At 44.6% G+C, this 69,267-nt stretch overlaps 3 protein-coding genes across 3 annotated transcripts; 2 read left to right on the forward strand and 1 right to left on the reverse strand.

Moving 5' to 3' along the window:
- The first annotated feature begins 209 nt into the window (after nt 1-209).
- Nucleotides 210-12,334, forward strand: rab3b (RAB3B, member RAS oncogene family). Its single transcript, NM_001173892.1, is given in 5 exon segments — nt 210-279; nt 1,018-1,242; nt 9,582-9,700; nt 9,886-10,010; nt 10,687-12,334. Coding segments are annotated over 4 exon segments (660 nt in total). The 5' UTR covers nt 210-279; the 3' UTR covers nt 10,878-12,334.
- Nucleotides 12,335-13,897: 1,563 nt separating this feature from the next.
- On the forward strand, nt 13,898-38,378 carry LOC106613566 (nardilysin). Its single transcript, XM_082956741.1, has 29 exons — nt 13,898-14,045; nt 14,888-15,106; nt 15,342-15,603; nt 15,838-15,919; nt 16,140-16,293; nt 16,565-16,638; nt 16,904-16,999; nt 17,373-17,495; nt 17,698-17,755; nt 17,835-17,908; nt 18,013-18,082; nt 18,214-18,412; nt 18,581-18,694; nt 18,825-18,929; nt 19,150-19,273; nt 20,778-20,864; nt 21,076-21,195; nt 21,418-21,469; nt 21,593-21,743; nt 31,367-31,494; nt 31,786-31,948; nt 32,253-32,284; nt 32,762-32,900; nt 33,081-33,128; nt 34,638-34,690; nt 34,833-34,916; nt 35,361-35,568; nt 37,031-37,120; nt 37,321-38,378. Exons 2-29 carry the CDS (start codon nt 14,913-14,915, stop codon nt 37,555-37,557), a joined length of 3,321 nt encoding a protein of 1,106 aa, XP_082812867.1. The 5' UTR covers nt 13,898-14,045; nt 14,888-14,912; the 3' UTR covers nt 37,558-38,378.
- A 9,244-nt stretch (nt 38,379-47,622) lies between these two features.
- On the reverse strand, nt 47,623-51,511 carry nphs2 (NPHS2 stomatin family member, podocin). The gene is made up of 8 exons (XM_014215965.3): nt 51,068-51,511; nt 50,751-50,854; nt 50,114-50,186; nt 49,903-49,985; nt 49,494-49,697; nt 49,056-49,111; nt 48,801-48,879; nt 47,623-48,530 (listed from the first exon to the last, which is right to left on the reverse strand). The coding sequence occupies exons 1-8, from the start codon at nt 51,426-51,428 to the stop codon at nt 48,240-48,242; spliced, it is 1,251 nt and encodes a 416-aa protein (XP_014071440.1). The 5' UTR covers nt 51,429-51,511; the 3' UTR covers nt 47,623-48,239.
- Nucleotides 51,512-69,267: the final 17,756 nt, after the last annotated feature.

Consider the following 69,267-nt stretch of genomic DNA (forward strand, 5'->3'; position numbering starts at 1 on the left):
TTTATTTGCCCCCACCCCCCAAGTTTGAGGGAGAAAAAAAAAAATGTTGAATTTTCATTGTTGGACATAAGTGTAAATACACCAGGAATAAGCTCCAAGTGATTCGACCCCCATCACACGATTGGATAAACTACAGATTAAGACAGAAGCCGATTCATATACATAATCAAGAAGTATTTTGCCAACGAGTTGACTTGTCAGGTGCATACAGCGCAGTTCAGTCGCGGAGCCAACGAAAGGAGAACGGCGAGGAAACAACCACCCAGAGAAGATTTAGAGGTAAGAAACATTTAATGTCTTGGTATTTTACCGGTTATCCGTATACTTTTAGAATTACAGCAATAACTATGGGTCGTAGTCTGCCAGCAGTACCATATGACCAAAGACAAATGTCGAATTAGCCTATGTATTTGCACCTGTGCCTTAATAATCATAACGATGGCAGCAGTTGGATGATGGTTTCACAAGCCTACTGTGTACAGACATTGGATGTCTATGGTTTCTCTGAATGAAGATGCCATCTCATAAATGTTGCACTTAGTTATAGCTTTAGTCGTACATTTTGAATAGCCTGTGTGTGTTTTGAATAACGGGCCACACCTGCGGTTTAAACCGGCATTTGCACTGACCAACCGTTTAGCCTACATACAAAGTCGACTAACACACATCTAGACGTCACTGTCTGATACATTCAACTAATATATTCAGTTAACAGTATTGCATATTAAAACCACTTTTTATTCATTATATAATATATAGGCTATTATAATAAAAGCTACAATGCAACATTCATTTTTCCCTCATGTCATGACATTTCTGAGAAATCTGTTCGAGAAGATGCCCCAACAGATAATCAAGATGGTAGAAATGTGGAGATTATAGCCCGGCTATAATAGTCCTGAAACCATGGTTTCCTCTGCAAAGGCATTCATTCTTGAGTGAACACTTCTCTCCAACCCCTTTTGACTCATCCACCCATCTGTCTGCACACATGATCAATGCTCCAATGCTCCACAGATGGCGAAGGCAGACCAGCGCTTTGGGCAGAGAGATGGCTCCGACCAGAACTTTGACTACATGTTCAAGCTCCTCATCATTGGCAACAGCAGCGTGGGCAAGACCAGCTTTCTGTTCCGATATGCCGACGACTCGTTCAGCAACTCTTTCGTCAGCACGGTGGGCATCGACTTCAAAGTCAAGACCGTCTACAGGAACGAAAAGAGGGTCAAGCTCCAGATATGGGTGAGTAGTGGCAGTTGCTTGTGTGCCATTCAACCCAATCTATTCTCTAGCCTGGCTACCATTGCTGTTTGTGCCATCATGCCTCTCCTTCTCATGCCAAACATAACAATGAGTGACAAGGAGTTGCCATCACAGCGCAAACAGATCACGCTATATATTCTCCCCGTATGGAATTTGAACATTTACATTTAAGTAATTTAGCAGACGCTCTTATCCAGAGCGACTTACAAATTGAAGATATTCTATTACTATTCCATTCTATATCTATGCCCCTATGAATGTGCCATGTGGTGACACAGGTGTCGTTCAAGCTGTCGTTTGTTTGTCACCTGTTTGCAGACCGTCAGTGGGCTTGATAAGACCGCACAGGAGGTAATGACCCTGTTCCGTTCAACCCAGGTCTACTGTATATTGTCAGTCTACATAAACTGTAGTTACATGCTGAAAGTCCACTGCTCAAGATACAGTGCTTGAGTGTACTCTGCATAAGGACTATATTCATTATGCGCCAATACATACAGGATACGTAATCGCGTTATTATGTGCATAATGATTACATGTTGTCCTTTCCGGGTACGCTTTGTTGATCCACTTAGCTTGTTTCTTTGGCTCGAGCCCCACGTTCACAGTCGCACCCAGTCCTCGTGACTGTCTACAGCCATGACGATGTCATTACTGTACTATAGATCAATTAAATAAGCAGACAGTCATCCGCAACGCACACAGACACACCTGTGAATCAATCAAACACACATCCTTCCTGTCTGTTGGACGTCTCAAGGGTAACGCTTCAGACTCTAATAATCTTTCTCCTGCAGGCCTAGGGAGGAAAAAAAGAGGCAACAGAAGCTTCTGGTGAGCTTGCATCATCAGGCGATGATGGTTGTCATGGCAGCAGCTCTTCACACTACTCCCCAACAACGAGATCCTGCAGGCAATTATAGTGGCCCCTTAGGGTGAGCGGGTAGAACCCACGGAGGGTACAGAAGTGGGGGTCTAGGCAGACAACACTGCCAGAGTAAATTACAGTTTGTGATAAGCAGAGAGTGGTAATCAGCGCAGATTGATCCCGTCTTTAAATGCTTGGCTGGAGGTGTAAAAATAGAAGGCAGTGCACTCACACTGTGCACTCAAAACAGCTGCTGCGCTATTGATGTTTGCAGCAGCAACAACAATCTAGCAAAAAGCTACAGTAATAGCACTTGCTTTGTGATAGCAGATAGCAAGCTTCACTAAAGATGGTTTAATGAACCAATAGAATTGTCCAAAACTGCAAGCCCGGCCCATCTGGCACAGGCAGGCTAGAGCAAACGGTCAAAGTATTTGAAAGATTTCAAATGGTATTTGAACCCAGGTCTGGTGGAAGGTGGCCACACATCCGGACAAATGTGTGACTTCGAAGTGGGATGCGGCCTGCTGCAAGTTGTTTTACTTTCTAAGGGGTAAATGTGTTGTTGTTAAGCTTACGGTATGCTCGCTTCCCTGTCAGTTCGCTCATATGTTGTGACGTTTTGGTTTTAGGCAGCGTTCTGCAGGTTTTTTTTCAGCTGTTCGAGCGCACACATTTTTTTCTTGAGGCTAATCGAAGTTCGGTAGCCCTTCGTCGGTGATTGGTCAACAGTAGGGATTCTTCAATTGAGAGTTAGTTGTAATTCAACTTTTTCCCACTTGGGAAATACTGCACCAAATATCTTAGTTCGATGTAAAATTTTACAACTAAGACCTGCTCTGCAAAAACGTCGAATTTTATTACAGATGTCTTTATTTATCTTAGATTAATTTAGAATACTTTGAGGAAGTGTATATTGACTATTTGTTGCTATGGCATCTCAAGAGGGACAAACTGTAATATTGCTGTTTTTTTCTCAGACGTTCGCTTCGCCTAGCCGAGTTCTGCTAGGAGTAAACCGAACCGAGTATGTGGACACCTTTTAGTGTGCAACCATTGTGATTGGTCACAGGCGGCAGCGGAGCCTATGTCTATGTACAGTGCCTTCGGAAAGGTGACTTGACTTTTATTTCCTTTTTTTTTTTACACACAATACCCCATAATGACAAAGCAAAAACAGGTTTTTAGAAATGTTTGCAAATGTATGAAACAACAACAATTGAAATATCACATTTACATAAGTATTCAGACTCTTTACTCAGTACTTTGTTGAAGCACCTTTGGCAGCAATTACAGTCTTCTTGGGTATGACGCTACAAGCTTGGCACACCATTATTTGGGGAGTTTCTCCCATTTTTCTCTGCAGATCCTCTCAAGCTTTGTCAGGTTGGATGGGGAGCGTTGCTGCACAGCTATTTTCAGGTCTCTCCAGAGATGTTCGATCAGGTTCAAGTCCGGGCTCTGGCTGGGCCACTCAAGGACATTCAGAGACGTGTCCCGAAGCCACTCCTGCATTGTCTTGGCTGTGTGCTTAGGGTCGTTGTCCTGTTGGAAGTTGAACGTTTGCCCCCAGTCTGTGATCCTGAGCGCTCTGGAGCAGGTTTTCATTAAGGATAACTCTGTACTTTGCTCCATTAATCTTTGCCACAATCCTGAATAGTCTCCCAGTCCCTGCAGCTGAAAAACACCCCCACAGCATGATGCTGCCACCACCATGCTTCACCGTAGGGATGGTGCCAGGTTTCCTCCAGATGTGATGCTTGGCATTCAGGCCAAAGAGTTCAATCATGCTTTCATCAGACCAGAGAATCTTGTTTATCATGGTTGGAGAGTCTTTAGGTACCTTTTGGCAAACTCCAAGCTGGCTGTCATGTGCCTTTTACTGAGGAGTGGCATACGTCTGGCCATTTTACCATAAAGGCCTGATTGGTGGAGTGCTGCAGAGATGTTTGGCCTTTTGGAAGTTTCTCCCATCTCCACAGAGGAACTCTACAGCTTTTTCAGAGTGACCATCGGGTTCTTGGTCACCTCCCTGACCAAGGCCATCCTCGCCCGATTGCTCAGTTTGGCCGTGCAGTCAGCTCTAGGAAGAGTCTTGGTGGTTCCAAACTTCTTCCATTTAAGAATGATGGAGGCCACTGTGTTCTTGGGGACCTTCAATGCTGCAGAAATGTTTTGGTACCCTTCCCCAGAAGCCTCTGAGCTCTATGGACAATTCCTTCAACCTCATGGCTTGGTTTTTGCGCTGACATGCACATTCAACTGGGACCTTATATAGACAGGTGACTGCTTTTCCAAATCATGTCCAATCAATAGAATTTACTACAGGTGGACTCCAATCTAGTTGTAGAAACAATGGAAACATGATGCACCTAAGCTCAATTTAGTCTCATAGCAAAGGGTCTGAATACCCATGTCAATAAGGTTTTAATATATATATTTTTTTTTATATACATTTGTAAAAAATTCTCAATCTGTTTTCGCTTTGTCATTATGGGGTATTGTGTGTAGATTGCTAAGGATTTTTATTTATTTCATACATTTTAGAATAAGGCCGTAACGTAGCAAAATGTGGAAAAAGTCAAGGGATCTGAATCCTTTCCGAAGGAACTGTATGTGAAATCCCCATTAATTACATGAGGACAAAGTGCTGGGCTGTTTCCTACATGTTTCTGCTTTTGTGCATTTGCCGCACGAATGAACAGAGAGGCAGTGAAATGGCAACAAATCAGCATCAGTGCAAAACAAGCTTTCCATATTTAGATGGGAAGAAACCCCACAGCCAATTCCATTCTGAAATAGTTACATTTGGAAAAATGGAAGCTCCCTTTGGGACGATAAGAAATTGACGCCTCTGAAAGTCACTTTAAGATTTAGATGAGGGGAGATCAGTGGACATGTCTTTGGGATCAACATATGGGTTAGATTGAGTCTTTGAGTGGCTTTATTATGATTAGGGAGATGTTTGTGTGGTAACCTGGTCCCAGGTCTGTATTTTGTTGTGTTGGTTGTATGACCATAGGTGTTGGCTATATATCACAAACAGATCTGGAAACAGCCTATTGGTAGATATCACCCACTTACACATTCAAACCTCTCCTTCCCTTACAGTTAAATAGCCAGGACACAGATGATGTCAATTGATCAGAAGCATCAGAGGCCATATGTTGGTCTTTCTATAAACTAGTGAGCATTTCCTAATCAGGACAGCTTGTTACAGATTTTGTTACAGAGTTCTCTCATCATGCCTATACACAAACATGCACTGTAGGTCCTACGACAAGCTGAAAACACACTCACACCAAAGATAGAGAGACACGACCCTCCAACACCATTCTGTTTCACAAGGCAACCAAAAAGAAGGAGCTGGCTGTCGTTGGCCACCCCTCCAACCCTCTACGCCCTCAGTTTGAGAGGCTTCCCTCTGGCCGGCGCTTCAGAATGCCCATGGCCAAGAAGAACGTGTTCAAACATTCATTCGTTCCTTGTGCTGTTGGACTACTAAATGCAAAGTCAATTGTATCGGTATATGTACTTATCTATCTAGTGCAGTTGGAACAGTGGTCGTTTGTGAGTGAATGTATTAATGTCCTCTATGTTGTTAGTGGATGCAACATGATGGACTGACTGGTTTAAATGTGTATGATGTGAGAATGTATGTGTGTGTGATTCTTTTAATGGAAGTTGATGCCAAAGAAAAATTGTCCATCCTGGATGGACAATAAAGTTTTATTCTATTATGTAAGTCTTTTTTTTTTTTTAAACCTGTTTAACCCTTTGTCATGGTTGGTGTCTTGACGGAGTTGACCAAAATCGTGTGACATAATACATTACTTTTCTTTCCTTGCATTTATGGCAGTGTAAGTTGTTGTACTATCATATATTAAGCATTAATCAGTTAAAGGCTTCGTGTCATGTTGAACGTTGTTCAGGACGTTGGCTCGACTTTCTCACAGCTTTTTGTTTTCTACACAAACATCTAGCTACCGTATGGCTCATTTGGCTCATTCATCCCCCTCCTCTCCCCTGTAACTATTAATCAGGTCTTTGCTATAAATGAGAATGTGTTCTCAGTCAACTTACCTGGTAAAATATATATACGGTACTGATACATTGAACTTGAACCCTTTAAGAATCCTGGATCTAGATCTCGGGAAATGCAGTGTAACTATGTAACATTTAGTGTCTTCTCATGTTAAGTGGGGAAACCAGTTTTCATGGGCACACAAATACAAAATAATACATGTGATTACAAAATCAAATGCTGACCTAAAGAGTCACCTTACCTTGATACTTAAAACCTAAATCGATACTGTCATTAACGTGGTTCTTCAATAATTATGCATGATACTTGTTGGATGAGCATATGGTATCCAGCGGATTAGTTACGCACTGATATCATCATCTGATCCAGGAAGGATTTTTCCGAATGACAGTCAAGTGACGAACAGCTGTTGTGATAGATAGCGCATGCCATGCAACAACAGGCCAAGTGCTGGAAAAAAAAGGTATTCATGAGGAATGTCCAGAATATTTTGGTGTCTCATGCGTTACGCCGGTGAAGACAGTTGTCTGGATCCACGTTGGATCTAATATCTTTAGCGAATTGATGTTGATCATCTGTTGTTGTCTGGTTGATTTACAGCAGGGTCTCATTAGATTTAACAGAGAAAGAGCATCAAGGTAATGTGTTCATGTCTTCATAGGTTTTTGTGCCTCGGTTTGGACACCGAGTCTACTGTGCGCAGTTATGTAGAAGAGACTATTGTGCAACACCCAGCGTTATTCATATGAATTATTCTGGATATAATGGCTAAAACTTACATAGCCTAGTGGGCTTATTCACAATTTGATCTGGTAATGAAATAAAATGACAAATACATTTTGTTTTCCATGTTACACCTGCAATTTTAAACAATACTTGGGCTTGAAGTAGCCTACTTGAATTTGGAGCGCAGAAATTAAAGTACTGGAATTGGCCTACCAAAAAATCTGACATTTTCTCAATTTGGTGCTTGAAAAAGTCCTAATAATTTTTGTAGCCAATTTCTCCGGATCAGTGATTTCCTTTTTGATCCGTTTATGTGAGAGATGTGGCCACTTTCGTATGTTTCCCGCCGCTTCAATTGAAGGGTGTTGCGCTACTCTTGTGGTAATTATGAGGACGACAACATCTGATGTTGGCTTCAATTTGGCTTTCCATGCACATTTTTCCATTAAAAAAAGAACCTGGTTTCTGGTTACTTTCTCATCATGAAAACAGCAATGGTGAGATTCAAATGGTGAGATTAATGCTACCGCTATTCATGGATTTATTGTGTGCTTGCATCGGCCACATAGGCTGCAGAAAAATCGGTATGCATCCAATCTATTTAGTCAGGCAATGTCCACATTTTTCTCACATATTTTAGAATGTAATAATAATTTGAAATATCAATGCATTGGCAAGGCCTAAAAAACGTATTATGCATAAATGGCCTACTTTATTTTTTCATTTTCTTTTTTCACTTTTTGCATGCTTTTTGGGGGGAGGTGGGGTTCTATATTAGGCCCTATATGTACAATTACATAAATTATACAATTGTATAACACAGAGGTTCTTGAAAATGACATTTACGTGCTTGAAAAAGTCCCTTAAAGTCCTTGAATTTGACTTGCCAATGCCTGTATGAACCCTGCTTAAAGGCTCTCGGACTATAAGTGGAGTTATGGGTGAATTTGCATATATTCACTTTTATTCCTCTACGTACACTTGTGGAACATCATGAGAATCATTTTTATTTTTGTTTCAAACCATTTTGAAATGTTCATCCCAATGTCACACATTGGCCCCATTTATTTATAGATTACATGGACAAGAGGGCGGATGATCCAAGAACAGCAATCCTACTCTGAGATGCTTGATTACCCCCCCCCCCCTCGTTAGCAGGCCAACCACATGTACTCTGATCTTTAATTAAATGATAAGTGGCAAGCTGAGAGTTCAAGCTTCTGTAGTAATTGTCAGTGTGAAATCGCAACTTCCACACATTTCACATGTGCCATTGGTTGCAGTGGAGGCTAGCGGGAGGAGCTATAGAATGATGGGCTCATTGTAATGGCTGGAATGGAATTCATGGTAGAGAGTCAAATGTGGTTTCCATATGTTTGTTGTGTTTAATACCGTTCCATTGTTTCCATTCCAGTCATTACAATGAGCCCATCCTCATATAGCTCCTCCCACCAGCCTCCACTGATTGGTCGAGGTGAGAAATGTTTGATCTGTAATTTTCAACATCCAAGTCGTTCTCCTGGTATTTCACAGATGTATTGTGTGTCATGTGATTGTCCCAGGCAACAGTTCCTCGCAGAGAGGTATACTGTAAGCCTAGATTTGGAAGATACGAGATAAGCATATTGCCGTCACTTTCCATCCAAGCCTCCCCTTTTCCTCAACTCCTGCTAAGACGTCTTAATCTCCCCTAACCACAATCAGTGTTTCTGTCAGAGATCTGTCTCCCGATGCTAATGCCAGTATCTGTGCCTTTCATATACACAGGAAATGTAAAGGTAACTGCCAAAATAATGGAAACACTTGAGTAAATGAGGGATACAAAGTATATTGAAAGCAGGCGCTTCCTAAGTTAATTCAGAAATTAACATTCCATCATGCTTAGGGTCATGTATAAAAATGCTGGGCACGAGTGGTCACCGAATGGTTTGATGAGCATGAAAACGATGTAAACCATACGCCACAGCCGTTTTAGTCACCAGATCTCAACCCAATTAAACACTTATGGGAGATTCTGGAGCGTTTTCCATTACCACCAACAAAACACCAAATTATGGAATTTCTTGTGGAAGAATGGTGTCGCCTTACTTCACTGGAGTTCCTGACTCTTGTAGATTGTATGCCAAGGTATTATTGAAGCTGCTCTGGCACATGCTGGCCCCACACTCTATTAAGACACTTTATGTCTGTAGAAGGCCATAATATGTTATGGAACTGGGCATTTGTGTTAGTGTAACCGATGTGAAATGGCTAGTTAGTTAGCGGTGGTGCGCGCTAATAGCGTTTCAATCAGTGACGTCACCCGCTCTGAGACTTGAAGTAGGGTTTCCCCTTGCGTTGCAAGGGCCGCGGCTTTTGTGGCGCGATGGGTAACGATGCTTCGTGGGGTGTTAGTTGTTGATGTGTGCAAGGGTCTCTGGTTCGAGCCCAGGTTGGGGCGAAGAGAGGGACGGAACCTACACTGTTACATTAGCAAATGGCTTATTTCTAACATGCAATTTTCTCTGGTAGACAGTGGTTCTTTAACCCAGCACAGGGTCCTATTCATTAGTGCACACCCTGTTTCAGCCTGTTTGCTTCCGTTTGGTTCCTAGTGAACACGACTCAGGTAAAACGTTCTTCTATCATATGATGATATATGAGCGGTAGTAATAATACATACGTATGCCTGTCCCCTAGGATACAGCAGGACAGGAGAGGTACAGGACTATCACCACCGCCTACTACCGTGGAGCCATGGGCTTCATCCTCATGTACGACATCTGCAACGAAGAGTCCTTCAATGCTGTTCAGGACTGGTGAGTGGTCAGAGACACCGGGGCTGCATCTCAATACTTGAAAATGGCTTCCTTTGCTGATCGCCTCCTTTCATTACTCACCACTAGTGAAAAGACACTGATTGGTGAAACCTGGTGTGTGTGTGTGTGTGTGCGACTGTGTGTGTGTGCGACTGTGTGTGTGTGCGACTGTGTGTGTGTTTCAGGGCTACCCAGATAAAAACCTACTCGTGGGATAACGCTCAGGTCATCATGGTGGGTAACAAGTGTGACATGGACGAGGAGAGGGTAGTGCCCGCAGAGAAGGGCAAGCACTTGGCTGACCAATTAGGTGAGTTAATTGGTGGTGTTAATTGCCTTAAATTGCACTCTGAACTACCATACTGTCATCCAGCTTCTGTAATTTCTGGCATGCCTGTGGGTGCGTTAGCCACATTTTCCTGTTTTGCATGAGATTTGAATTAAAACCCCACTGACGCATTGAGGTGGTGAACAAATGGCGTCTACTCTCGTCAAGTTGATAAAACCCTGTAAAGACTTATCCCCAGGGGCTGTATAAGCAAATCCACATAAGTTCTTCCTATAGATGTTATTAGCAGTGCTCTAGTCTTGTCAAGAGTTGGCTTGCAAACCAGTCTACACATTTAATGTCTATAATGTGTCATGTCTGTGCTTTGCACCCCATGTTGTGAAGGCAAGCTATTCCCTGCTAGCTGTTTCATTCAGTCATCTTCCTGAGACCTACTGTCACTCCTGGAGCACTATGCTAGCTTCTTGCTTTAAAAGTTTGTACAGTTGGCTAAAGTGTGACTACTGCGTACGAGTATCTTATTGAATCTTAAAGCGTGTTGGTACATGAAACACACAGCATGGTACACTTGTATAATATCCAGTGTGCTGTGTACTCATCTAGCTCTGGTCCAGGGCGTTAGTACTTCCTCTACTAACACCCTGTACCAGAGCTATGTACTCACCATGCTGTATGTACACGTCCTGCCTGTCTGCAGGGTTCGAGTACTACGAGGCCAGCGCCAAGGAGAACATTAATGTCCGGCAGGTGTTTGAGCGGCTGGTCGACATCATCTGCGTCAAGATGTCCGAACGAGTGGACGTGGAGCCGCCCATGGCCCCCAGCATCAAGACCACAAGGCTCACCGACAAGCCCCCCCAGCTACCTCAGAAGTGCACCTGTGCCTGACTCACACTTAGAGGGCCGAGTCAAGCCATGCCGAGCCGTGCTGGGCTGGCCTGGATACGCATCCACCGTAGTTGCTGGAACCGTGCTGCAAAGGACAATGTGAAAAGAAAATGTTCAGAACAGTGCGGTTCGAGCCGGCCCTATAGTGTGAAATAGCTAATACTGATTTGGTCACCCAGTTCTCCCCTAATACACTTGCCATTCCACTACTGGTCTTTTCCTATTCTCTGTTAAGCTATTACGAGTTCCACCAACCTCTTTCCAAAGGTAGCTCTCCATACAATATATTTCATGACTGCAAGCTCCCAATAACTACTACTACTACTACTACTTTTCTTTAGCATTACATATCTGTTTCACCCCTATAGCTTTGACCTCCAGCTGGTTCAGAGGTCAGAGAACCTTAAGCAGGGTTATACAGGTAAGCACAGCACTGCCTCTCTCCTCCTCCAAACAAAAGTGGCTTCACCACCGCACAAAGAAACACACACAGCTGTTCACGTTACGAGTTTACACGGGTGAGGAGATAAGCCTTGATAGCTGCAGAAGTTCCCGAGTCATTTTGTCTCGTGCTCTTGGCCATCCTACTAGCATTTCGCAAGCACTAAAGCTAAGACAAACGAACGTAATCTGCCCCGTTGATTTTTCATTCTCAACGATATGAAGGGAGTAATAACACTGATAAAACGACAAGATGGCCAATACGTCTTGCACCACCAACACTAAGCCAATGCCATGTTCAGGGTGTTCTGACATTCTGAGGGACTATAACGTTGTAGAATATAGATGTTCATTGAAGAGCACACCCTTTTCCCTCCTTACCCTTCAGCTAATATAATCTTGTAGCCGTCATGTAAGCCATGTTTACAATGTTTATTTCATGAACGTGTGCGTTTTAGAAAGCAAAGCATATACTGTATAATTAAGTGTTCAGTTGTAACGGTTTTATTAGTGTTTGATGTATCTTGGGCAGATGTGAAATCTTTAAATCATGTAATGTCAACTGAGACACATCGAAATACTTTGTGAAATGGGATAAAAACTGAAAATATTGAAAAAAATGGTTGAAAAAATGATGGATTACAACCAATGTGAAACATACTTTGCCAAATCTTTATGTATCGCATAGTAGCACGTTTTTATGTGTAACTTCCCACCATGTGTATTTTCAGTTTTTTATTGAATTGCTAGATTTGCAATAACGCTGACAATGTCTTAATATAATTATTTTCTAAGTAAATTAGTAAATTATAGAGTTAGAATCTATAATGGTGTTGCTGAATTTATTTTTATGCTGTATCATGGGAAAAAATATAGACCATTTATGTAAACGTGTTACAGTAAACTCCTTGAAAAAATGGGAGAAAAGCACAAAGTGATTGTACAAAATATTGTGAATGTTTGTATATTATAGGTAGATGCAATTTAGTATATTAAAGCACAAATCTTTACTTGAATTCCTTCATTTTATTTATGGGATATTGAAGTCTGTAATATTGGTTAAAAAAAATCTATAACTCTGATCTAATTAACAATAAGGCATGAGCGGGTGTGGTATATTGCCAATATACCACGGCTAAGGGCTGTTCTTAAGCACGACGCAATGCGGACTGCCTGGATACAGCCCTTAGCTGTGGTATATTGGCCATGTACCACAAACCCCCGAGGTGCCTTATTGCTATTATAAACTGGTTACCAACGTAATTAGAGCAGTAAAAATACATGTTTTGTCACACCCGTGGTATGCGGTCTGTTATAAACTGGGTGTTCGAACCCAGAATGCTGATTGGCTGACCGCTATGGTGTGGTATATGGCCAATAGTAGAAATACATGTTTTGTCATACCCGTGCTATGCGGTCTGATATACCACGGCTGTCAGCCAATCAGCATTCAGGGCTTGAACCACCCAGTTTATAATAGACCCTATACCACAGGTATGACAAAACTTTTATTTTTACTGCTCTAATTCAAATCAAATCAAATTTGATTGGTTACATACACATGATTAGCAGATGTTATTGCGAGTGTAGCGAAATTCTTGTGCTTCTAGTTCCGACAGTGCAGCAATATCTAACAAGTAATCTAACAATTCCACAAAAACGACCTAATACACACAAATCTAAGTAAAGGAATGTAATAAGAATATTTACATATAAATATATGGATGAGAAAAAAATGTTTTTGGGCTGTATGTAATAACACTTAAGATTTTCTGGGCTAACAATGTAAGAAATAATACATAAAAAAAACAAAATACTGAAATGTTTCCTAAGGACTAGAAGCGAGGTGGCCCTCTCTGTCTGCGCCACGTTGGTAACCAGTTTAAAATAGCAATAAGGCACCTCGGGGGTTTGTGGTATATGGCTGATATACCACGGCTAAGGTCTGTATCCAGGCAGTCCGCGTTACATCCTGCATAAGAACAGCCCTTTGTCGTGGTATATTGGCAATGTACCACACCTCCTTGGATCTTAAATATGCCACGGCTGTCAGCCAATCAGAATTCAGGGCTCGAACCACCCAGTTTATACATGTATTTATTCAATGACAGAATCATAGAATTAGAATGAATCATTCTAATTATATGGACAGAATCATCACAATAGAATTCTTATTCTTAGGACCGAATCATCACTGATATTTCAGATTGTTTTCTGATTGTCAGACAGACAAAGATCAATGTCAAGCGGGTGAAGTGACATTTTTCTTGTCTATTTCAATTCTCCCCGTCATATCACACCTGAAAAATAATCATGAATTGGTGGTGTTGCGGAAAATTGTGGTGAGTATGCTTCAGGGCATATCGCGGATCAATCATGCATGTGGATGAAATCCGTTCATGCAATTGCTGATAATCCCATCCAGAGTATGTGAAGATTTGTGAAACACACACGCACACACACACACACACACACACTTTACCTGCGCATAATCCTGCTCAGCCGTGTGTGTTTTTTTTCTTCGCTGAAATGTTTTGCACCGGTCTAACAAGCGACCATTACTGTGTGTCGTAAAATATATTTTCTGTTTGAAGCAATCAGATTTTCCGTTGTTGCTCTGTGCGTTGTTTCCAGCGAATCATATCGCGGCATGCACACGATTGGGTAGTGGGTTAGGTTGTCGAGACGAGTGCTAGATAACTTTCATTATTTAGAAGAAAAAAAAAGGTAAGTACATTTACAAATGCTGTGCATAATAGCCAATATTTGATGTTTTTATTAGCTAGTGGTATTGTGTTATACACGTTGATACAGAGCAGTTTTTGTATTCAAAATCCGACATTTCAATGGCGGTCTGGCTGCTATCGATAGCCGGATGGGATTACTGAAAGTCGTCATGCTAACTCTTAGCTAGCTAGCTAGCTAGCTCCCGCTGTCTGCAATTTAGTATTTTGTTTAATTTTTTTGGCAATTTTGGGTTTTGACTGATGACCTGCATTGACAGTGACGTAGCTAGCTAGAAAGTAACAGACCCTGGCTGTTGATACCCCTTTTTTGTGCATACGTGACACTGAACTAATGTGTCTTATCCGCTTCATCATGTCAGCGTGTGGTACTAACGTTTTACGTTAGCTAGCTATCTTCCGAATCTTCCACTACTCTTTGACGTTGCAAATAGTTAGTTAAGGTAGCTAGCTAGTCAGCCAGGGCATGATGTAGCCACAAACACTAGCCAGCGTAACGACATAATTGCTGATCTTGTTTAGCTACAATGCGATTAGTCTGGCCACCACATTTCAGCATCAGACCTGCTAACTAACTACTGTCACAGTTCCCTCCTGATTCCCAACTGCCCCTATCTATTAGATCTGAAGGGGTTGGAAAGGTGTAGGCAATGTGGCGAACCCCCCCTTAAAATCCTTTAAACAGGTCTGATCTTCTCAGATCTATAGGAATGAGTGGGTGGGGGCTAAGAGTTGATTTCGGCTGCGTGCTCAATTTCACACATTCTTAACTCTTTATGCTCAAATGCTGCACTATCTGAGGGTTTTCATGTTGTGCAATTGCAGTGAGAAACCTGCAGCTCCTGAGAGAATGCCTCAGACGAGTAAAGTGAATAATTCTGCAGCAGGCGGCCCTGGGCAGGTTTCTGCACCAGACCACGGTGAGCCGCCGCCACCCCAAGCCGAGCCCAGGGACCTGGCTTCTGGGGATGGAGGGGTAGGAGTTGATGAAGACCAGGGAGACCTCCAGATCAACAAGTCACCCAGCGATCCTAAGAAGTACAGGTAAGATCAACTTGAAATAAAGAACATTTCTAAATTCAGATATAGCCCGCGTATGGACCCAGAACTTAATTGAGCAGCTGACCAATTACGCAACACTAGTTCTGGGTTAACCGAGATTAATAGCTGCATCATCAGAGTGCGTGCGAATTTCTCTACCCGTCCCAGGTTGTGATGTTTTCAGTTTCACTGAAATAGAACTGGCTTATCATGTTAATTTATTTTACTCGCTCTGAAGGTATATCGAGCTGACCAATGGCCTGAGAGTTCTCCTCATCTCAGACTTTAGCGGGGCAGACGGCAAGGACGCCTGCAGAGAGGAGGAGGAGGAGGAAGAGGATGGCGCATCAGGAGGTGGAGAGGAAGCGGAAGAAGAGGGGGATTCAGGGGAGGGCACAGAAGAGGAGGACGAGGATGCGGAAGAAGAGCACGACAGTGACTTTGAGGAGCTAGATGAGGAGCAAGAAGGGAAACAGAAGAAGGGGAGTTCAGAGAAACAGGTTGGTTTCCCTATAGCACAATATTAGGCTAATGCTTTCAGATGACTGATCCAACAGCTCACAGAGGGAGCATAGCCACAAGGGTGCTATGCAGTCAGCTAGTTCACTCTAGGGATAGTGTGATAAAGTGTGGGGACTGATGGAATTTATGAACTGAAAAGGTGTGCATACTTGCATGTTCGTGCATGATGTGTGTTTTTTAATGTGTTTACTCATCCCTCCCGTGTCTCCCAGTCTGCAGCTGCTCTCTGTATCAGTGTGGGGAGCTTCAGTGACCCGGAGGACCTTCCAGGCCTGGCCCATTTCCTTGAGCACAGTGAGTGCTTTTAACAGGGGACCTTATGTATTGTAGTGCTATAGAAGATGATGCACATTCTCAATTGAACACTACATTGGAACACTACCTCTAAACAACACGTCTGTCTGTCTTTCTCTCTATTTCTTTACCTGGTCTTCCCTCTAATCTCTTGACTCTTTTTGCACTCTCTCTCTCTCTCGCTCCCTCACTCTTTTCCGCTCTTCCTCTCTTCTCTCAGTGGTGTTCATGGGCAGTGAGAAGTACCCCGCTGAGAACGGCTTCGATGCCTTCCTGAAGAAGCACGGCGGAAGCGACAATGCCTCCACCGACTGTGAGCGGACCATCTTTCAGTTTGACGTCCAGAGGAAGTACTTCCGTGAGGCTCTCGACAGGTGAGCCAAGCAGCCTTAAAGGAACAGTTCAGCCCCAAACCAACATTTTGTTAGCTGTTTTCATGCCTCAAAAGTGGTCCTAAATCTAACTTGTCCAGGGTCGTTTACAATAGTGCACACTGTTCAAAAAGTTTTGCAATGGAAAATTAAAATAAGTATTTATTATTGGACAAGTTTACTCTCTGTTTAAATAGGTGTCCTTCCGTTTCGTGCCTAATGAATACGACCCAGGTGTGCAGTTTGTCATTGGATGATCTCTCCCATTCCCCAGATGGGCCCAGTTCTTCATCTGCCCGCTGATGATCGAGGACGCCATCGACAGAGAGGTGGAAGCAGTGGACAGTGGTGAGTCGGGGAATAGTTAGAGGAAACCACGGCCGCGTCTCAATAGTCTAAAGAAGCCTCCTCCCCCTTTCTCCTTCATCTGCTCAGATTGGTTTCACACAGCTGGTCAGCATGAGTGAAGGACTCACGACGAAGGGAGACCAGTGTAGACAACTGAGACCCTTCCAATGTTGAATACCACAGGCTTTTTCCATGCCCCAGCCTCAGTCACAGTTCCCACTCTCTCCTCTAATGGATTGTCCATGCCTCTCCCTTTGATGTGCAGAGTACCAACTGGCTCGTCCATCAGACTCCCACCGCAAGGAGATGCTGTTCGGAAGCCTGGCCAGGCCCAAGCACCCCATGGGCAAGTTCTGCTGGGGTAAGGATACACGCATTGGCTGTCATTTCCCAATTATCTCTCCTCCATCGCAAATGCTACCCAGGTACCAAAGGCTTCCGTTGTTCGACAAACATTCTAATTGTACTTTATCCTGCTTGTAAAACAAATAGTTGGATGTATTTTCATTTGCACCTTCCTGCTTGTAAATGTCTCTGTGATCGTCAAGTGATGTCTGCCTTTTAAATATGTACACGGTGAGCTTTTATTACATGCTTTAGGATGGTAATGTCTATCTGCGCGGTTAATAATGCTGAATAACAGTGTAATAACTTGAATGACTGAAATAACTGTGTTTTAAAACGTTCATTGAAGGTGTAATAACGGATATGTCCCTGTCCTCGGTCTCCCCCAGGAAATGCTCAGACACTGAAGCACGAGCCCAGAGAGAAGCAGATCAACACCTCCCAGCGTCTCCGAGACTTCTGGAAGAGATACTACTCTGCTCACTACATGACCCTCACAGTGCAGTCCAAAGGTAGCTAGCCACCCGGCCAGACACAAAGGATCCCTACTCCACTGAAGTGAATGGGGATTGTAGTCAGTCTACTGAAGTGAATGGGGATTGTAGTCGGTCTACTGAAGTGAATGGGGATTGCGGTCCGTCTACTGAAATGAATGACGATTGTAGTCGATCTGTTGACGTAAACTTGACTCAACTGTCCTTGTTTGTCCATCAGAGACATTGAACACACTGGAGGAATGGGTTAGAGAGGTCTTCAGCAAGGTGCCCAACAAGTAAGTGCACACGGCCACATGCATGCTGTCAAACATACTCGCGCTCGCTCGCTCGCTCACTCCGTCACTTTTTTTGCAGCGCTCAACCGAGACCTGACTTCTCTGACCTCCAGGACCCGTTTGACACACCAACCTTCAACAAGCTCTACAGAAGTACACAGGCTATAAACTAACATTCATACATGTCATTTTATCAACCTGTGCTTACTTACTGACTATACCAATTCCTCAATTTCAATCGTGTGTGTGTGTGGCAGTTGTTCCTGTGAGGAAGGTGCATGCTCTCACAGTCACCTGGGCGTTACCTCCTCAGGGCAAGCAGTACAGGTAAGCCCCCCTCAACGATGGCACCCTCACTTGTTGAACCTTTTCAAAGATCAATTTAGCAAATATTTCCACCTCACAGTAATCCTGCGCTCCATACAAACTGCTTGGTTTGTCTTGGTGTCTCCATGTAGGGTGAAGCCCCTGCACTACATCTCCTGGTTGATTGGGCACGAAGGCGCCGGCAGCATCCTATCCTTGCTCCGGAAGAAGTGCTGGGCCCTGGCTCTGTTTGGAGGGAACAGTGAGACAGGCTTTGACCAGAACACCACCTACTCCATTTTCTCCATATCTATCACGCTCACTGATGAAGGATTCCAGAACTTTCATCAGGTCAACTGGCGCACACACACACACACCCACACACATGCAAAAACACATAAACACACACACGTGCCAATGTGTGATGACACACACACACACTGTGCAAAAACTCATACATGCCCATGTGTGATGACACACACAGTCTGGATGTAAAGTGCAGCCGTTTTCCCTGGACAGGTGGTTCATCTAGTGTTCCAGTATATGAAGATGCTGCAGACTCTGGGTCCACAGCAGAGGATCTATGAAGAAATCCAGAAGATCGAAGCCAATGAGTTCCACTACCAGGAGCAGGTACAGTCACACTTCCCGGTCTAACCCTCTGTCACGAAGCTGACTTTAAGCTGTCACTGCCATGACATAACGCGTCATAAGCATGTCATAAGTGAGTGAGGGCTCTGTACGAACTTCTGTCCCACCACAGACCGACCCCATAGAGTATGTGGAGAACATCTGTGAGAACATGCAGCTCTTCCCCAAAGAGGACTTCCTGACTGGAGACCAGCTCATGTTTGAGTACAACCCAGAGGTACTGTCTGTCTGTCTCACCAAGTAGACATTGGATCATTCCTAGTTAATCTGTAATGGCTAATTTCCGGACACTCTTTGTACTTTTGCAGGCCCTAAAAAGTTAGGTCACCCCACAGTATTGTCAGAACAATTGCCCATACCAAAGCCTGTACTGTAACTGGAATGCACGCAACTGTATTCTTCATTGAAGTGTGTGCATGTGTGTCTGTCCTCTACAGGTGATCTCCTTGGCCCTGGCCCTGCTTACCCCAGAGAGGGCCAACCTGCTACTGCTGTCCCCGGAGCACGAGGGCCACTGCGCCCACAAGGAGAAGTGGTTCGGCACCAACTACAGCATTGAGGGTAAGAGCAAGTGTCTCTGATTAGGAGTGCTGATCTAGGATCAGGTGCCGCTTTTCCATTCATTTTGATCTAAAAGGCAAATCTGATCCTAGATCTGCACTACTCTGAGACACTGTGAATACCGGCCCAGGATTTGCTTAAAGTGAGATTGGCTGAATTGGAACTACAATAGCTGTTATTGTCATAACAAGATATTACCTTTTATATGATTCTTCTTACAGTGCTGTAGGGATGTGCCGAATACTCTGACAAAACGAGTATCGTAAAGGATTTGGAGATTTTTCCAAATACGATTATGACACAAGTATTTTTATTTTATTTTCCGCGATCAGAATAAAGTAATTTTCATCTGCCAGCACGCATCTCTCTTTCACTCAAACCGAGTGAAGCGCTGTGTTCTCAAAATAACTATTGGCTAGTTCTTCTGTCTGTTAAGAAACAGGCGGGGTATCGGTTGAGCCTGCTGCAACGATTGGATCAGAACAAGCCGCTTCTCCCTCGGCTTTCATTTCCCCAGACAGACACTCGCACCGCCACTCGTCTCAGGGCACAAGTCTCCCCTTCTACCAACATGTATGAGTCAGAATCCGTAGCTAGTCATTGTTGTTCAGTCAAGGTATTTTCTGTAGACTTTGCTGAGGCCATACGGACGCTTTTATCTGTCTCCTTGGCGTTGTTTATTAGACCTACTTTGTCTGTATAATTATTCCATTGCTGACAACGTCTGCGTTATGTTGTGATCCATGCCTATGCTTGCTGTTATTATTTCTGCTCACCCAGGCATGTTTACCTCCAGGGGTCCTATCAAATGGCTAAATGCTCCATTGTATGAACATCCTTAAACAATTTATATGTTAGCTTGGTATATAACACCATCCTAGAGCAGGGGGTTCTGCAACAGGTCAATCGCGAGCTTCCAGTTCCAACTATGAGTAGCTCGCCAAACAATTCTAAAAGTGCATGTGGTTTTTTTTTTCTTCACTTGTTCCACCACAAACTACCGTAAACAAATCTCACACGTCACAGACACCTCAAGATCCAATTAAATTCACATTGACGTTATCCCACACCTGGTTAGCCACAATTGGCATAAAAAGCCAAATGTTACGCTATCTGCCAATTCATTTCCAGCAATATTGCCCCTGTCTGTGTGGTGCGCACGTTGCCAGTTAGCTTTAAAGATAACCGTCTTCTGGGTAGACAGACTTTTCCCTAAACCTTCTAAATTAAATGTTAACTACAAAGTAGGCTTACAGTGCATTTGGAAAGTATTCAGACCTCTTGACTTTTTCCACGTTTTGTTACATTACAGCCTTATTTTAAAATTGATTAAATCGTTTTTTCCCCTGAAATCTGCACACAATACCCCATAATGACAAAGCAAAAACACATACTCGGTGGCCGTATATTCAGCAGCTTCTTTCGTGACATGATACGTTGGTGTGTGATGTTATTGTGTTGTGTTGGTCTGTGACTGACTGAGTGTCCTGTTCTGTACTGGTAGACCTCCCAGAGGAGTGGGCACAGCGCTGGGCCGGAGACTTTGACCTCAACCCCGACCTCCACCTGCCTGCTGAAAACAAGTTCATTGGTCAGTACAGATGGTGGACATTGTTGTGTGCCAATCATATTGACTCTACAATATTCACTTTTCAGTCTATTGATGTGTACAATTTTTGGGGGGCCATAGTCCTATCTTTTTTTTTGTGTGTGTGTGTGAATGTTTTTTTTTAATCAAACATAAATAAATACTGGGATTGACACAGACAATAGGCGTTTATCCTTTTCCTTTGTTTCCATAGCAACGGATTTCACCCTGAAACCATCGGACTGTCCAGACACAGAAGTCCCGGTGCGGATAGTGAACAATGAGAGGGGCTGTCTCTGGTTCAAAAAGGACAATAAGTTCAAGATACCTAAAGGTGTGTGTGTGTGTGTGTGTGTGTGTGTGTTTGTTTATTGGAGTGTGTGTTTATTGGCTTACTTTGGTAATGTATAACCCAAGGGAATTGTAGTGACGTGATTTACTCTGTTTCAATATGTGTAAGACAGAAATGTTAGTAGCTACTAAGCTATTTAACACATGTCAGATGACATAATGTTCTTGTGATTTAATACCTTCCCTATTTTCTTTCTTCTGTTAGCTTATGTCCGTTTCAACCTCCTCTCCCCAATGATTCAGAAATCTCCAGAGAAGTTAGTATTTTATATGAATCAATTTCTTACTAAATCTTTGCTTTTGATTGCTATTCACAATCACTCCTAGCTGCAAAAGTTCTAGAGGTGGTTTCTAAATGGCTATGTATTGTGCCCCTGTAGCCTGGTGCTGTTTGATGTCTTTGTGAACATCTTGGCCCATAACCTGGCAGAGCCAGCCTACGAGGCTGATGTGGCCCAACTGGAGTACAAACTGATTGCCGGGGAGCACGGCCTCGTCATCAGGGTCAAGGGCTTCAACCACAAGCTGCCTGTGAGTCTCGCATGCATGCATACATCCATACATGCATACAGTTGAAGTCGGAAGTTTACATACACCTTAACCAAAGACATTTAAACTCAGTTTTTCACAATTCCTGACATTTAATCCTAGTAAAAATTCCCTGTCTTAGGTCTGTTAGGATCACCACGTTATTTTAAGAATGTGAAATGTCAGAATAATAGTAGAGAGAATTATTTATTTCAGCTTTTCTTTCATCACATTCCCAGTGGGTCAGAAATGTACATACACTCAATTAGTATTTGGTAGCATTGCCTTTAAATAGTTTATCTTGGGTCAAACGTTTCGGATAGCCTCCACAAGCTTCCCACAATAAGTTGGGTGAATTTTGTCCCATTCCTCCTGACAGAGCTGGTGTAACTGAGTCAGGTTTGTAGGCCTCCTCGCTCGCACACATGTTTTCAGTTCTGCCCACACATTTTCTATAGGATTGAGGTCAGAGCTTTGTGATGGCCACTCCAATACCTTGACTTTGTTGTCCTTAAGCCATTTTGCCACAACTTTGGAAGTATGCTTGTCCATTTGGAAGACCCATTTGCGACCAAGCTTTAACTTCCTGACTGATGTCTTGAGATGTTGCTTCAATATATCCACATAATTTTCCTGCCTCATGATGCCATCTATTTTGTGAAGTGCACCAGCCCCTCCTGCAGCAAAGCACCCCCACAACATGATGCTGCCACCCCCGTGCTTCACGGTTGGGATGGTGTTCTTCGGCTTGCAAGCCTCCCCCTTTTTCCTCCAAACATAACGATTGTCATTATGGCCAAACAGTTCTATTTTTGTTTCATCAGACCAGAGGACATTTCTCCAAAAAGTACGATCTTTGTCCCCATGTGCAGTTGCAAACCGTAGTCTGGCTTTTTTATTGCGGTTTTGGAGCAGTGGCTTCTTCCTTGCTGAGCGGCCTTTCAGGTTATGTCGATATAGGACTTGTTTTACTGTGGATATAGATACTTTTGTACCTGTTTCCTCCAGCATCTTCACAAGGTCCTTTGCTGTTGTTCTGGGATTGATTTGCACTTTTCGCACCAAAGTACGTTCATCTCTAGGAGACAGAACGCTTCTTCTTTCTGAGCGGTATGACGGCTGCGTGGTCCCATGGTGTTTATACTTATGTACTGTTATTTGTACAGATGAACGTGGTACCTTCAGGCATTTGGACATTGACTGCCAATGATTAACCAGATTTGTGGAGGTCTACAATTTTTTTTCTGAGGTCTTGGCTGATTTCTTTTGATTTTCTCATGATGTCAAGCAAAGAGGCACTGAGTTTGAAGGTAGGCTTTGCAATACATCCACAGGTACACCTCCAATTGACTCAAATGATGTCAATTAGCCTATCAGAAGCTTCTAAAGCCATGACATCATTTTCTGGAATTTTCCAAGCTGTTTAAAGGCACAGTCAACTTAGTGTATGTAAACTTCTGACCCACTAGAATTGTGACACAGTGAATTATAAGTGAAATAATCTGTCTGTAAACAATTGTTGGAAACATTACTTGTGTCATGCACAAAGTAGATGTGTTACCCGACTTGCCAAAACTATAGTTTTTTAACAAGAACTTTGGAGTGGTTGAAGAACAAGTTTTAATGACTCCAACCTAAGTGTATGTTAACTTCCGACTTCAACTGTACATACATATCAAATGAAATTTCAAATCAAATATTATTGGTTACATACACATGGTTAGCAGATGTTAATGCGAGTGTAGCGAAATGCTTGTGCTTCTAGTTCCAACAGTGCAGTAATATCTAACAAGTAATCTAACAATTCCCCAACAACTACCTAATACACACAAATCTGAAGGGATGGAATAAGAATATGTACATATAAATATATGGATGAGAGGTGGCCGAGTGGCATAGGCAAGATGCAATAGATGGTATAAGATAGAGTATATACATATGAGATGAGTAATGTAAGATATGTAAACATTATTAAAGTGGAATTGTTTAAAGTGACGAGTGAGTCTCTATGTAGGCAGCAGCCTCTCTGAGTTAGTGATGGCTGTTTAGCAGTCTGATGGCCTTGAGATAGAAGCTGTTTATCATTCTCTCGGTCACAGCTTTGATGCACCTGTACTGACCTCGCCTTCTGGATGGTAGCTGGGTGAACAGGCAGTGGCTCGGGTGGTTGTTGTCCTTGATGATCTTTTTGGCCTTCCTGTGACATCGGGTGCAGGTAGTTTGCCCCCCGTGATGCATTGTGCAGACTGCACCACCCTCTGGAGAGCCTTGCGGTTGAGGGCGGTGCAGTTGCCGTACCAGGTGGTGATGCAGCCCGACAGGATGCTCTCAATTGTGCATCTGTAAAAGTTTGTCAGGGTTTTAGGTGACAAGCCAAATTTCTTCAGCCTCCTGAGGTTGAAGAGGCGCTGCTCTGCCTTCTTCACCACGCCGTCTGTGTCGGTGGACCATTTCAGTTTGTCTGTGATGTGTACGCCGAGGAACTTTAAAACTTTCCACCTTCTCCACTACTGTCCCTTCGATGTGGATGGGGGGTGCTCCCTCTGCTTTTTCTTGAAGTCCACGATCATCTCCTTTGTTTTGTTGACGTTGAGTGAGAGTTTGTTTTCCTGACACCACACTCCCAGTGCCCTCACCTCCTCCCTGTAGGCTGTCTCGTTGTTGGTAATCAAGCCCACTATTGTTGTCATCTGCAAACTATGGTGTTGAATGCTGAGCTGTAGTCAATAAACATCATTTTTACATTCCTCTTGTCCAGATGGGATAGGGCATTGTCCAGCGTGATGGCGATTGCATCGTCTGTGGACCTGTTGGGCGGTATGCAAACTGAAGTGGGTCTAGGGTGGCCGGTAAGGTGGAGGTGATATGTTCCTTGACTAGTCTCTCAAAGCACTTCATGATGATAGAAGTGAGTGCTACGGGGCGGTAGTCATTTAGTTCAGTTTTCTTTGCCTTCTTGGGAACAGGAACAATGGTGGCCATCTTGAAGCATGTGGGGGCAGCAGACTGGGATAAGGAGTGATTGAATATGTTCGTAAACACATCAGCCAGCTGGTCTGCTCATGCGCTGAGGACGCGGCTAGGGATGCCGTCTGGGCCAGCAGCCTTGCGAGGGTTAACACATTTAAATGTCTTGCTCACTTCAGCCACAGAGAAGGAGGGGGGGCACAGTCCTTGTTAGCAGGCCGCGTCGGTGGAACTGTATTATCCTCAAAGCGGGCAAAGAAGATGTTTAGTTTGTCTGGAAGCAGTACGTCGGTGTCTGTGACGTGGTTGGTTTTCTTTTTGTAGTCCGTGATTTCCTGTACACCCTGCCACATACGTCTCGTGTCTGAGCCGTTGAATTGCGACTCCACTTTGTCCCTATACTGACATTTTGCTTGTTTGATTGCGTTGCGGAGGGAATAACTACACTGTTTGTATTCGGCCATATTCCCAGTCCTCTTTCCATGGTTAAATGTGGTGGTTTTGCGCCTTCAGTTTTCCGTGAATACCGCCATCCATCCATGGTTTTTGGTTAGGGTAGGTTTTAATAGTCACAGTGGGTACAACATCTCCAATGCACTTCCTTTATAAACTCAATCACCGAGTCAGCCTATAGATCGATGTTATTCTCTGAGGCTGCCCGGAACGTTTCTCAGTCCGCGTGATCAAAACAATCTTGAATCGTGGATTCTGATTGGTCAGACCAGCGTTTAATGGTTCTAGTCACGGGTACATCCTGTTTTGAGTTTCTGCCTATAGGACGATAGGAGCAAGATGGAGTCATGGTCGGATTTGCCGACGGGAGGGCAAGCTTTTTATGCATCGTGGAAGTTAGAGTAGTAGTGGTCCGGTGTATTGCCTGCGTGAGTGCTGCAATCAATATGCTGATAGAATTTAGGTAGCCTTGTTCTCAAATTTGCTTTGTTAAAATCCCCAGCTACAGTAAATGCAGCCTCAGGATATATGGTTTCCAGTTTACATAGAGTCCAGTGAAGTTCCTTGAGGGGTGTTGTGGTATCATACATACTGTACATACAGTGCCTTTGGAAAGTATTCAGACCCCTTTACTTTTTCCACATTTTATGTTACTTCCTTATTTTAAAATTGATTAAATTGTTTTTTCCCCTCATCCATCTACACACAATACCCCATAATGACAAAGCAAAAACAGTATTTTAGATTTTTTTTTTGCTTTAAAAAAAATGGAAATATCACATTTACATAAGTATTCGATCCCTTTACTCAGTTGTTGAAGCACCTTTGGCAGCGATTACAGCCACGATTCTTCTTGGGTATGACGATACAAGCTTAGCACGCCTGTATTTGATGAGTTTCTACCAATCTTCTCTGCAGATCCTCTGAAACTCTGTCAGGCTTTATCAGGTTGGAGATTATAACAGTACATGGCCAAGATGTTCAAATGTTCATAGATGACCAGCAGGGTCAAATAATAATCACAGTAGTTGTAGAGGGTGCGACAGGTAAGCACCTCGGGACTAAATGTCAGTTGGCTTTTCATAGCCGATCGTTCAGAGTTAGAGACAGCGGGTGCAGTAGAGAGAGAGGGAGTCGAAAACAGAAGTTCCGGGACAAGGTAGCACGTCCGGTGAGCAGATCAGGGTTCCATAGCCGCAGGCAGAACAGTTGAAACTGGAGCAGCGGCATGACCAGGTGGACTGGGGATAGCAAGGAGTCATCAGGCCAGGTTGTCCTGAGGCATGGTCCTAGGGCTCAGGTCCTCCGAGAGAAGAGAGAGAATTAGAGGGAGCTACTTAAACTCACACGGAGACAGGAGAAATACTCCAGATATAACATACTGACCCCAGCCCCCGACACATAAACTACTGCAGCATAAATACTGGAGGCTGAGCCGGGAGAGGGGTCGGGAGACACTGTGGCCCCGTCTGACGATACCCCCGGACAGGGCCAACCAGGCAGGATATAACCCCACCCACTTTGCCAAAGTACAGCCCCCACACCACTAGAGGGATATCTTCAACCACCAACTTTCTACCCTGAGACAAGGCCAAGTATAGCCCACGAAGATCTCCCCCACGGCACGAACCCGAGGAGGGCGCCAACCCGGACAGGAAGATCACGTCAGTGACTCAACCCACTCAAGTGACACACCCCTCCTAGGGACGGCATGGAAGAGCACCAGTAAGCCAGTGACTCAGCCCCCGTAATAGGTTTAGAGGGAGAGAATCCCAGTGGAGAGAGGGGAACCAGCCAGGCAGACAGCAAGGGAGGTTCGTTGCTCCAGTGCCTTTCCGTTCTCCCTCACACCCCTGGGCCAGACTACACTCAATCATCAGACCTACTGAAGAGATGAGTCTTCAATAAAGACTTAAAGGTTGAGACCGAGTCTGCGTCTCTCACATGGATAGGCAGACCATTCCATAAAAATGTTGCTCTATAGGAGAAAGCCCTGCCTCCATCTGTTTCCTTAACAGGAAGCCAGTGTAGGCTAGCACTGGAGTAATATTATCAAATTTGTGTGTTCTAGTCAAGATTCTAGCAGCCGGGTTTATCACTAACTGAAGTTTATTTAGTGCTTTATCCAGGTAGCTGGAAAGTAGAGCATTGCAGTAGTCTAATCTAGAAGTGACAAAAGCATGGATGCATTTTTGGACATAGTTTTGGATTTTTGCAATGTTACGTAGATGGAAAAAAGCTGTCCTTGAAACAGTCTTGATATGTTCGTCAAAAGAGAGATCAGGGTCCAGAGTAACGCCGAGGTCCTTCAATTTTATTTGAGACGATTGAACAACCATCAAGATTAATTGTCAGATCCAACAGAAGACCTCTTTGTTCCTTGGGACCTAGAACTAGCGTCTCTGTTTTGTCTGAGTTTAAAAGTAAAACATTTGCCGCCATCCAATTACTTATGTCTGAAACACAGGCTTCCAGGGAGGGCAATTTTGGGGCTTCACCATGTTTCATCGAAATGTACAGCTGGGTATCGTCCGCATAGCAGTGAAAGTTAACATTATGTTTCCGAATGACATCACCAAGAGGTAGAATATATATAGTGAAAACAATAGTGGTCCTAAAACGGAACCTTGAGCAACACCAAAATGTTCAGTTGATTTGTCAGATGGCAAACCATCCACAGAGACAAACTAATATCTTTCCGACAGATAAGATCTAAACCAGGTCAGAACTTGTCCATGTAGACCAATTTGGGTTTCCAATCTCTCCAAAAGAATGTGGTGATCGATGGTATCAAAAGCAGCACTAAGGTCTAGGAGCACGAGGACAGATGCCTTGGTCTGACAGCATTAAAAGGAAATTTACCACCCTCACGAGTGCAGTCTCAGTGCTATGATGGGGTCTAAAACCAGACTGAAGCGTTTCGTATACATTGTTTGTCTTCAAGAAGGCAGTTAGTTGCTGCGCAAAAGCTTTTTCCAAATTTGTTGAGAGGAATGGGAGATTCGATATAGGCCGATTTTATTTATTTTTAGTTTAAAAAAATATTTTCTGGGTCAAGGTTTGGCTTTTTCAAGAGAGGTTTTATTACTGACACCTTTAGTGAGTTTGGTACAGATCCGGTGGATAGGGAGCCGTTTATTATGTTCAACATAGGAGTGCTAAGCACAGGAAGCAGCTCTTTCAGTAGTTTAGTTGGAATAGGGTCCAGTATGCAGCTTGAAGGTTGAGGTGATGACTATTTTCATCAATGTGTCAACAGATATAGTATTTAAAAACTTGAGTGTTCGATCGGGTTCAAGTCCAGGCTCTGGCTGGGCCACTCAAAGACATTCAGAGACTGGTCGTTGTCCTGTTGGAAGATTAATTTTTGCCCCAGTCAGTGGTCCTGAGCGCTCTGGAGCAGGTTTTCATCAAGGATCTCTCTCTGTATTGTGCTCTGTTAGTCTTTGCCTTGATCCTGACTAGTCTCCCAGTCCCTGCTGCTGGAAAAACATCCCTACAGCGTGATGCTGCCTGCCATGCTTCACAGTAGGGATGGTGCCAGGTTTCCTCCAGACGTGATGCTTGGCAATCAGGCCATAGAGTTCAATCTTGGTTTCATCAGACCAGAGAATCTTGTTTCTCATGGTCTTGGGAGTATTTGGGTGCCTTTTGGCCAACTCCAAGCAGACTGTCATGTGCCTTTTACTGAGGAGTTGCTTCCGTCTAGGCCACTCTACCAGGAAGGCCTGATTGGTGGAGTGCTGCAGAGATGGTTGGCCTTCTGGAAGTTTCTCCCATTTCCACAGAGGAACTCTAGAGCTCTTTCAGAGTGACTATCGGGTTCCTAGTCACCTCCCTGACCAAGGCCCTTCTCTCCCGATTGCTTAGTTTGGCCAGTCGGACAGCTGTAGGAGGAGTCTTGGGGGTTCCAAACTTATTCCATTTAAGAATGATGGAGGTCACTGTGTTCTTTGGGACCATCAATGCTCCAGACATTTTTTGGTACCCTTCCCCAGATCTGTGCCTCGACACAATCCTGTCTCAGAGCTCTACGGACAATTCCTTTGACCTCATGGCTTGGTTTTTGCTCTGACATGTACTGTCAATTGTGGGACCTTATATAGACAGGTGTGTGCCTTTCCAAATCATGTCCAATCAATTGAATTTACCACAGGTGGACTCCAAGTGGTAGAAACATCTCAATGATGATCAATGAAAACAGGATTCACCTGAGCTCAATTTCTAGTATCATAGCAAAGGTTCTGAATACTTACAGTACCATTCAAGGGTTTTTCTTTAATTTTACGTTGTAGAATAATAGTGAAGACATCAAAACTATGAAATAATGAAGTAACCAAAAAAGTGTTAATCAAATCAAAATATATTTTAGATTCTGTAAAGTAGCCACCCTTTGCCTTGATTACAGCTTTGCACACTCTTTGCATTCTCTCAAGCAGTTTCACCTGGAATGCTTTTCCAACTGTCTTGGAGGAGTTCCCACATATGCTGAGCACTTGTTGGCTGCTTTTCCTTCACTCTGCATTCCAACTCATCCCAAACCATCTCAAATGGGGATGAGGTTGGGTGATTGTGGAGGTCAGGTCATCTGATGCAGTACTCCATCACTCTCCTTCTTGGTCAAATAGCCCTTACATTGCCTGGAGGTGCGTTGGGTCATTGTCCTGTTGAAAAACAAATGATAGTTCCACCAAGCGCAAACCAGATGGGATGGCGTATCGCTGCAGAATGTACCTTGAATTCTAAATAAATCACATTGTCACCAGCAAAGCACCATCACACCACCTCCATGCTTCACGGTGGGAACCACACATGCGGAGATCATCCTTTCACCTACTCTGCATCTCACAAAGGCACAGCGGTTGGAACCACAAATCTCAAATTTGGACTCATCAGACCAAAGGACAGATTTCCACTGGTCTAATGTCCATTGCTCGTGTTTCTTGGCCCAAGCAAGTTTTTCTTCTCTGGTGTCCTTCAGTAGTGGTTTCTTTGCAGCAATTCGACCATGAAGGCTTGATTCACGCAGTTGAGATGTGTCTCTTACTTGAACCCTGAAGCATTTATTTGGGCTGCAATTTCTGAGGCTGGTAACTCTAATGAACATATTCTCTGCAGCAGAGGTAACTCTGGGTCTTCCATTCATGTGGGTGTCCTCATGAGAGCCAGTTTCATCATAGCGCTTGATGGTTTTTGCAACTGCACTTGAAGAAACTTTAAAAGTTCTTGAAATGTTCCGTATTGACTGATCTTCATGTCTTAAAGTAATGATGCTGTCATTTCTCTTTGCTTATTTGAGCTGTTCTTGCCATAATATGGACTTGGTCTTTTACCAAGTAGGGATATCTTCTGTATACCACCCCAGCCTTGTCACAACACAACTGATTGGCTCAAACACATTAAGAAGGAAAGAAATTCCACAAAATAACTTAAACAAGGCACACCTGCTAATTTAAATGCATTCCAGGTGGTGACTTCATGAAGCTGGTTGAGAGAATGCAGTATACACACACTTACATACAGCTATTCTGCACTCATTCTACCAATTCATGCAACCCTAGTCTACACTGAGTGTACAATACATCAGGAACACCTGCTCTTTCCATGACATGGACTGACCAGGTGAATCCAAGTGAAAGAAAGCTATGATCCCTTATTGATGTCACTTGTTAAATACACTTCAATCAGTGTAGATGAAGGGAGGAGACAGGTTGAAGAAGGATTTTTAAGTCTTGAGACATGGATTGTGTATGTGTACCATTCAACGGGTGAATGGGCAAGACAAAAGATTTTAGTGCCTTGGAACGGGGTATGGTAACAGGTGCCAGGCGCACCGGTTTGAGTGTGTCAAGAACTGCAACGCTGCTGAGTTTTTCCACACCCAACATTTCCCATGTGTATCAAGAAGGTCCACCACCAAAAGGACATCCAGCCAACTTGACACAACTGTGGGAAGCACTGGAGTCAACATGGGCCAGCATCCCTGTGGAATGCTTTCGACACCTTGTAGAGTACATACCCCAAAAAATTGAGGCTGTTCCGAGGGCAAAAGTGAGGGGGTGCAACTCAATATTAGGAGGGTTTTCCTAATGTATTGTACACTCCGTCTATAAACCCATTCTGCACTTCAGCAAATGTGCCCTAGCTTCAGACAACCCTAAAGCTGACCTGCCAACTCAACCTCCCTGCCTCTGTCCCTGTGTTAGTTGCTGTTGAACTTGATAGTGGACCACCTGGCAGACTTCACGGCTGAGCCCGGTGTGTTTAACATGTTCGCGGAGCAGCTGAAGAAGACCTACTTCAACATCCTCATCAAGCCAGAGAGGCTGGGGAAGTGAGTTGGATTTCTGACACTGACTTCTCAGCCCTGTATAGCATACAGCATCTGGCTGCTCGTTCTCTGCAACTCCACCCACCCATTTTCTTTTTATGTGTCTCTCTCTAGCTGTCTTTCTCTTTTATCTCTCTCTCTCGGAACACGAGTCAGAGTTGTAAAGTGATACACTACCTTCAAAACAGTAACAATTATACATTTGGTGTGATGGTGAATTATTTGAACACATTTTTTTCCCTCTTCCTCCCCCTCTCCTACATCTCTCTCCTTCCTTTCCTCTCCCTCTCTCAGGGACGTGCGTCTGTTGATCCTGGAACACTGTCGCTGGTCGGTCATCCAGAAGTACCAGGCCATCATGAAGGGCCTCACCGTGGATGACCTCATGACCTTTGTCAGCGGCCTCAAAGCCCAGCTCTACACCGAGGGGCTGGTGCAGGGCAACTTCACTAGCACTGTGAGCACAAACTGACACACACACACTTCACTAGCACTGTAAGCCTCTTTATAAACACACACGAACACTGTCTGATGCACATAAACACACCTACACACACTGTTTTTAGCTTGTCTAGAGAGGACAGACTAAAATAGCTGTTTAGCACTAACCCCAGCACTTGCATCCCAGATCTTTCTTGCATGCTAATTATTGTCCTAATCAAGTAGGTGATGTGAAGTAATACATTTTAATTATTCTGCTGCTATCCCTATGCTATAATAGTCATGCTATTAGGCATTATGTAATTGTTCTTTGCCCACAGGAGTCAATGAAGTTTCTGCAGTATTTTATTGAGTAAGTATCCTCCTCACTCTCTTTCTTAACTCTGAAAAGCAGGTCTGTAGCCTTCAGGTTAGCGCGTTGGACCAGTAACCGAAAGGTTGCTGGTTCAAATACCGGAGCCGACCAAAGTGAATGAAAAAAAAAATCTGTCGCTGTGCCCTTGAGCTTAGCAGGGGCCCTGTAAAATGGCGACCCTGGGCGTGACCCCACTCTCTGCGGGGTGACTCGGGGGGAGTTGGCAAATGCAAAAAAATTAATAAAATAAAACATTTACATCACACACTTGTGTGTAACAGGACAAATATAAGCACCCGCTTTTATTATTATCGTCAAGCAACACAGTACTTACTATTGTTATTACTTGCGATGATTGAGATTTGTGGTTGGTATGACCTACTTCAGTTGAATGAACTGATTGTAAGTCACTCTGTACAAGACCGTCAGCTAAATGAATAACATGTAAATGCAATAATCTTCTGCGCTCTACAGCAAACTGCAGTTCAAGCGTCTGTCCGTGGAGGTCCCTGTGCTCTTCAGAGTGGTGGAGCTTCCTCAGAAGCCTTACCTGTGCAAAGTCAAGTCCCTCAACAAAGGAGATGCCAACTCTGAAGTTACTGTCTACTACCAGGTACCTAACGTTCACCCAACAGTCAGCCAACCTTCACCCAACATTAAGCAAAAAAAAAACATTTCCCCCAACCTTCAACCAACATTCGCTCAACATTACAGTTCGGTGTATTATGGTTATGTCTGTGTATGTGGTCTTTTGCTGTCGATAAATAACCTGTCTTTTTCTGTCCTTGTCCAGTCAGGCCTGAAGAACCTAAGAGAACACACGCTGATGGAGTTACTGGTGGTAAGTGTTGTAGCTAACAAGGCCTGACTGGAATACTGAGGGATCTATTTTCGGGTGGCGCAAGTGTCAAACGCACGTTAGTTTGCAATTTCGTCACGTAAAACCTGGTGCACTGGCATTTTCCAGCCTTAACGCCAGGTTCGGCAATTTACCCGTCTTAACAGCTCGCTCGCGCTGAGGTGGGAGGGGTGGCAATATTTGAGATGTATCCTTAAGGACACAAGATCCAAAGTGACAATTTCCTGCAGCCCATCCTATTTGGAAATATTGTTGTATTAAAAAACAGGTGCTTGTTTTCCGTTTCATTTCAAGCCCTCCATATTTGACCCTTACCCCAGGCCTAGACTAATAAGGCTGCTCCAGCAGCAATGTGTCTTTGTCTTTTTTAATCCTGGCCCTGCAAAGTAGCCTATCCATAAAAGGTGTTTAAATGGTCTATTCGTCAGAGTGCCTTGAATTGAAAATACGCTGCACATCCTACCTGCGTACTTCATTTCGTTTGTTCAAGTATCTACGCCAGAGAGCGCGTCTGGTTACCAAAGATGCACCCCTCTTAACTTACTGCATTATAGGACTGAATCATTTAAGTATCAACGACAGGCCTAGGCTATATTTTGCTTATTGAGAACGTGTTTCACACATACAATACAATTTCCGAGGGCTGTACTCATTGAAGCCAATTACAACAATGTTGACCTGACTGCCGACAATCCAAACATAGGCGTTGAGCAAGTACTGTTTTATATTTTAGATATTTTTTTCTGTTGCTATTAGGCTATTCGTTACTGTAGCCTATGCAGTTTAATAAACTGTAGTACCAATCCACAGTGGACCAGGATGAGAATAGTCCATGCCCCCAGCCGAATTGGAGTTGATGACAATGCAAAGACCGTCAATAACATACAGAACTTGAGGCAAATGCATGCAGTACAGTATTAATCCATGGAACACTTTGATTGGCCAGTGAGTGGCCAAGTTTTCGTCATACCTACAATTTGTTTATTCATCAAAACCTAGTCCTTTCGCACCACTGCCAACTATTGCGCTCAAAATTCGAGCTGTGAAAATAAATACTAATATTTCTGACAGACCTATAGTGCTACCGCCAGCGATTCGATTTACCATTGCGTTAGGTTTTTTAAAATAGAGCCCTGAGTCAGTGAGTGGTGTTATGGGTTAAAGGGATACTTCAGGATTTTGCTACGCCCTTTATCTACTTCCTCAGAGTCAGATGAACTCATCGATACCATTTTTATGTCTGCATCCTGTATGAAGGAAGTAAGAGGTAGTTTCGAGAGCCAATGCTAACTAGCGTTCACAAAATGACTGGAAGTCTATGGTATGCTAGCTGTTACCATAGACTTCCAGTCACTGAGCTAACGCTAGTTAACAACTTCTTTCAAACTGCATGCAGAGACATAAAAATGGTATCCACGACTTCATCTGATTTGCCAAAATCCCAAATTATCCCTTTAATGAGGTGTACTATCTTTGCTGCTCTGTTCCCAGATGCACATGGAGGAACCTTGCTTTGATTTCCTCAGGACAAAGGAGACTCTTGGGTTAGTCCCCCCCCCCCCCCTTCATAACTATAAAAAAAAAAATAACTAATGTAATAATATCTAATAAGTAACTACTACTTAATAACCATTTACTTAACAGAGCAGTGTTGACTGATTTCAACTTTGACCTTGTATCCATCAGCTATCAGGTGTACCCCACATGCAGAAACACTTCGGGAGTCCTGGGCTTCTCCATCACCGTGGAAACGCAGGCCACCAAGTTCAAGTGAGTCACCAGCACTGTAAATCTCTTACGCTACACTTGATCAAAATGTTGTTGCGATACAATTATTTAATTTCATGTATGATGTATTGGAATATTCAACATGCATAAGGAAACCCAACTTGTAGCTGTGCGTCAGGGTCAGTGACAGCTGCTGATGTTTTGTCAGGGGCAGTTCAGAGGAGGAGGATGGTAGCGTCATATTCAGGTCAGATGGTTAGCATTGTTGATAGTAGAAGTGTATTACACAGTAGCTTCACAATATGCTTCTCATAAGCCTGAGAAGGTTATCGAAAGATTACAAGGGCAAGATTTGTATAAAAAAAGAGCACAGATGCATTGAAAATAACTCTCTTTTTGGGAGATGCCATCCCCTTTCGTTTTTTTTATATATATACAAATAAGAGGCAGTCTGACGCCCCTGGTGTCCTTTTCTCTCCCTCCCAGCACGGACTACGTGGAGACCAAGATCGAGGAGTTCCTGGTGAGCTTCGGGGAGAAGATGACCAACCTCACGGACGAGGCCTTCAAGACCCAGGTGACCGCTCTCATCAAGCTCAAAGAGTGTGAGGACACGCACCTGGGGGAGGAGGTGGACCGCAACTGGTTCGAGGTGGTCACCCAGCAGTACGTCTTCGACCGCCTCAACAGAGAGGTAAGACTGTACACGGTCACAGCCGCATGCTTTACTCGAACTCTGTCATAATGTCGACATCAGGGGTGGCTCTCCTCCAGGGACACTGGGGGGCACTACCCCTCCATCAAACACTACATGACCAAAAGTATGTGGACACCTGCTCGTCGAAAATCTCGTTCCAAAATCATGGGCATTAATATGGAGTTGGTCCCACCTTTTCTGCTATAACAGCCTCCGCTATTCTGGGAAGGCTTTCCACTCAATGTTGGAACATTGCTGCGGGGACTTGCTTCCATTCAGCCACGAGCATTAGTGAGGTCAGGCACAGATGTTGGGCAATTAGGCCTGGCTCGCAATTGGCGTTACAATTCATCCCAAAGGTGTTTGATGGGGTTGGGCAGGGCTCTGTGCAGGCCAGTCAAGTTGTTCCACACTGATCTCGACAAACCATTTCTGTATGGACCTCACTTTGTGAATGGGGGCATTCTCATGCTAAAACAAGAAAGGGCCTTCCCCAAACTGTTGCCACAAAGATGGAATCACAGAATCATCTTGAATTTCATTGTAGGCTGTAACATTAAGATTTCCCTTCACTGGAACTAAGGAGCCTAGCCTGAACCATGAAAAACAGCCCCAGACCATTATTCCTCTTCCACCAAACTTTACCGTTGGCACTATACATTCGGGCCGGTAGCGTTGTCCTGGCATCCGCCAAACCCAGATTTGTCCATTGGATTGTCAGATGGTGAAGCGTAATTCATCACTCCAGAGAATGTGTTTCCACTGCTCCAGAGTCCAATGGCGGTGAGCTTTACGCCCCTCCAGCCGACACTTGGCATTGCACATGGGGATCTTAGGCTTGTTTGCGGCTGCTCGGCCATGGAAACCCATTTCATCAAGCTTCTGACAGTTATTGTGTTGACGTTGCTTCCAGAGGCAGTGAGTGCTAAAGCACGGTTGTAACACTCACTATGAGTATTGCAACCGAGGACCGATGATTTTTACGTGCTTCAGCACTCGGCGATCCCGTTCTGTGAGCTTGTGTGGCCTATCACTTCGCGGCTGAGACACTTCGCGGCTCCTAGACGTTTCCACTTCACCATGGCCGCACTTACAGTTGACTGGGCAGCTTTAGCAGGACTCACTTGTTGGAAAGGTGGCATCCTATGACGGTGCCACGTTGAAAGTCACTGAGCTCTTCAGTACAGGCCATTCTTCTGTCAATGTTTTATCAATGGAGATTACATGGCTGTGTGCTCGATTTTATACACCTGTCAGCAACTAGGGTGGCTGAAATAGCCAAATGCACTAATTTGAAGGTGTGTCCACATACTTTTCTATATTTAGTGTACATGCCAGGTTGCTTCAGCTCACTAGTTCCCGCACTAGGTGGAGGAGGGGGCGGAAGAAACGTCTGGGGGAGAGAAAGGGTAGGAATGTTTATTCATGCATTATGTCATCCTGTCCCGCTGTGCTGCAGATTGAGGCTCTGAAGCTCATCACCAAAGCAGAGCTGGTGTCCTGGTTCATGGAGCACAGAGACACCACCAGCAAGAAACTCAGCGTGCATGTAAGTCTGCCAGCTTTGACTGTGTGCGTGCGTGCGTGCAAGGGAGAGGGAGTGCGTTGAGCATTCCCCATGGAATGAATGGAGAGGGATCTCATTCGCTTTGTCCATTTTTAATATTCACAGTCATTGGCACTATCCTACTCTCAGCTATTCCAGAGCATACTGTAATCTCGCGCTCTCTCCCTGTCTCTTTGTGTCAGGTGGTAGGCTTCGGAGAGGAGGAGAACGACCAGGCAGGCCAGAGCAGCTGCGGCCCGAACCCCGCAGAGGGCGACGAGGACCAAGGCCAGGCCCTTAAAACCTCCTCCTACGGAGAAGTGTCCAAGCTGACCTTCCTGCCCGCCTCGCCCATGCTGGCCGACGCCACGCTCATCAACGACATCCGCGCGTTCACCTCCTCCCTCACCCTCTACCCCTACCACAAAATCCTCAAGTAAATCGTTTCCGCAAAGCGGGAGGCGAATGAAGGAGCAGGGGGAGCCATATTAGCTCAGGACAACGATCCAGGCCACAACGCAGTGCAGTGGCGTCGTCAGAAGGGAAACGCTCCTTTCTCCCTCTTCGTTCCCCACTTTTTCACTTTCTCTTTTCATCCAAGATAATAAAATAACAGCAGCAGCAGGCACTAGTATTAATAATTGCAATCACCACTAGTTCGCTAGGCTCAAAAGCAGCCGGTGTTAAACGAAATTGGTCGAGAGCTTGTCCATTTATTCTCACCGGTCCCTGATGGATTGAATCGGAGGAATCACCTCTGCTGTGAATGGTAGTAGTAGGGACTCCGGGTCTGGCTGGCAGGAGGGCAGACAGAGAGGGTGGGAAAGAAGAGAGGGTTCTATCATGTATCTGTCATATCTTCATTTTGTTGTTTTTTGAACTTATTATCACATATCGTATGAAGCATCACCGCTAACATTGAAGGATTGTGTGTATTTTAACAATGGACATCAGGGTTAACATCCGTTCATGCTGTAAGATTCTGACCGTAGAAAAGTGAAGTATGTTTGTCATACCAGTAAGCCTGATTCATGTTCGGTATGTGACGTAGTTTCTGATTTGTTTTCAAGGTATTGTTTTAACTGTAATTGTGTTTGTAAAGAGGCTAAAGGGAAAACCTCACTGTTACTGTATACTGTAGGTTTAACATTTCAGCCCTACCTCTGCCTTTAAAACCACTGGATGACTGGTATGTTTTAATCTATAGCCTGTTGTTATCATCTTTACATGTAAATATTTATTAAACGTGAAATGTAGGATATTTCAGGTGTTTTTGGTCTTCTCTTTCATATGATGTCATGCGGCATTGATGACCAATTCTGTTAAATGCCCATTTTACAGTTGGTGCTGAAACATTGTTGATGGGTGAGGTACGTTTTCATAGCGTACTTACCTTGTACTGTCCCTGAAATACATGTAAAGCACTGGGATTAATGCCAACTCTCAAAGCTGGCTCCTTCGATCCCCAGTTGATCAGGTGGGTATGGAACGATGCACAACCTATTGTTACCCGAGACCCTCTAGACCCATTGTGGATTGTCTTCTCGTGGATAGGACCTTCAAGCTTGGTGGGGGGTGTTAATTGTAAAGCAATCAATATCTACCCTGCAAATGAAAATTGGTTCTTTTGAAAGTTCCCAGAATTGCCTGGGATGTTGCAAGAATGTTCTTGTGATATTCCCGAAGGTTGCACCAAACATTACTACAATGTTCCGCAATTTCCAAACATGTTAGTTTTTATGAAGTTCATAGCATATTTCTTGTAGGCTTTAACATAATATTCCATTGATGTTCACGAAATACCATTTTGTACCTTGTCTTGGAGTTCCTTAGAAAATGTTATACTTTAGCAATAAGTCTTGAGGAGATGTGGTATATGGCCAATATACCATGGCTAAGGGCTGTTCTTGTTGCAGAGTGCCTGGACACAGTCCTTAGCCGTGGTATATTGGCCATATACCACAAACCCCTGAGGTGCCTTATCGCTATTATAAACTGGTTATCAATGTAGTTGTAGTACTAAAAATACATGTTTTGCCATACCTGTGGTATACAGTCTGATATACCACAGCTGTCAGCCATTCAGCATTCAGGGCTGGAACCACTCAGTTTATACCTAATACAACATGCTCAGCATGCACATTTATAGCTCAATGCATAAGAAAGCGGATTAGTATGCATCCCCATTGTTTCTAGATTTAATGGCAATTTGCATTTGAGGACCTTATTGTAGGCCCACTACACGGTGATATAGACATAGATTACCAGTCAAACATTTGGACACGTACTCATTCAAGGGTTTTTCTTTCTTTTTGATACAGTAGTCAGAATGAGTCCTCTGATGCTCCATTGTGTTGACTCTTGCCATTCATTCATTCTGGTGCAGCGTGTCAACATATCTCTCTTATCAGCTGTTGTCAAACACCTGAGTTGGAAAAGACCAGTGAATTCTACGAGATCAGATCAGAGGAACAAGAGGAGAGTGAGAAAGGAACTGTTCTAGTCACTGGGCCTCTAAAGTAATACAGACTTACTCGAAGCAGTTCTAATATCAATAGATGGCTTGGCCTTATTAAGGTGAAGAGGCAGGTTCCAGGCCTCTTCCCAGGCTGACTTTAGATCAGTGCTTTTGGACTTAACAACGTTTACACGCAACCATTCACACACAAATGTTCCAGACCTACCTGAAACAAACCATGTTGTTCCTGACTTACCTGAACTAAACCATATTGTTCCTGACCTACCTGAACTAAACCATATTGTTCCAGACCTACCTGAACTAAACCATGTTGTTCCAGACCTACCTGAACTAAACCATGTTGTTCCAGACCTACCTGAGCTCAACCCCATATTGTTCCTGACTTACCTGAACTCAACCATGTTGTTCCAGACCTACCTGAACTAAACCATGTTGTTCCTGACTTACCTGAACTAAACCATGTTGTTCCAGACCTACCTGAACTAAACCATGTTGTTCCAGACCTACCTGAACTCAACCATGTTGTTCCAGACCTACCTGAACTCAACCCCATATTGTTCCTGACTTACCTGAACTCAACCATGTTGTTCCTGAACTAAACCATATTGTTCCTGACTTACCTGAACTCAACCATGTTGTTCCAGACCTACCTGAACTCAGCCATATTGTTCCAGACCTACCTGAACTCAACCATGTTGTTCATGACCTACCTGAACTCAGCCATATTGTTCCAGACCTACCTGAACTCAACCCCATATTGTTCCAGACCTACCTGAACTCAACCATATTGTTCCAGACCTACCTGAACTCAACCATGTTGTTCCAGACCTACCTGAACTCATCCATATTGTTACAGACTTACCTGAACTCAACCGTATTGTTCCAGACCTACCTGAACTCAACCATTTTGTTCCTGACCTTCCTTAACTTTGTCCCTTTGTGATCACTGATAGGTGGAAGTAATGGATGGTTCCTAGCCTATTCTTTGGCATATGACACAGAGTAGAAGCAGTGGAATGATGGCTGACTGCCTGATTCCCCCATATCTTGGTTGAAGGACATAAAAGCTATCACACGGATCAAAAGCTATTCCTCTGAGAGTAGACAGGATTACAAATGTGTGCACATCCTTGTCATTTGAGTGAGAGAGAGAGAGAGAGAGAGAGAGAGACATCCGTTGGTGTCACGCATCCAATCACAGTCAGCCTAAATATGCAGGGAGAGCTCTGCAGATGTTGTTGTAAGGATATAGAATCAATAGACCATTTATTTTGGTATTGCCCTCAGGTAGCCTGTTTCTGGTCTCAGGTTCAGGAATGGCTGAAAATGCATAGCATTGATCTAAAATTCACCCTAGAAATAGTACTGTTAGGAGATCTGGAGAGACCGGGTCAGTCAATTACTAATATACTAATACTCTTAGTAAAAGTATTTATCTTCAACATGCAATCTGTAGATTCTATTCAGTTAGATAGATTGAAATTGTACGTTAAACATCATAACGTAGTTGAAAGATATGTGTTGCGAAGAAATACGAAGTGGGTGGCCAGCAGAGATAGATGGGATGGGCTGAGGGAAGCTGAGGGTTGGTGTGTGGGAGTGGAGTTGCTGTGTGAGAGAGAGAATGATGGTCAAAAGATAAAGGGGGAAAAAAAGTCAAAATAAAACATAATAAAAGTACATTTGAATGACACTAAGTGGCAGTGTTTTTACAACTAATGCCGGTTTGCCTGAGGCTGATGCCATGCAGGTGTTGGTACACATGCATATACACACTCTCATTCAAATAAACACATACAAGAACACACACATACATGTAATAGTGCCAGACATGCACACAAACATACAGTTGGCATTGCTGTTATGATTTCAGTTGTCCTTGATGTCCTATGTTTTAAATGTATTATTTAGTTTTATTATTTTTGCATTGTTGTTTGCTGTTTTCTTATCTTTTCCTTGTTTCTCTTTAGTTCATTCTCTTGGTTGTTGGTGCATTGGGAGGTTCTTGGGGGTGGGGAATGAAATGAATTGGGGAACTGTGGAGGGATCTAGATTGTGATCATGAAAAAGGAAACTATGACATATATTTTATATCACTGTCATGCACACGCACCCTCACACACAAGGATGGCTCTGTTGTGGAAAGACTGATACATGTTTGATAGTGTCTTGATGCTGTATTGTTTGTCCTTCATGTTCTAATACTTTAATGTTACCCCTTCCTAGTGTTTTTTGTAATAAATAAATAAAAAAATTAAAAATGTTTTAAATATGCAGGGAGACTTTGGGTGTTGGGTGAAACAAACACTGTGTACTAGACACTGGCAGACACAGGCATGCGTTTACCTTACATTTGATAATTTTAGTCATTTAGCAGACGCTCTTATCCAGACTGACTTACAGGAGCAATTTGGGTTAAGTGCCTTGCTCAAGGGATAAGAAGTAATCAGGTAGGCTTTTTTTTATGACATTTCCACCAGATCAGAGAATTACATTTTTTTCCCCCTTTCATGCTGAGGGGGGGGGGGTGCTTTACATGGCTCATCGCGCTCTAGTGACTCCTTGTGGCGGGCCGGTCGCCTGCAAGCTGACCATCGGTTGTCAGTTGAACAGTGTTTCCTCTGACACATTGGTGCAGCTGGCTTCCGGGTTAAGCGAGCAGGTGTTAAGAAGCGTGGCTTGGCAGGTCATGTTTCAGAGGACGCATGACTCGACCTTCGCCTCTCCCGAGCTCGTTGGGGAGTTGTAGCGATGAGACAAGATCATAATTGGATCGCAATTGGATGTCACGAAATTGGGGAGGCAAAGGGGTTAAAATTACAAAAAATGTAAAAAGAAGAATATGCTATGATGACGTCATGTTAAATTAAAAGGGGCACCACTTGTTTATTTTTAGTCAATAAGGAACTATAATTTAGCGACAAGGGAGAAATACAATTTATTTTATAATTCTGTCTGAAGGCAATTAAGTTCTTGTCTATCTCCGAGGCAACTCATACTTTATAAACACAAAGGATTTATTAGGAGGACATCAAGGTAAAGCAATGAATTCTACAGGAGGGATGAATCAACGGAAGATTGGGCCCCTGGTCAAAGGTAGTGCACTACAAAGGGGAATAGGGTGCCATTTGGGACACAGACAAATCATCTCCCTTACAAAATGTCCATGCCCCTGGGTTTCCAGGTGAACTCCATCCACGCGTCTCTGACTCGCTGGATGGTGGACCTGCTCCTCCAGATAGTCCCGGACCACTGTGACGACCAGGAGCGAGCCCTCCTGCCGGCGGGACCCCACACCACCGTCACCATGGAGGTTTCCCTGGAGCAACTAGCGAAGGACGCCAAGAACCTCTCCCAGAAACTGAACAACTTCTCCAAATATGTCGCCATGTAAAGCTACTGAACCAGTTCCTGGAGTAGGTCGATAAGGCCTCCGCTCCGGCACATATGCCCCCGCACCCAGACTTTCTATGTGCAGCATGCTAACAGGGGTCCTACCATTATCAGTGTTTTGCACTCAGGGGGGGGTGTGTGTGTGTGTGTGTGTGTGTGTGTGTGTGTGTGTGTGTGTGTGTGTGTGTGTGTGTGTGTGTGTGTGTGTGTGTGTGTGTGTGTGTGTGTGTGCGCGGCGCGCGTGCGCGTACACACGCACCTGGAAAGGGATTAAATCCATGGCTAGTGCCCCCCACATGGGCAGGGGAAAAACCAGTGCTGACCTTGGGAGATATGAGGGCCAGAACATGGCTAATGAACTGAATGTTTTCTTCTCAAGATTTGAATCAGACAACTTTGTGTCGGAGGTAAAACAAATGGAAGCATCACTACAAATGTTTGAGAGAGTTGTAATCTAATCTAATCCCTCTGTGCTGAATGACTACCGCCCTGTCGCCTTGACATCCTTAGTAATGAAATGCCTTGAGAAACTTGTGAAAAGTCATATTCTCAGCGTCACCCAGAAGCTTCTCGACCCATTTCAGTTTGCCTATCAGCCTAGCAGAAAAGTTGATGATGCCATTCTTACCCTTCTGAACATGGTCTATAGACATCTAGAGGGTGCCAAATCCCATGTCAGGGTTCTGTTTGTTGACATTTCTTCTGCCTTCAACACAATCCAGCCTTTCATTCTGGCACAGAGACTCGTTTGGGACTTCTCCTTAGATGGGGGGCTGGTTTTGGGGCTGTTGGACTTCCTGAGCCTCAATACCAACAAGACCAAAGAGATGTGCATAGACTTCAGGAAGCATACAACACCGACCTCTGCAACATCTATCAGAGGTCAGAATATAGAGATTGTAGAGGAATACAAATACCTGGGTCTCCTCTTGGACAATAAGCTTCAGTAGAGTAAATGTACAGACCTGATCTACAAAAAGAGCCAGCAGAGAGAGAGAGAGAGAGAGTGTGTGTGTGTGTGTGTGTGTGTGTGTGTGTGTGTGTGTGTGTGTGTGTGTGTGTGTGTGTGTGTGTGTGTGTGTGTGTGTGTGTGTGTGTGTGTGTGTGTGTGTGTGTGTGTGTGCTTATGCTGCTCAGAGGGAGTGTGGCGATTGGACGGAGTCCTGTCAGATCCTGCTGTCTGACGTGAAGGGCAGTTCCGTGGAGCTGTGCGTCACACTGAACTGCATCCCCCATTGCCCAGCATATGATCTCTGTGATAATCCTTGTACTGGGGTCCCTCTCTACCTTGCAGTTACTGATGTAAATTCAAAGTGATTTAACTGACATTGGATAAAGGTTAAACATTTTTTTCATTTCACATTGATGAGTTCTTTCAAATCATCAGGAAAAAAATATATACTATAATTATTTTGTTGAAATGATGTGGATTCAACCAGCTTGCACCCAGTGGGCAGTCATTTGAACATTTGTAGCATCACAGGTTTTTAGTTGATGTGATATACAGAATAATGATATCACTAGATGAACCTAGCTGCAGTGTAGCGGTGTATCCACTAGAGGCTTTTGATAAAGAAGATGAGGAGCAAAATGACAGGCAGATCCAATTAACTGAGGTCACATGGTGACCAATTAACTGAGGTCACATGGTGACCAATTAACTGTGGTCACATGGTGGCCAATTAACTGTGGTCACATGGTGACCAATTAACTGAGGGCAGTCACATGGTGACCAATTAACTGAGGGCAGTCACATGGTGACCAATTTACCACAAAAAAGATTTAGAACAAAACTGTTCAGTATCTGAGAGGTGCTCAACAAATAATAATAATAATTATTATTATTAATATTAATGATTATTATTATTACTATACTAATTATAATCATGATTATTATTATTAATGCTAGTCATTTGCATCTTCCAGATTTGTGGTGAGATTTCCCCTAGTTGCAGATCTAGGATCAGCTTCTCCTCTAGTCCTAACCTTAATCATTAATTGGGAAATGCTAAACTGACCCAAGGTCTAGGCCTAGGGGCAACTTCACCCTTCACTAATTTTCATTCAAAATGAATGAAGTCCAGAGCCAGAAGTACACTATACATACAAAAGTATGTGGGCACCCTTTCAAATTAGTGGATTTGGCTATTTCAGCCACGCCCGTTGCTGACAAGTGTATAAAATCGAGCACACAGCCATACAATCTCCATAGACAAACATTGGCAGTAGAATGGCCTTACTGAAGAGCTCAGTGACCTTCAACGTGGCACCGTCATAGGATGCCACCTATTCAACAAGTTAGTTCCTCAAATTTCTGCCCTGCTAGAGCTGCCCCGGTCAACTGTAAGTGCTGTTATGTGTAGTGGAAATGTCAAGGAGCAACAACGGCTCAGCCGCAAATTGGTAGGCCACACAAGCTCACAGAATGGGACTGCCGAGTGCTGAAGTGTGTAAAAGTCCTCGGTTGCAACACTCACTACTGAGTTCCAAACTGCCTCTGGAAACAATGTCAGCACAATAACTGTTTGTCGGGAGCTTAATGAAATGGGTTTCCATGGCCGAGCAGCCGCAAACAAGCCTAAGATCACCACGCGCAATGCCAAGCACCGGCTGGAGTGGTGTAAAGCTCACCACCATTGTACTCTGGAGCAGTGGAAATGCGTTCTCTGGAGGGATGAATCAGGTGTCACCATCTGACAATCCAACTGACAAATCTGGGTTTGGCGGATGCTAGGAGAACGCTACATGCCCCAATGCATAGTGCCAACGGTAAAGTTTGGTGGAGGAGGAATAATAGTCTGGGGCTGTTTTTCATGGTTCAGGCTAGGCCCCTTAGTTCCAGTGAAGGGAAATCTTAATGTTACAGCCAACAATAACATTCTAGACAATTCTGTACAGTTTGGGGAAGGCCCTTTCCTGTTTCGGCATGACGATACCCCCGTACACAAAGCAAGGCCCATACAGAAGTGGTTTGTTGAGATCGGTGTGGAAGAACTTGACTGGCCTGCACAGAGCCCTGACCTCAACCTCATCAAACACCTTTGGGATGATTTGGAACGCCGACTGCAAGCCAGGCCTAATCGCCCAACATCTAGTGGAAAGCCTCCCCAGAAGAGTGGAGGCTGTTGTAGCAGCAAAGGGGGGACCAACTCCACATTAATGCCCATGATTTTGGAATGAGATGTTCAATGAGCAGGTGTCCACATACTTTTGGTAATGTAGTGTCTTGTTAAATAAAATGTAAAAAAAAAAAAAAAGTGTAGGTTGTGGCTCATCGACTGCAGTTTTGGAATTTGTCTGCAATACCTATTATTGACCAGCAGGTGGAGGTGGAGGACCCATGGAGTGCTCACTAGCCGGCTCTATTATCAAGCTGATAAGCCATGATGGTAACATCATTGAGCAAACCCTCGGGGGAGGATACTATTCAGCTGGATGGGGTCCTGTGTGCCTCGTTTCATTGTGAAAACATTGATGTAGCAAGACATGCATTCTGTCCAAATCTTCTTTGTTTGGCCTCTGGCAGACTGGAGTCATGGTGGCTCATCCACACACAGCAGAGCCTTTGATGCCCTGGCTACAGTGGGGATTCTGCAGCACAAGTTACTGTAAGTTATTGGTCTTTATTGAGGGTTCACACTCCCTCAGCACTCTGTATCTCCCATCGAAGGATTATTACCGGAGTATTACATTGAAAACGCACACACACACACACACACACACACACACACACACACACACACACACACACACACACACACACACACACACACACACACACACACATTTGGTTGTCTCTTGTAAAGTGCTTCACTTGCACCCGTAATAGTTTGTCACAAAAGCCTTTTTCGCAACTGTAATGTACACAACTGTTTACTTAATTGTGTGTGTCAGGGGGGTTCAGGCCCAGAGTGCAGAGGAGCGGGCCCTAAAGGCAGAGGAGGCCCTCCAGTCAGCGCTGGAGAAGATCCAGGATCTGTAGAGACTGCTACAGGGCAGGCCCTGCCTGGAGGCCAAAGGTCGGTCAACACCGAGACACACCTCTATAGTAGGTCAATACCGTAACATACCTCAGCGGTAGGGCAATACCATCGGATTGTAGGATCTTAATTTGAGCCAGTTCGCTAACAGCAGCCACATAATCCTGCAGCAACAGGAAATGTGAATTATTATGTGGATTATAATTACTGGACATTTTTGTAGGGGTTGATACATTTGATACAAAGGGAAATTATGTCTTGAATTTCAAAGTGGAAATGACAAGCTTCAGCCTTTTTAAACCTCAAATACACTACACGTTTTAAATCTCCTGCTTTGCAGGAAGGTTCTCCTGCAGCAGGCTGATCAAATGAAGATCCTACATCTGTAGGTCAACACTGTTGGATTTGGGATTTGGACACTCATCTATACAATTTGCATTGCAGTGAGCAAGAAGTCTGTGGCAGCGGTTTTTCAAGTCAAAGGTGTCCACCCCTGAACCCAAAACAGTGAGTCAGAAGCCTGAGACTAGCCCCAAACACACCAAGCCCAAGAAACGCTGAACCTTGAAAACAGTACTGTAGTTTTAGAGGTAATGGGAACTCGGCTCCTCGGTATTTGACAAATGAATAAAAGAACAGGGAAGTATCATATGTCTGGGCATTCAACAGTATTTAATAATTTGTCTTTTTTTGTTGTTCTGTAATTTGCATGCTATTTGTTAAGCAATCATGTCCTACAGGGTTACTGTTAAGAATGTGTCAGAATTTGTTCTTAACTGACTTGCCTAGTTAAATAAAGGTTAAATAAAAAATGAAAAATAAAAATGGTGTGAAACATGTTTCCTTAATCATGTTGATACTGTATGGTTCCTTTTTTTAAATGATATTATTATAATTATTATTGATTTATTATGGACCCTATTTACCCTCACACTGTCTAAATGTAGGTGGAGTGTGTCATCAGTGTGGTGTATAAATCATACAATAAAAACACTCATTTCTATACGGACTAACATTTCTTTACAGAGGAAGAAACAAAACAATCATAGAATACGATTTTCACACTTCTTCAATCTGATATGAGGGGTGCATATCAATAGTCGAAAGTGGCGTCCTCTGCTTTCTTCACTTCATCAGCACTGATATGAAAGAACTGGAGAGGCAGAATCAGGTTCCCTGGTACCCACCACACAGCTCTTTAGACCAGCGCAGCCACTTCAGACAATTGAAATGCACCCCGAATTATGATGCTTCCCTTTCTCTCTGTCTACTACATCATCGGCGAGTCTGTCTTCCGCTCCTCTTTGGTTTCTCCTCCTTTTGGGATGGGACTGGCTGGAGCCAGGTTTGGAGCTGGGGCGGGTAAGGCTAAGGGTGAGGGGTCACGGGGCAGGGTTAGAAGGTCCGAGGGGAGGGTGAGGACCAGTGCTGGGCATTCGGTGCGGAGGGTGTGTAGCAGCTGGAGGAGACGGAGGTGGATGGCGGCAGGGGAACCAGAGAGGGAGTCCAGAGATGCCTTCAGAGCCTCGCAGGCTGCCCTCTCTCCCTCTGCTGCAATCACCTACAGAACAGGGAGGAGGGGAGCCTAGGGGTTAGAGTTCAAGGGTCCCAAATTGGCAACGCTTGTCGTTTCGCTTTTGCTGTTTATCCTACCTCCCTTCTGACGTGCGTACATGCCAACGCACGCGCACACACATACGCGTGTGTGCGCAGGCTTGAATGGGTTAAATGCGGAAGACACATTTCAGTTGAATGCATTCAGTTGTACAACTGACTAGGCATCTCCCCTTTCCCACTGTACACATACACGCCAAAAGAACTGATGACATACTTTGATTTGGGCTTGTCTCTTAGCCTCAGCCTCTGCCGCTAGGCTCTGCTGCAGCTCAGCGGGGAGAGAAAGATCCTCTCTGAAATGAGCACAGTGAAAAGCGCACACACACACACACGTCAGCAGGGAAGACACAAGTTGACCATTCCGACATGTACCGTGTTCTTTTAACGTTCGTTTACGACACCACCAGCCAACATGGCAACTCGTTGTTACAAATGCCTGTATGTAATCAGTCATCGATGATAGTCTTACATTTCTGCTCTCTCCACCTTGATCCCCCACTGACAAGCTACTGAATCGATGGCCACCTGTGGATCGATATAAAAGAGCAGAATGATTCATGCTCCAGTGTTGAGAAGACACACCACGTCACCACCCATCCACTCACTAAAATTCCTGGACAATCCATGTGATTTTACACCGCTCAATACCAAATTACACAAATAACCATTGTCAATATCAAATGTCAATATCGCACCTGGGTTCAAATAATATTGGAAATCATTTCAAATACTTCGTCTGTGCTTGATTGAGCTTGCCTGACTTAATGGAACAATTGGATAGTCCACAAACTGTAAACCCTACCCATTTGGCATTCTAGGTTAGAGCAAACACAAATTCAAATAGCATTTGAACCCAGGTCTGGTCAATATACAGACCCATACAAAGACTGTACAGCAGGTTAGGTACCTGGATCTCCTGGGCGATCCTCTTCCTGTCCAGCAGGATGTGGGTGAAGTTGTGGTGGGCAAGAACGTCTCTGTCTGCCACCTGTACCAGGGCCTGCAGCACGGCACTCACACCCGACAAGGCCGTGCTGCACAGAGCCACATTCTCTATACGGTAGTAACACACCGCGCTCAGCTCCGTGCGCACCAGATCCTTTGTCACCACCTGGACACACACACACACACACACACACACACACACACACACACACACACACACACACACACACACACCACACATACACACACACACAGGAAGAAACACACACAACCCAGCAGTAAAAGATTCATGCTCAGAGGAATTTTTTTTGGGGGGGGATATTTAACGTAGATTTCATTTTTTCTGTAGGCTGTCAGAGGAGTTACCGTACCGTGTGAGCTGGGACCTTGAGCATTTTTAGACGGATGTCCACTTTCTGGAAAACATCGAGCAGTGGGAGGTAGAAAAGTAGACCTTGGTCCCGAATGAACATACAGTAGAGAGAGATTGGAGGATATTAGTACATACTGTGTAATGTACATGCACAGTTTGATAAGCACTCGTCGAACGAGTCCTCAAGTAATATAATAACAAGCACAAACCTGGTCCCCTGGGTCTCCCTCGCAGTAGGTGACCCAGTCTGAAGATCACAGCTCTTTCATGCTCCCTCACAACCTGTCAGTCAACGTAGTGACAAGCTGTCAATCAAGACTTTGCCATAACGGAATAACAGACAGAAGACAGCCCACAGTGTCGTTCAATGAAACCTACAAATCACACATTTTCACTCCAAAGTTGATACTATTCTTACCAAGAAATGAGGTGCTGAATCCTTGTAAATGTCGTCATTCACCAGACACTGAGCCTTCATTGTACATTATAGAAATCTACCATTTGGTGAGTGATGTCCAACTCTGAAATATTGCTTGAAAATTTTTTACACAGTCATCATCAAGTTGTTATACTGTGTCACCTGTGGGCGGTAGGTAGCCTAGCGATTAAGAGAGTTGGGCCAGTAACCAAGTTCGAACCGTTCTGCCCTTGATCAAGGCAGTTGACCCCCAACAACAACTGCTCCCTGGGCACCGAAGACGTGGACGTCGATTAAGGCAGCCTCCCGCACCTCTCTGATTCAGAGGGTTTTGGGTTAAATGCTGAAGACAAATTTCAGTTGTGCAACTGACTAGGCATCCCCTTTCGTTCTGTGTTGTCTATGTAATGGAGGTAGAACATCCTTACCTTCACACAGAACCAGATGGAGATGGGAAAGAACAGGATGACCAGGGTTAGAGCCATCACCATGAGTAGCCACTCACAGACTCCAAGACTCCTCGGCTTCACGCCTGGTGATGACAAATACCACGATTCACACTCACAGTAAGCTAATGTCCTTATCAAAGATATCATCATTTAAAATCAAAGACCAGGGCCCATATTCATAAGAGTCTCTTATTCATTATGACTGCGAAGGTAAAACTGATCCTAGACCCGTATTCCTACTCTACGATGCTTTGCGAATAGGGGTCCAAATATTGATGTTTAGAAACATGTCTTACCTTCCTCCTGCCACTCACTCTCTAGTAGCGCCATGAACTCCTCATTCTCCTCTCCCCTCTCTTTCTCTCTCACATTATCCACATCCACAACAGTAGACGTGGACTTGACTGGCCTGTCTATCATTTTATCCGCCTCTCCGTTGGTCTCTGCCTCCTGGGTATCCCTTTTTGGCCCCTCTCTCTTCTCATGTTCCTCAGGGAGCCTCACTGTCTTGGTGCCCTTGTGACGGCGGCCCCTGGAAGTCAGAGACCCAGAAAGTTCTCTCTTGGCCACCCTCCCTGCTCGCGGAGTGCGGCGAGGGGAAGCTGACTCCGGACGTTTCTCCATCCCTCTTGGAATCTCTGTGATGAGAAGAGGCATCCAACCCAAAGCTAGTGGTGGTTTCAACTGCCCTTCTCTTCCTCAGCTGCAATCACCTACGACAAGCCTATGACAAGGGCTGCTAGCTGGCAATACTTGTTGTCTTTTGCTGTTTATCCTTCCTCCCTCCCTGCTAGCACACATGCGCATGCACGCGCACACACGCACACACACACGCACGCACGCACACACACACACACACACACACACACACACACACACACACACACACACACACACACACACACACACACACACACACACACACACACACACACACACAGGGTAGGCATTAAACTTGAAACCCTATTAACATGACATAGATAGGAAAACGGACAACTTTTGGAAAGGCATTGGAAATATAAGTTGACGTTTTTGTCCTGTTGACATCGTAGCCAGTAATGTGAGATGAATATGTGAGGATTGTCATTGGAAATGAGACAACCTTGTAGATCTGTGTGCTTGGGGAGTCACTGTTGGGAATGTGCAGACTCTGATGTTTGTCTCTTTTCCAAAAAGCTGATGTCAGTTTCCCCATATTTCTCTGTACAGGAAAGACACACATCCTCCCAGACACAATTTAATTAGACTGTAAATGAACCATATGACCTACATTTTCCTTGCTGTAGTTATTCTCATAAGGCCTGCAAGAAACAAAGTAGTTCAGTTGATTAGACATTATTAGATTTAATTAGAAGATGACTGAGTAGTCTGCATTTCAGATGTTTTATTATTAATTATTAAATACTATTTATTATTATAGCTAAAGCGTTTAAGGAATCTCACTCCATTTTATGGGTTTGTATTAATTGTGGTATTATAATAATTTAATACATTTTTGTTTCAATTGTTGTAATTGTGTGTAATAACTTTTGATCACTTCCAGTAACTTCCCTGGATCACTGCCCTGGCCAGAAGAGGGTCCATTAAGCAATAAGGCACTAGGGGTTGTGGTATAATTAGAAAAGTAAATATAAAGGTTTCGTCATATCCGTGGTATACGGTCTGATATACCACGGCTTTCAGCCAGTCAGCATTCAGGGCTCGAACCACCCAGTTTCTAATCAATTCACTGACAAGGATACGTATTCTGTCGCCATGCTTGCGCGTGCAGTGGCTGTATTTTACGAGAAAATGTATCTGACTGAAGTGTGTAAAAGCCATTACATTTTTCTTTGTGTTGCGTAGTTTTTGAACAAAACATGTTTTGAGACTAGTAATTGGATGTGAACAAGCCAAATGGATTTTGAAGACGAAATAAATAGGTACCTGAGTAGCTAGCTATCTTTAAAACTGTATGGCTTGTGCAACGATTAGCTTTAGCCTCAGACGAATGTAGCTAGCTCCTGTCAGAGATTTGGATATAATGATGAGAGAGACCTATGTCTCCACACTAACAATGGGATTTGTTGTCCACGGAGCGGAACGGCGGGATATTAAGCCCTCGCCTATTCCTCTCTTTGGATTGGTGGATACATCTAGTTATTTTAATACTTTTTGGAATATTTCATTAGGGTTGTTGACGTCAACCGCCTATATTTAATGGAGAGAGGTGCTATGCTGCTACTATAGTTTCATTGAAATGACCTGGAAACAACGTTGATTCCAACCAGTGTGTGCCCAGTGGGTAATGTTGTTCAGATGCATTATTCCGTTTTTCTCTAAGTCAAATTGCACCTGTTGTAGGCCTAATTAGGTACAATTCGAGCCATATATTTAGATGGCTCTGGGTCCAGGGGTGGACAGTGGGGGTGGATTCTTCGCACCTTTCAAAGTGTCATTGTTGAGAAAATGCATTAGCTACTTTTAAATGGGAGAGACATTCACTTAAATATTCAAACATTCAAGAAACATTCAGAGTATTGCATTCCAACACCCCCACTCCCCACTTATTTACTCTCATACCCTCACCTCTCTCTCCCCCCCTCCACCGCTCTCTGTCTGACAGTTGACAGAATGACCCAGGAGCAGCTGCTCTAGTGCCTAAAGAATGATGTGCGCTCCCTGCTCATCTCAGCCAAGCAGGGCCTGACCCCAGATCAGCTGAGTCAGGACTACGTCAACATGCTGGGCCACCCCGTGCCCCTGAGGACCCTCGGCTTCCGCAAAGTGCTGGACCTGATCCGGGAGATGCCTGACGTGGTGTACATTGACTATCTGGGAGATTGCAACTTGGTGTTGAAGGATAGTAATACTGAGCACTAGTCCCATCTTTGGCTTATGAAGTTATAATGTTTTGGCACATATCTTTCTATTGTTTTCATGTTTATGGAGTTAACATTTTTGGTTCTTCCTTGAGTGTAGTATGCAGTATGAGGAGTCTGAGAAGCTGAGCACAGATATCGTTGTACAACACAGATGTCAATTCCGCTCTGTTCCCTTCTAAACTCAGCAGACCAACCTCTCTCTCTCTTCCCATTCTGCAGTGGTGGCGGACGACACCACCAGAGGCATCGTGGAGTTGGTGGCCAGGCAGCACAACGCCAACAAGGCCCGGGTGTGTTGGTGTGGGCTTCTTCTCCCCATGCTACCAGCAGCACAGGCCCATGGTCCTGCCCTGGCTCGGCCACACTCCCCCGGCACTGCCTGCCCAACTCCGCCGGCTGCTCCTCCCAAGGGGCCGTGGGCCTGTCGGAGCTGGAGACCGCCTTTGCCCTCCGCTATGACTTCCATTTAGGTGCTACCAACTACGGCTTCTACTCCACCGCCGAGATGCTGGCGGAGGCCAACGACCTGGTGGCGGTCACACAGAGCCAGATGGGCTCCCTGCTGTCCCTCAGGGGGGCGGAGGGGGCGCCACTGATGAGTAAGGCCGATGACAGACAAACAGACGAACTCAGGTTGCTTGGTTGGTTGGCAGATTGTAGAATTGAATTGATTGAATTTCTACTCAAGTACACTGCGCATTGCATGTATCCATTCAAAGCATCCTGCAAAACACATACCTGTCAAACGCACCTGTGGCGAGCACTTTGCAAACTACTTCTGAAGTGTTTAGGTTCACAATTTCTTCACGCTATTTTCAGTACAACGTCGAGTGTAGTATTGAATGGTAGAGTTGGAGTAGTCTCTTCATCATAGAAGCATTATAATCAAACTAGTTATCTCTCCCTTGTCATGACAGAAATTATTTTCTGTATTGACCTGTCTGTGTATGAAATTCAGTCCCGGTAGAAAAACCCATCATAGTGTCCAGTACTCAGAATCATGTGGCACCATTCCCCGAGGCTGCAGTCCCTAATGGCCCAGAGAGGCACCAGGGCTCACAGCCAATGGAGCCAATCTGAGCCTGAGCCCAGCCAGAACAGACAACCGTTTCAGAAGCGTGTCATCAAGATGTGTGTGCCGCTGCCTTTACCTCTGTGATGTGTGTTCAACAACATAGAAATCGTTTCCCCCCTTGAGCTTGTTTTTGATTGGGTGCAAAGCCCTCCAATGTAACATTCAGGTCTATAACATCGACAGAACAAACGCTGTAATTTGCGTCTGTGTTTGCGAAGCTTCGGAGAACAAATTATGTCATGATTTTTAGAGATGCGAATCGAATGAACTTCTGAATAGCTGTAGGGAAGAGCGGTAACAAATGCACTGTAGCCCCTCCCTCTTGTCATGTATTGCCTGCTTTGATTGGCCTGTGCCACTGGAGGAGGAGCTTAGGCAGCGTATTCTGGAGAATGGGCTCGCGGGCACGGTCAGTCCATAACTGAAGCCCAAGCTACACTAGGTCAGTCCACTCAGTCTCCAACCTCACCCAAGAGCCAAATCTATCATTCAGAAAGCCAAAGAGTTCCTAACACATGGAGATTCCCCTATAGGTTGTAGCTCAAAACGGCGAGGGAATATCCATTCATGATCTCCCTGCAGAATACAAGGTCATGAAGGATTTACCTTCCATTGTCCCCTGTTTCCTTTTACATACGTAGACAAATAATCACTTTCCCATTTGAATGCCTACATTCTAACGAATGGCTAATAAATCCTAATTCTAATCATTGAGCGTCTTTCAAATTGCAAAGTAGCTCTTCTCTCCGATGTGCCGCAACCGCTGTCCATTTCCCTGTTGCTCTGACCTTTGTTGGCCGACGCCCTCTCGACCCTCGGTTGACCCTCGGGGGTGTTTAGGAAGGAGCTGCCAGTGGTCCAGAGCAGCTTCCGTGGGCGCCCTAAGCGACACACTCTACCCGCGGCCAGTGGCTTGCGACGAGGGCAACCACTGGATGATGGTCATGGACATCCATCATGCCCCTGGGCACCACGCGCCACAACAACCAGGTCTGCTTCACATCTCGGGCTCTAAACACAGATCTAGGATCAGATTACACCACTACCAGCACTTTTGTCCTAACCACAGCCATAGATGTTTAGAATTCAGGACAATCAAATTCTAATTGATTATTAACTAATTGTTATTACTAGAAAGTGGAGATTTTGGTGCACATTAAGATTCAAGAAAACAGGTATTTTGGGTCTTACTATGTCACGACCGATATCTATGAATGTGTCACCCTGCTATCTTTAAGTGGTACTGTATTGTGGCAGCCTGGCAGGCATGGCAGAGCCCGAAGGCCCCAGTGAGGGTGGCGAGGCTCTGAATCCGTCCAGTACAGGCTACGACTTCAGCTGCAGGGTCTCCCTGGGAGAGACGGGTGGGGAGAGGAAAGCGAGACCAACACCGACCTGGAGGAAGACACGGAGCTCCACATTACCATCAACACCTTTCACCAGGTGAGCTAGCTGGACCAGTTTCTAGGTGGTGTTCATTACGCACCAAATGGGTAAAAAACGGACTGAAACAAGGAAGGGACTACCTGGTCCAATCAGAAATGCCTGTTTTTCCGTTTTTTTCCCGTTGCAAAACATTTGGCTGCGGTGTGCCCTAATGAATACAACCAAACTTTTGTGTTGAGACAAAGGGCAGCTAAGTGTGTCTGACCTAGTTCTAAAACTTCAGATAAAATAGTGCTGGGAAAGAATGAAAGCCTACACAATTGCTGCGGTTTTGTGGACAGGAAATGTCGCCCCGTTTATGTATCCCAGCATCTCACAACGGTCCATATGTGTTTATGTATGCGTCATATTACATACGTAATGTAATGTATGGACACACATATTATGTGTGTGGCTGCTCCGCTCACTCAGATGGTGGACATTTACGGCTTGGTGCGGTGTCGGCGCTGGGCGGTGGTGCTATTGCAAGCCCAGAGCCTGAGGACCCTCACGCCCTGGGGCCCCCGGGAGCTGGTGGCTATGCTTGTGGAGCACGTGGAGTCGCTCTCACACTTCTACATCCGCTTTGACGAGAGCCAGGAGCCGCGCGCCCTGGAGAACAGGATGATCAAGATGAGGTGAACCACAACAAACACCGCAACAGCCCTCTGCTAGACTGGAGGGTTAGGGAGAGGAACATGAGGCTTCCCTGCCTCAGTGGGTGGGAGTTGTAGTCATAGACATGTAGTCCAATTGCCTTATTCTGTATGAATTTGCCATAACTGCTCATATGTAGTAGGAGTCCACCATATTGGGCTCAACTATTTCAACTGTTTTCAGACCAGTGCAGATGAAGGACAGGAGAAAAGGGAAGGAAGCTACTGAACGCTATTGAGATCCTGCGGTTTTGGGGATGCTCTCTCGTTTTCTCCCTTCCTCTCTATCCCTCTTTCCCTCACTCTCTTTATCTTTCCCCTCCCTCCCTCCCTCCCTCCCTCCCTCCCTCCCTCCCTCCCTCCCTCCCTCCCTATCCATCCTTCCTTCCCTCCTTCCAGGAGCTACTACACCTGTCTGGAGGTGTCTGAGCGCTACGTGCGACCCTGCCAGGTGTGCTGCGTGGTGCCCCCAGGGCATCTGGTTCTACCACGTTGTCGTCCACCGGGTCCTCAGCCACTCCCAGGCTGAGGTCTTCCACGTGGACATCGGACGCCTCACCACTGTCCGGAGGAGCAGCCTCAAGTTCCTCAAGCAGGGCCTGGCTGGGACCAAATGGTGCCCTATTGCTCTGCTCAAAAGAAGTGCACTATATAGGGAATAGGGTGCCGTTTGGGATGGAACCCCTGTCCACAACCAACCCCTAGGCACTTGTTTTGATCTGAGAAGACCGGACATTCAGTGCACTTAAAAGGGAATAGGGTGTCACTTGTGATGTGGCCAATCTATTCCTTACTCTTGCCCAGACTAATCAACAGCCGTAAAATGTAGTCCTTTTATTTGAAGTGAATGTTTGCATCTCTGGTCTCACCATGTGTTGATGTGTTGCTCTGTGCAAGGTGGTAACAGAAGGATTCTCTCCCTCTCAGGTCATGTTGCTCAGAGCTCCCGGCACAAGCAGTCCCCTCATCGCTGGCAGGAATCAAGCCTTTTGGTGTAAGACCTAATATGCTACCGTTTACACAATGACTGACATGCTACCATGACTGACATTCCCATCCCTGGGCCGTATTCATTCATTCATTCATTCATTCATTCATTCATTCATTCATTCATTCATTCATTCATTCATTCATTCATATAGTGTCTCAGAGTATTAGTCCTGATCTAGGACCAGATCCCCTCCCATTCCATATAATCGAAAAACGAATCCCATTCCAGCACTCCTCCTCTGACTTTGATACATACAGACTGGTCTAAGAACAGTTTTAACCCACCCCCTTTGTGTTCTCTCTCTCCTCCCAGGGCAGCCGGAGCGGACCCTGGTGGTGGAACTGCACAGCTACCACACCGGCTTCCTGCAGCTCTTCCTGTGCGACAGACACACCCAGGAGGATGTGTACATCCACAGCGCCCTGCAGGGCCACGGGCCACGGGCTCAGCTGCGCCCCCAGCCGTCAGCGCAGCAGTCGGTCACACACGCTACACACTACATTCACAGATTACACATGTTAGCGCACACGTGCTAGCACACAAACACACCACACACACACTGTAGTCATACAGACACAAACGTTTCCCATTCAATGATCCAATTCAATCTCTCATAACCTCTTCATCCGATCCCTCCTCTCAGCTGTGTGGCCAGTTCAACCCCGTAAGCTTCTATCTGGGCGAAGGCGTGTTCGACGAGGGGATGGAAATAGAGGACGAAGACCCCACCCTGGAGCCTTGCCCCGACGCCACCACCAGCACCACTCCCCAGCGCGCCATCATCCAACCCCAGCCTAAGAGCTCCCCTTCCCACGCACACGCGGTACAGAACAACTGGCCTATCTCTCAAGCACATGCGCACGCACACAGACAGACTGACACACACACAAACACGCAGACAACTCTCTGTCTACCTCCCTCTCTCTCATTAACTATAGCATTCTCTCCTCCTCTTCCTCTTCCTCCAACACTGTCCACATAACAGCCCTTATCAGAGTAGAGGAGGCTCAGGCAGAGCAGTCCCAGAGTTAGTAGCAACGGCCCCGCTCCAGCTTTAGCTCTCCCGCTCCTCCCTAAGTGAATTACTGCCACACTGCCTCCCCACCCACAGGGGGAGGGGGAGAGAAGGAGGGACGGGGATACAGAGAGGGGAGAGAGAAAAACGGCAAGGGAGGGAGGGAGAGAGAGGGGCGGAGGGGCAGTTAAAGTCGTTCTGCTGAAACAGGAAAGTGATCAATTCCAGTGGTCCGTCAGGGCTGTGTTATGTGGGGATGGAAGAGGGAGAGAGAGCATCATCCACCCTTTATGGACACTGTACTGTGTGGAGGTCTGGGGCTTGGCTGGAGGCTGGTTAACAGACATGGGTTTTGTTGTCGCGCATTTAAGTCTGCAGTGTTTTAAGTGTATGTCAACTGTAAAGTATTTTGTCTGTAATTACGTTTTTGTTTTGTGTTGGACCCCAGTAAGACTAGCGGTCGCCATTGGCATCAGCTAATGGGAATCCTTATCAAATAGAACATTTGGAGGCGTTTTCAGCTTTAGATCTGTTTTGATTTTCGAATTGTTCGGGGAAAAAAATGCCTTTTAGTGTCCTCATTGGTGGAATATTAATCATATTTGTCCTAATTAATACACTTTTTTAAAAGTTTTTTTTTTAAGCCAAAAAATCTGCCGTTTCTATGTCAAACGGTTTTGCTATATTTCAGTCTCTATATAAAGTGTAATGCTGGGAGGTAAACTCACTGTTTAATACATTTCAACTATTATCTGACATGGTACAGGTGTCTTCTTTCTTTTAAGCACATGAGCAAGTGTGTGAGGTGTTTACTTTTGTTGAAGACTACCAAGAATTTGTTTGACTACCAAGAAACACACTCTGTGTGACCCTGATTTATCCCACTGCAGTAAAAGGATATTAAAAGTCCACAGTCTCATGATGTGCAGGGAGAGAATGATTATATTTGTCAAAAATGATGTGGCATAAATTAGCGGCCTTGTTGGAATACTTTAAAATATGTCCTTTCTTCCTCCTTTCCCAAAAGTGATCACCTTACACAGTGGGGTTCTAGAAAGCCTTATAATGGTATCCTTGCCTATACCTATCCCAATGGGTGATATCAGTCACTTTATCAAGGATAGGAGGGAAGAAGGATTTGCATATGAAGTGCAGTAGTTGAGTAATCCATATTTTTAGACCCCTAACCTTGTGGGTGGGAAAAAAGTCAAGCAATTGTAGGAGCAGGTATGACCTTTGACCCCCCCCCCTCCCCCCGTTACACACTCTTATCAGAACATAGTTCTAGAACAGGTAGACATTAAAATATCTTGTTGTCATGTGTGTAATTAGCCTGGTCCCATATCTGTTTTGGGCCTACTATTTTGGTCATTCGTGATGAGACCACACAAACAGACCTGGAACCAGGCTAATGTATAGTGCAACTGGGGTTAAAAAAGGAATTGTCTAATGTCGTGTGGTTGTGTTTCTCCAGGGGAGCCAGAAGGCAATCCCGTTTGCAGCTCTGCAGAGTAAGAACCCGTTGCTGTGCTGTAGTGACTGGGACCAGGGCTGGACACCCAACCCCACCACCACCCCCAGCCCAGAGGTGGTACAGCCCAAATCAAACCTGGGTAACCATGGAGATACCCCTAAGGTAAGGACAGAGGCCAGACGTTTTGGTTGCCAGATTGTACGTTAAAAAATGTTGTTGCCAGATTGAAAAGTGCCATTTTTTTTATATCATTTTTTTTTACATGGGAATAAAACCTGACCTAAAACATAACTAAATGACCAAAGTCCCAACTAGACTTTACTATATTCTACCTGAGGTCCAGTTGTTTGAGTCGTTATCCGGCAATGTGCCTTTTGCTCACATGACTAAGCAGCTGGTTAGAACTAATTTCATTGGAAAGCAATTGCAGAATGCAGTCTCACCTCCTGTTGTAGTGTTGTTTGTCACGCATTAGACCTCTGCCCCTGCACATCCTCCCAGGAATCCCAGAGGCAACACACACTTCATTGTTTGTTAATTGGAAGAACAATTCCTCTCCCACCATTCTCATTGGTGAACTCATTAACCAAAAGACTGGAATGAAAAAAGCTTGTTTGTGCCAAATCCCTGTGAGAGGAACAAAACAAAACATAAATAGGCATTGAGATTAGCTTTTTATTTCCATTGGTTGGCTTTTGTTTTGTTTTCACATGCTTCTAAAGGTACTCTCAATTCTGTTTGTTGTGTAATTACATTGTTAGTGCCTGAGATATGGATTCGCTTTAGCCGGGTCTGTTCCGACGATTTGGCGCTTTTCAAAGTCCCAGTTAATGCATGAATAAACATTCCTACCCTTTCCCTCAGACGTTTCATCCGCCCCCTCCTCCACCTAGTGCGGGAACTAGTGAGCTGAAGCAACCTGGCATGTATATGGTGGAGGTAAAGTGACCCCTGTGTCCCTCATGACCCCCAAACTGAAAATCTTGAGCCTCCAAAACCCTGGACTGATGCAGACCCAGAGTGCCCCATACGGTACAGTTAACACACACACACACACACACACACACACACACACACACACACACACACACACACACACACACACACACACACACACACACACACACACCACACACACACACACACACACACACACACACACACGCAGTAAACAAACCATTATACACACACACACATGCAGTGAACTAACCATTACATACACACACACACGATGCAGTAACCATTTAACATGCTCCCACCCCAACGTGCACACGCAACACACAGGGGTTAGCCGGAGCGCTAATGATGCTAGAAAAATGCAATGAAATTAGCCTGTGCCATCGACGCCAGCAGAGCATATTGATTTCAACCTGCATCCCCACTAGTGGATGGCCCTGCACTGAGAAACTGACACCGATTCAATTAGACCTGTTACCATAGCTATTTGACCCAATTGGGTTTCCTAATTGCATTAGGCTTGATATTGATACACTGTTACAGTGCAGTGCTTTCGATTAAGCTGTGAACAAAAGACCCGAACAGGCCATGAAGTACAACAAGCCCGCTGAGCTTTACACAGAATGTGCCATCGTTCAGCAGCAGTATTACTTCTATGTCTAGCTGTTATATGAATTTTGGGACAGATCTTAACTTGAGATGCTTGAGCAAAGCATGCATACCTCTGACTTTCACGGAAATCGTGCATTGAAATGTAATTAGGATAATACAAACATCCCCATCAAAATGTTTATGATACGTTTGTCAGACCATGAGACATCCCAAAAATATCTGTAGCGTCCGAACAGTTTTTGACAGTTTTTCCATGTATGAAACTGTTATTCAATGTGTTTCTATGGGGTAATAACAGTAAAGCCAAATACATCAAATAATTGTTTATATATATATATATATATATATATATATATATTTTTTTTTATATACCTAAAGGGGTCCAAAAATTAAAATCAAATATCTAAATGATCCTTGGTATGACCATCTTAAAACAATTCCATATGTTTTCGCTAACACTATGAGGAGTGTGTGCACAGTCGATCGCTCCTTCCTCAATATCTAAAATAATCAGAAAGCTTGTTTTGTGGAATTTAGTTTTGTAGAATCTTTATTTGACCTTTTGGTCTACTGTGTTCCCTCTTTCCATTGTCAGGTTCAAACTGGTTGCAAAATGCTTATTAAATGTGGCCCAGGTGCTGTCCAACCAATTATGGCCACACATTGGGGTAAAATGACACACAAATGACAGAAAACCTTTTGAAATAGAGGAAGTACTGTGGACAGCAATGCCCAAACCTGTCGCAAAAGACCATGCCTTGTTTACAATTTCAAAAACTTTTCTCCTGTTTGTGCCAACTACCCAAAGTAGTCGTCATAAGTGTGAAGAGGTGGTTAGGATGTAAAAAGAGTAAAGGACAGGAGAAAGCTGCCTCTCGCCCTCCGTCGCCCCCCACTGTGCTCTCACTGGCTCCCCGGCCCTCAGGCCAAGGCTGCCTTCACCCATCACCTCCCTGAGCGTCCATCACGTCTGACAGAACTAGTAACCCCCCAACCATGATCCACTGATTCATCCCTTTACTCACTCGTTCCCCTCATTTATTTATGCTCTCTCCGGTCTCCCTGCACTCTGAGGCGCATTCACTTCCAATAATGCATTACAGCGGGCCTACGCCGTGGCGAGGTGTACTCAGCGAGTGGGTGAATCATCCTGGAATAATTACGGGAAAACAATAAATAAAACAACTTGCGGTGGAGCGCCAAACTCTCGTCCGCATCAGGCCGTGAGTGAGCCAAGTTGACGACTTGTTTCCCTATGACTAAACTACTCTCTGCCTCATCAGTAACCACCACCCACTCACTCCTCTACACCGCTGCATCTAAAAATGTTCCCCCTGTCAAAACGATCACTGTGAGAGGACACGGGGGAAATTATCCAAACAGCATGTCTTCTTCTACCGAGGTGCTGCCCTTGCCACGACCTCTTCCGTCCTCCATTTTGGAATCAATGGCGAGGCAGGGGTCCGGATGCACTCGGATGCGCAGGTGTTGTGTCCTTGGATCCCCACTGGCCGCTGTACACCGAACTCTGCTTCAATTAGCCTCTGAAAAGGTTCCTTCATGTACATTTATCCAGAGCGACTTACAGTAGAGAGTGCATACATTTTTTTTACTTTTTCGTACTGGTCCCCTGTGGGAATCGAACCCACAACCCTGACATGGCAAGCGCCATGCTCTACCAACTGAGCGTTAATGAACCCTGCTCCAGCGGTCCCGGAGGAGGCCTGGTCATTTAGAAGGCATTTGCAGGTAGAACGTAGGCTGCCTTCAGGGTTATGCCTCATTGCAGCTCAAAGGGGGGAGGAAAACACAGAAACATGATTTGCCCTGAAACGTGCAGCAATATGCTCAGACTAGCATCTTGTTATGATGCTGTATAGCCAGTGCTTGACGGTCCATTAAACTAGTTTCTCAAATGACATTATTCTATAGAGAACTCTGATTATTCACTCTTAAGGGTTTATTCACATTTCCCATGACTTCTCAATTACTTTTAACCACATTTTCATGACTCTTATTATAGCCTACATGAAAAAGTAAGCATTATTGACACTGGAAAGCTGCTGTGTCTGATCCCATTTAGGCCTACCATCTCCTGCTGTTGTGCCCTTGATCAAGGCACTTAACCTCCCACAAAGTAGAAGAACTGCACTGCTGGTCACATGTTGTCAACCCTCCATCTGGAGAGATCCTGGGTGTGAAGGCTTTTAATCCATCCCTGAAACAGCCAAATCTGCTAATCAAGGTCCTGTTGAGCAGCTAATGTTTAGCCTACAATGTGGTTGCCACCCTTGATGTAAAATATTGTAACATTACAACCAAATACTTTTGTCTTTTATAAAATTGTTTCCTCAATCAATGAATCAGGGATCAAATGGATTAGGTAGCCTACTTCAAAGCAAGGTATCTAACTTGTTTTATATAAGGCTCAAATATTAATGTTTCATGGGAGGTCTATGCACAGCAAGTTATTTGTCAATTAGGCTATCCTTAGAATATTTGTTTAACGTTGTCGCAATTACATGGCTACTGGTTAATAGAGGGGAATCCCAGTTTTCCAACGGTGTAGATTTCGTTTTTTCCCCAGAGGTCCACTTTCAGTTCACACAGACACAAGAGAGTTATAAGAACCCTCTATTCTGTTGCATAAAACAACCATTTGATAAAATAAAAGTATTATAAAATAAGCTTGTAATTTCCACCATATATCTCAATTGGGTGTTTGCCCCATTTTGTGAATTCTTGGTTGGTGAGCGGATCCCAGACCTCACAACCGTAGAGGGCAATGGGTTCGATAACTGATTGAAGTATTTTTAACCAAACCCTAATTGGGATGTTGAGTTTTATGTTCCTTTTGATTGCATAGAAGGCCTTTATTACCCCCCCCCCCCCCCCCCCACCTTCTGCTGAAACAAGCAGAACACAGCGCACCAGCTCTCTCCTGAGTCGCGCTAGATATCCAAATATCCCCAAAAATATGATATTATTCAAATAGTGAAATCATTTCAAATGTCCAACCCTATTCCCGGGTATAAAAATAAGTTAAGAAACACTGCTTTATCATTTGCTTCACACTCTGACGAGTCACAGGTTGATGAGAAATCTATATAGCATCTCCCGAGGGTCACTTTAGTGATTCAAATGTAATACTGCAGACCAAGAACAACGGCAGGCATCATCATCTGATCACGTTTGTCGCGTGTAATAATTTTTAAGTCACACAAAAAAAAGGAATGAGGAAGATATCCGAGATGAAGGGCAGTAGGAGGATAGACAATCTAAAGTAGGCCTATGTGTTAAGTCCAAACCGTTGTATGATCTAGCCGCAAATGCCATCCCATCTTCCTATTCACATTGTTACCCCAAGAAAACTAGCTCAGGGCATATGGACCGATATGCAAACATACGGTAAGCAATTTTACACACACACGCACACACAGTCATTAGCTGTGTTTGTGCTCCCACTGTACTTCCCACTTATATGCACTGCTGGGGTCTTCTGCTGCCGCTGCATCCGTCTCTGCTGCTGAATTCTAATGGCTTCAGCCCAACTCCGCCAGCACCAATAATAAACTCCATATTCAAGAGGGGCTCTGAGCACCGGGTTATTTGAGCATTTATGTGTGTGTTTGTGTTTGAGGGGCACAGCGGGCTGCAGAGCAAAATGTAAAAATGAGGAGCATTCTTATTTTGATCCTGCTTTGAAAGTATTATCTCCAATATATTACATTTGAGGAATTAATTAATTGGAAGCAAAGTGAGTCCCCCCCAGACCCCCCCCCCCCCCCGGGGCATATTTGGTTTCGCATACCGACTAACGCTGGCAACTGCACTGCCCGCAACCGCAAGGCTCTCCAGAGGGTGGTGCGGTCTGCCCAACGCATCACCGGGGGCAAACTACCTGCCCTCCAGGACACCTACAGCACCCGATGTCACAGGAAGGCCAAAAAGATCATCAAGGACAATAACCACCCGAGCCACTGCCTGTTCACCCCGCTACCATCCAGAAGGTGAGGTCAGTACAGGTGAATCAAAGCTGGGACTGAGAGACTGAAAAACGGCTTTTATCTCAAGGCCATCAGACTGTTAAATGCTGTTAAAACATCCATCACTAGCACATTAGAGGCTGCTGCCCTATATACATAGACTTGGAATCACTGGCCACCTTAATAATGTTTACATATTTTGTATTACTCATCTCATATGTATATATTGTATTCTATACTATTCGACTGTATCTATGTCTATGCTGCTCCGACATTGCTCGTCCAATATAAATATATGCTTAGTTCCATTCCTTTACTTTAGATTTGTGTGTATTGTTGTGAAATTGTTAGATATTACTGTTTGATACTACTGCACTGTTGGAGCTAGAAACACAAGCATTTTGCTACACCCGCAATAACATCTGCTAAACACGTGTATGTGACCAATAAAATTTGATTCGATTTCGTTAACCATTGCATGAGGGTTGATCATCCAAGTTCTATAGACATTATAGTGATAGCAATAGTATTTTTTCACGCTGGTAACAAGCATTTTGTCTCTTTTCACTAGTAACTTAAACGCTCTAGCAACCTCATCAAAGAGGGAAAACCCCTGTACACGAGTGCTGGGACGGGCAACCCCACATATATTATGTAACTGAATAACTGGCCAATGAAGACTTGGTGGTTTATGTAAGGCGGTCAGGGGATGGGGTTGGGGGATGAGGGCGGCGCGCCGATGGAGGGGTTTGGCGACAGGGATGAGGTGGAGTTGAACCGCAAATAGATGTGTATTGTTCTTGGGTCCGTACCCAAAAACATTCTAGAGAATGGGTTTTTAACCACCAGGTTCGAGATGGCAATCCACTCCTAATTCGATCAGACGTGCACTGGATACCAGTGTGCGGCCACAATCTGCAGTACTCAAACACAGTTTACCGTAGTCAAGCACAGCTCTCGTCTGCTGCTCTGTTGGAGTTGAGGCGGAGTTAATATGTGATGGCACTAGTGAGATGACAGTTCCATTACAGGTTATTTACGAGAGCCACATGTAATAGATATGCAGATGCACAGCGCAACTCTGTCAGCTGTCATCATCTTGTAGATGGGGAGTGTGCCAAGGGTCAGGGTCTTCAAGCTGCCACCCTGAATGTAGTAGCGGGGACATGAAGGAAAATGTACCCCGCTGGCGGGTGAATTAAAAGTTATCCTGTTTTACTCTTGGGTACATAATTATTAAAGACTGTTATTTATTCCCATTTCATAGAAAGAAGGCTTTTTTTAGCCCCCCCCCCCCCAAAAAAAAAAAGTTGGTTGTACTGGCAATGAATGTTCCCTGCAATGAGAACAGTGTGCTCTCTCATTGGCTTCTCTGTCTATCTATTGCTGGCTATGTGTACTGGAGCTGCAGTGCTAGAGAGTGAGGATTCAGGCTAGTGAGCGTTGTTTAGCAGGCGAAGTGCGTAGCGGAGACAAGTGGTTACATCCCAAATGGCACCCTTTTCCCTATTTAGTGCCCTTCTTTTGACCAGGTCCTCTGTTCAAAAGAAGTGTACTGAATAGGGAATAGAGTGGCGTTTGGGACGCGTACAGCGGGTCACATGATGGATACGCTTACAGAGAGCCGGTACAATGCTTAGTCATGATCAATCATCTCCCACACACCTCCGCTGTCCCCGAGGACATTTGTTCCTCTAATACTGTCTGCATGTTGAATATACACGAACTTTCATCTCCGTGTACAGTCAGTGAGTGAGGGAGATTCTGAATAATAACGATCAACATCATTCTTATTGCCAGTTATACCCCAACAATCCCTCATCAAATATCCCTCAGGAGGATAGGTCTGTAATTTGTATTGGAGATGTTGTGCCAATTTGTTGCAAAGATGAGCTCCCTCTTTCTTTCCGTCTCTCTGGCCACCTCTCTCTCTCTCTCTCTCTCCTCTCTCTCTCTCTCTCTCTCTCTGTCCAGCCCCCTCTCTCTCTGACCTACTCTTTCATACTCCCTCTTTCACACACACCAAAACAGCAAGATATTTCTCAGCTGGCCAGGCCTTACAAAGCGACACCCTTTCACCCAATGAAAAGCAGCTGTCCAGTTCACCACTGTATGAACTGTATAACAGTGATTGATGTCGTAAGACTGAGGGAAGCATTATGCCCCTCCCTTTGACTGAGAAAGCACAGTTAGGGGGGGCAGGCCAGATAAGCAGCACCTAAGACCCAGCAGCCCAGGAAATGATATTAGCGCCGATCTGCCCGCCACAGACCTCGCATTCACCAGGAAGCTGCCGGTCACCATGGATACGGTCCAGCTCCCCGCCCCAGGTTGTCATTGGTCTCCTCGATGTAGACTTGCTTGTTGGCTATGAATGAGGAACAAACAACTACGGTAGCCTGTTAACATTTGCCATAATTATCCTCCATTTTAAAAGGCCAAAAGCAAGAGAAGATAAATGTATTCTCTTAGTTGTTACTAGTAGATGTTAGCTGGTTTATTATATGATTAACGTACCAACACAAGGTTCACACTGGTTCCTCAAACATCCATTAGGCAATTGTATTAGGGTCACATGGAGATCAATGCTATAAGAGTTGTCCTGCAGTGAATGACAATTTTACATTCCTCTGTTTTTATCCCTCCACTTCATCGAATCACCAATTGCTGTTAATGGGGAGAGTCTGGATAGAACTTAGACTAACTGCTTGCTTGTGTGTAGTCATTAGTGTAATGGGTGCCTGTATGCAAGGTTGATTGAAACAAAATGCTTAGCCTTTACGCTTAGGCCTTATTATTGTCAATGGGCAAAATCACCACCATTAATAACCATTAGACAGACGAGCTGATGCCGAGTCTCTGGTTTGTGTCCCAAATGGCACCCTATTCCCTATTTAGTGCACCGCTTTTGACCCGTAGGGCTCTGGTCAAAAGTAGTGAGCTATGAAACGGGGTGCAATTTGGGACGCCTGCTCCGTGTTCCTGTAAGGTCACTGCTCTCAGAACGTCTGGGTGGAACGGACTGACCCAGCACTTTAAACACAGATCTCGTTTCACACTTGGTCCTAGCATCTCTATTGATCAATACACTCTGTCCAAAAAGCACCCAAACTTCTCGGTCACGTGCTTCAACAATGCCCTCCACACTACGTCCCTTCCATTCCCATGGTATTTCTATCGAAATGCTGGAATCTATACTTCTCATGTGTCACCTTTTCTTCCCTCAACTCCAGTATGGTGGCACACTTTAAATACTATGAAAAAGTATTCACATTTATTTTTAAGCAATTGGAAATCTGTATAGTATATCAAATCAAATTTCAAATCAAATGTATTTATATAGCCCTTCTTAGATCAACTGATATCTCAAAGTGCTGTACAGAAACCCAGCCTAAAACCCCAAACAGCAAGCAATGCAGGTGTAGAAGCACGGTGGCTAGG

The sequence above is a fragment of the Salmo salar genome, chromosome 10 (genome assembly GCF_965601325.2).
Source record: "Salmo salar chromosome 10, fSalSal1, whole genome shotgun sequence".
Classification (NCBI taxonomy): domain Eukaryota; kingdom Metazoa; phylum Chordata; class Actinopteri; order Salmoniformes; family Salmonidae; genus Salmo; species Salmo salar.

Bases quoted from the DNA above. Each gene is read 5' to 3' on its own strand.
- LOC106613566 (XM_082956741.1), top strand. From the start codon at position 14,913: ATGCCTCAGACGAGTAAAGTGAATAATTCTGCAGCAGGCGGCCCTGGG. The intron at 17,756-17,834 runs GTAAGTGCACAC...CTTTTTTTGCAG, and splicing joins TTCAGCAAGGTGCCCAACAA to CGCTCAACCGAGACCTGACT. The intron at 35,569-37,030 runs GTAAGACTGTAC...GCTGTGCTGCAG, and splicing joins TCGACCGCCTCAACAGAGAG to ATTGAGGCTCTGAAGCTCAT.
- nphs2 (XM_014215965.3), bottom strand. From the start codon at position 51,428: ATGCCTCTTCTCATCACAGAGATTCCAAGAGGGATGGAGAAACGTCCG. The intron at 50,187-50,750 runs GTAAGGATGTTC...GTTGACTGACAG, and splicing joins CCATCTGGTTCTGTGTGAAG to GTTGTGAGGGAGCATGAAAG. The intron at 48,880-49,055 runs GTAAGACTATCA...TGCTCATTTCAG, and splicing joins AAGGTGGAGAGAGCAGAAAT to AGAGGATCTTTCTCTCCCCG.